Source organism: Patiria miniata, unplaced genomic scaffold (assembly GCF_015706575.1).
Source record: "Patiria miniata isolate m_02_andy unplaced genomic scaffold, ASM1570657v1 HiC_scaffold_20, whole genome shotgun sequence".
Taxonomy (NCBI): domain Eukaryota; kingdom Metazoa; phylum Echinodermata; class Asteroidea; order Valvatida; family Asterinidae; genus Patiria; species Patiria miniata.
Genome location: NW_024037059.1, coordinates 19058688 through 19116509, shown reverse-complemented (window position 1 = coordinate 19116509; position 57822 = coordinate 19058688). Strand labels below are relative to the sequence as shown.

At 39.1% G+C, this 57822-nt stretch overlaps 4 protein-coding genes across 7 annotated transcripts; 2 read left to right on the top strand and 2 right to left on the bottom strand.

The window, feature by feature from the left end:
* Positions 1 to 647: 647 nt before the first annotated feature.
* LOC119727748 (40S ribosomal protein S3a-like) lies at positions 648 to 7629 on the bottom strand. The gene is made up of 6 exons (XM_038199791.1): positions 7491 to 7629; positions 6104 to 6207; positions 4864 to 5051; positions 2765 to 2973; positions 1520 to 1629; positions 648 to 1092 (listed from the first exon to the last, which is right to left on the bottom strand). The coding sequence occupies exons 1-6, from the start codon at positions 7550 to 7552 to the stop codon at positions 962 to 964; spliced, it is 804 nt and encodes a 267-aa protein (XP_038055719.1). The 5' UTR covers positions 7553 to 7629; the 3' UTR covers positions 648 to 961.
* On the top strand, positions 7569 to 13979 carry LOC119727749 (PDZ domain-containing protein 11-like). 3 transcript variants are annotated; one of them, XM_038199793.1, is made up of 7 exons: positions 7569 to 7661; positions 8660 to 8758; positions 9705 to 9791; positions 11350 to 11406; positions 11791 to 11889; positions 13105 to 13165; positions 13667 to 13979. In XM_038199793.1, the coding sequence occupies exons 2-7, from the start codon at positions 8687 to 8689 to the stop codon at positions 13726 to 13728; spliced, it is 438 nt and encodes a 145-aa protein (XP_038055721.1). In that variant the 5' UTR covers positions 7569 to 7661; positions 8660 to 8686; the 3' UTR covers positions 13729 to 13979. The 3 variants fall into 3 exon arrangements, with proteins under 3 accessions (XP_038055721.1, XP_038055723.1, XP_038055722.1); XM_038199794.1 differs by having other exon boundaries at positions 7606 to 7687; XM_038199795.1 differs by lacking the exon at positions 11350 to 11406.
* A 6489-nt stretch (positions 13980 to 20468) lies between these two features.
* On the bottom strand, positions 20469 to 37294 carry LOC119727746 (START domain-containing protein 10-like). Its single transcript, XM_038199789.1, has 6 exons — positions 36855 to 37294; positions 32965 to 33112; positions 31061 to 31164; positions 27230 to 27347; positions 26421 to 26473; positions 20469 to 25934 (listed from the first exon to the last, which is right to left on the bottom strand). The coding sequence occupies exons 1-6, from the start codon at positions 37017 to 37019 to the stop codon at positions 25710 to 25712; spliced, it is 813 nt and encodes a 270-aa protein (XP_038055717.1). The 5' UTR covers positions 37020 to 37294; the 3' UTR covers positions 20469 to 25709.
* Positions 37295 to 39813: 2519 nt separating this feature from the next.
* Positions 39814 to 56845, top strand: LOC119727745 (protein clarinet-like). Of its 2 annotated transcripts, none has more exons than XM_038199787.1 (3): positions 39814 to 40365; positions 46776 to 49581; positions 49651 to 56845. In XM_038199787.1, the coding sequence occupies exons 1-3, from the start codon at positions 40280 to 40282 to the stop codon at positions 56572 to 56574; spliced, it is 9816 nt and encodes a 3271-aa protein (XP_038055715.1). In that variant the 5' UTR covers positions 39814 to 40279; the 3' UTR covers positions 56575 to 56845. The 2 variants fall into 2 exon arrangements, with proteins under 2 accessions (XP_038055715.1, XP_038055716.1); XM_038199788.1 differs by lacking the exon at positions 39814 to 40365 and adding an exon at positions 40462 to 41221.
* Positions 56846 to 57822: the final 977 nt, after the last annotated feature.

Here is a 57822-nt window from a genome sequence, read left to right as displayed (position 1 = left end):
TAAAACAGATGATTAGACTTTCAAAAACTCTACATATCTTTCACCCAACATTTTCACATTTTCCGTCCAAAAATAATTAAAAAAAATTGCGTATACATGTATTATAAAAATGCGATAACCAAAACAAATGCTCATTCACACATTCATTGCTGTAGAGTTTTCTGGATAGAGTGCGATGTCATTTTTGTTTTCAGGTATATATAGTTGAATCGTGTTACAATTAGCTGCCAACTTCAGTATTGTTTTTAAAATGTAGGTATTCTAGATGGTTTCACAACGGTTTTTGTGTAAAATATAATTGGTATTCATAGGTGCAATGATTTTTCACTGGATTTAAGGACCAATATTTGGCAGCTACGAGATACTCTCTATAAATCTCGGTTTTACATGCAGCTTGTTTGCACTAAAGAAAGATTTTTTGTCCAAAAGAACTCTTTACCCATGTGAAATAAATTAACAAGCTTAGTCTTAAAACCAGCCGTATACATTCTCAATGTGTGATCTACATTTTATTCAATTGGATCAAGATACAAGGGAAATTATTATGATGCGATGTAAGCTGGGTCTGTGCAAATTTGGGTTGTAAAGATGACAAGCTAGTGAGAGACACAAAGGACGCAAACAAAAACGACGACGAACACATTGGCTTAAAATCTTTCAATAGATTTTTGTTGGTTTATTTCATCCCAGTTCCACAATAATATATAAGCCAGATATCCTCGTCCAAAATATCCTTTCTTGGGGATTGTGACAGAACCTGAGATCTTGCTATCTGGCCAATATACCAAGGGGCTCAAACAGGAAAATAATATTTTGCACTTTTCCAGGTTTATAATCTATGTTGCGAATGGTTACGATTCATGGTTGTTATTCGAGTTCAAAAGGGCTCTCCGTATTATAACGACTTTAGCCAAGTTTTTGTTTTTGGCGCTGTTAAGTGATAGATGCAGCTGTTGATGTTTTAAACGCTTTCCACCACTGGTGGTTCGTAGCCGTCCGGTCTCTCTACTGTGGCACCGTCTGCTCCGGGTTTGGGTGCAGCAGGGGCAGCGGCATTCTTGCCCTCACCGTGGAGTTCCATCAGTCTGCTGACTATATTGAAGAGATCAAAAATGGACAAATCGTTAGAAAGTACCACCAAAAAAATAAATAAAACCGAGCTCCAGCATAAATGTTTCATCGTAACATCTTCAGCCAACTACACACCCCCACCACCCCTTTCCCCCCAAGAGCTAGAAACAGCTTGTTCTTTGACAAAACGTGTAACCGCGAAGTATAAAGAGACAATGAAAGCAAAGACTGCACAAAAGCATTCTGGATTTTCATGGCAAAAACATCACACAAATGTCAACATAACAATATGCAAAATCACAAAAAATGCTTTATGCTTCCATAAAAACATCCTTGTTATGATCACTGATTTTATGTAACATGGCAGTGATATTTTATTTTTATTATTTATCATTTAATTATCACTGTTCTTCGTAAAAACCCATACTAAAAGATCTTGAGGACTTACTGTCAAACTTGGGTTTCTTGAGCACCTTGACCTTACGGACGTGGACCTCATGCAGGGGGTAGATGCCCTGGCAGTACTTCTCAATCTCCTTGCTGATGCTGTCTGGGATCCTAAGCATTTAGCAAAACAAAACAATGCAAGTTTGAGTGGAAAAACCTCTCCATTATTTCTTCTGGTAAACTGAAAAAAAAACTTGGAGAATGCCCTTATCTAGACTGCAAATGAAATATTGCCTCAATTCTTTACTTATTTATACATGTAGTTATTTTCTAAATTCCACCAACAACAATAATAACAACAACATCCAAATGTCCAGAAGGCCATATGACCGCGGCGACTAAACGGCTGAAAGCTGTCCTTTCCTGCGCAAGTTCCAAGGCTTGTGTATACATTGTGGGGTTGAAGAGTTACAAAAGTTCACAGCATTGACTACAACAGACACCCAACACTGAGAAATTTACAATAACAATTGGACATTTGCTTCACAATTTCATTTTCTGTTGTCTCAAAATGTAAATGATTAAGCTCAGATTGGATCAGGACCAATCTTTTTATAACCTCAAATGCAATTTTTTTTACTTGTTCAAATTTTGCCTATTGGAAATGAATTTGTGCCACAATTTTTTATAAATTTCATCCCTTCCATAATTTTTGAATGACTCCGGCTGTCTTTGAAAGTGATATGCAATTCGGGCGATTCACAATGCAGTGCGCCACCAAGAGTTTGCCACGGAGAGTTAATTTTTCCCAGTGCATTGTGGGAGATGGTCGACAAATTTGCAGCACGGGACATTTAGAATTGTTAGTTTTTCCGGCCAGAAAGTTGGTAAAAGTATGATTCGAATATATGTTTGCCCTCTTATTTTATTTTTATCAATAGGAAGTTTTTTGTAAGGTGGCAGAACGCTATGCCCAAATCTATAACAAATTAGCTCAACTTTTCTACTGACACTCATTCAAATGGGCCATGTAATGTCGACCGTAAACTCGAAAATTAACTCTACATGGCAAACTTTTGGTGGCGTACTGCATTGTGAATCGCCTGATTGGGATTTGGGATGCCATTACACAAGGTCATTCGAACCCCGGAGCAAATTTCGAAAATTGCTCAAACTTTGCATGACATGTTACCAGTATGTTGTTTGTGACTATTTCCCAACTTATGTTTGCTGAGCACACATCTGATATATAGCATCTTCTAATAAGCGGCTCCGTAAAATTTTCTCAAGTCTTTGTGACACTTACAACTTGTTGACGACATCCTTGAGGTCACTGGTGCCGCATTCCCTCTGCATGATCTCCACCATCTTCCTGCGGATGGCTCGCACCTGGGTGGACTGGGCGTAGGCGGTCTTCTTGATCTGGTGCTGGCGACGCTTGGTGAAGCCCACGCAGAACAGGCGCAGGAGGTAGCCGTCCGTGGTACGCACGTCAATGTTGGCATTGATCATGGTCTGTAGCAGGGGTAAATGGACAACAGGTTTTAAGGCCAGTTCATACTTCAAGCGAAAGCGAATGCGAAACGATTCTGAGGTAATGAAACATTCCCTGTGAAATTTTACCGAATTAAAATGTGCTAAACTTGTATGAATTGCGAATAATTCTGGCATTTCCGGACCTAAAACTTGCATCGGCTTTCGCGCCGAGAAACTCGCCTTTATTGTGCACAAAATTATACTGTGATGTGGTACACTTTATATAATTAGGGTGTTCCAATAAAATATGAGGTTGTTGGCTGTTCCATGTATTTTGGATATATTTACTACATTGTCAAATTGTTTAACCCTAACTCCTGGGGCTCTTTTACTAGAAAGTATCCTGAATCCGCCAAAATCCACCAATTTTGTCATGCAAAAAATGCTGGTATCCTGAATCCATCAGAATCCCCCAGTGTAGATTCTGGAGGTATCCTGAATCCGCCAGAATCCACCAGCAAAAGTCTTGATGGGTTCTGGCGGATTCAGGATACCATGGTGGCATAAAAAAAAATACAGCATGTTTTTCCATAGACTCTTCAAAATCCATCACCTAACTTTCTGGTGGATTTTGACGGATTCAGGATACCATGCTCGCATGAAAATTGTGATGTGTGTTGTTGCATAGGATCCATCAAAATACACCAATGCATGGCGACCCCAGCATGGATAAGTACCGAAGTGAATACGTCTCGCGCACAAAATTTGTGTGAAAGACATTAGCGCATGTTTCAGCCCGTAAACCATAGATATAGAATGAAAAGACTAGATCGGCAGCGCGTCCACACGCGCCCAGTCACTGTGCGATAAATCTCCACCATTTTGGTTGTCTCTCATAGACGCGCAACAAATTAACGTAAAGTAATGGAGCTAAATGTATCTTTTCTCCAGCACGTGACCTAGCTCAACACGCGCGAAGCAAGAAATGCGCACCGAGTATTTACGCGATGCGCACACATAATTATTAGCGATGCACATGGTGTTCTTTGCGCGTAAACGGCGTTGCGTTCGTCACGTTTCGCGCATTATTTGTATCTTTCCTCCAGCACGAGACCCTCCATGCAAGTCCACCCAGTACATGTGTGTACATGTTTGTACAGTATGTGACAGACTTGTCAGGGCTAGTGCTGAGCAGTATTTACTTGACCACAAACATTGCAAAAGAGTTAAACTGTTGAGATCCTGAATCCATCAAAGTCCCCCAATAGCTCAAAATGGAGGCATCCTGAATCCATCAAAATCCGCCAGCTCCGCTAGGCTTGGAATCCTGAGTCCATCAAAATCCCCCAGTTTGTTCAATATGGAGGTATCCTGAATCCGCCGAAATCCCCCGAAACAGGGGGGTGGATTTTGATGGATTTAGGTACGTTAGGGTTAAAGGTCCATATACACTCACAGCAAAACAATTCATAACATAATACTGACACAAGACGGCAAAGTAATATTATTAGAGTAGTAATGTTAGCAGTCACATGCATTTTAAAATATTCACTACGGCTTCAAATTGTTTAAATGTGCATATACACATTCACAGCAAAATATTTGGCAAGCTGAGAAACAGCAAGTATTTTGAGCCTTCGTGTACCTGGGCACAATTATCAAATGCCAAAATAAAATAGCTTCCAGAAGGTGAAACTATAATATGGTTGGAAATCAGATAATGTCTGACCGTTTACTACATTTGCCTTGACAAATTTTTTTTATTCAAAGCTTATACTGTAAGTGCATTCTAAGTTAGTTCAGAAATTTGACACTCTACATGTGGCATATCAAAAGTGGTTTTGCTCATTCATTTTTCCAAGCAGTTTTCATGGCTAAACTTTTCCTTTGGGACTCTAGGGCAGAAACCATTTTGTGAGTGCTACCTACCTGCCACTTCTTGACCATGGAGCAGTACTTATCCCTGGTCAGGTTCATGCCGTGGAAGTTGGTCAGGCAGTTCTTGCCCTGCACCTCCTCCACCATCAGACGGAACTTGCGGAACGCAACCTCGTCGTTCTGGAGATCGGCCAGGGAGACCTCGAAGACACGCCCCTTCAGAGCATCAGAGGCGATCTCTGAAATAAGATTTATGAAGATGAGGTCATTATGAAGCAGTGGTTACAAATAGGGCTACAATGAATAGGGAACAGTTCTTTTTTTAACCATCAAGAAACGTATGTGAGTTATCACAAGTCCTTCATTATTCATCCAGTCTTAAGTCAAATGACAAGCTATTCAAATGAACTGTGTAAAAGAAGTTCCTTTGTAAATGGTCATCCCCTGATATTTGTGACCTGAAATATGATTTTAGTTACGACTGAATTGTGATTGACAGCTAGGAATGATTCTGTCTAAACTAACTGACGTCAGGCAATTACACAAACTATTTATGGCAGTTTGTGGCTTAACCCTAACCCTTTTGGCTAGGAATCATCCTCAATCCTGCAAAATCCTCCAATTGCCACCATGTAAACAAGGATTCAGCCTCAATCCTCGCAAATCATGTTATTTCTTAAATTTGGTCAGTGGAGGGGTGACCATTGTCCCAATCCGTCTAAATCCTCCAACAATCACTGTTAATAGGTTGAGGGAGTGCCAATGACATTCAGAATTACTGCGAATCATATCAAGCACAATGCAGAGCTCAATTATGCTTGGCTGAACATAAACAATGCACGGTACAGTCTACAAACTTGACACAATGCATCCTCCACAATAAATCAACACTCAAAAACCACCTGGATTATTTTGGAGGACTGAGGAGGGTTAGGGTTGAACACTTTTCCAAGCATCATTTTTGATGCAGCTGAATTAAGTACATATGGCTACTGGTAAAATGTCACTCATCAAATCGTATGGATCTCTTAGGAAACATGAGGTATTAACTGGTAACTGGTTGGAAAAAAATGTTGCAACCTGATGCCACTTTTTTCTTCACATATCATCTAAATGCTGGTCAGTCATTGCAAAAATGATAAGACATGAATCTGGGACTGAGAAACATTTCCAATTTTGTTAGGAAATACTTAGAAAATGTTCTTGACTCTCCATAGACTTTGTACCCAACCTCTGAAGTGGCGTCAGGTTGCAATATTTTTTCCAACTGGTTTTTCAATACATTACTCACTTGTTCCCTGTGTCCTGGTGCAGAGTGTCTTGCCGATGTTCCGGACGTTGAACATGGCAGGTGCCTTCACGTCGTACCATTCCTTCTTGGTGAAAGGGTCCACGCTACGGGGAAAACAAATTTGTACGACTGGTAACACTAACATTATTAACTTTGTAAAGCATAATACACTGATTGTGTGTACTAATATGCAATAAAACAAGAAAACAATTCTACAATGTTGGAAAATTTCATTTATGTTTGACAATTCTTTTAATTTTTGTAAGGAAGGTTATCCCCTGCCACATTCCATGCATTCTTTACCCTGGGATATTCGACAATGTTCACTTTCAATCGGAATCCAGATGGTAAGAAAACCTTGTCTGTGTGGCTGATTTTGATATATTTTAACCCTAGGCCTAAGTTAGTGCAGTAGGCCTAGGCCTAGTTAGACTCTGCAATCTTTAAGTTAAGATCATGTTCAACTGTTGAATGTTGAAAACAGTGATTCAACTTTCATTGACTCAGCCTTATGGATCTGTTGGGTGTGATCCGTTGATCTGCGCGATCGGTCATGTCGATCACCTTTTCTTTTTACGAAGTGGCTATCGTTACGGCAGCCGGTTTAGCGCCCTCTACGATAATTGTTTGATACGCACGCAAGTATATAATTATTTGTTTCCCCACGTTTTAGCGAGCAGTGCGACAACTCAGTCGATAGAGGGTAGGATTTTGCACCGCGAGGTTGCGGGTTCGCATCTCAGTTTTGCACTCAAATTTTTTTCCTTTTCTAACCTGAGGTTTTAGAGGATTTTTTTTTAAAGGGAAATAAAGTCCGAATTTCATAACGTTCAAATTCACTTTTTTCCTTCTAATTTTATATTTTCTTCTCATGTTTTTATAAAAGTTGCAGTCTACCGTAACGATAGAAAATGGGAAATGCGTTACGGCTGCCGTAACAATAGCCACTGCGTTCTTTTTAATTCAACGATTGAGATTTCCTACAAGATTGATCGATCGCGCAAGTGCATTTCATTTTCTCTCATGTCTCTGCGATTGCAGCCGCAGATCCACCGATCGCACCCAACTGTCAACAAAATAACATGATAAACCTAGTAAACTGGTTAAACTGAACATTATATTTTCTGAGTGACGAAAAGCGGTAAAACTTAAAAGGAGACCAGTATTATAAAAAGTGCACACTTTCATAAAAAAAAATCATTACAGCCGCTACTGGGTGAAACTGCCGTTCAAATACATGTTTTAACTAGTGCACGGAATAATGTATACGCACCACTGATCAAACCCAGGAATATCATATCAATCATTGCAATTCAATTATTGAAACCTCAAAAATATTAAAATATAATAACAAAAGGACTAAACTTTGTGAATATTTTTTACTTACACCTTCTTCTTGGTACCCTTTTTTCCTCCTTTAGTCAGTCGTTTATTCTTGCCGACTGCCATGTTTGGGCCGTGGGATGAAAGAGAACGATTTATGGGGCGCCCTCTGTTGTCGGGATGTAAACAACAAATTTACCGGCGTTTTTCACCACTCACTGAACATTGCGATCCGGTAAGGTGTTCAACATTCTTTTCGAGGTATTTTCCCCGTTATATCCGAAGTTTTATATATTTGAGTAATCGGTGTAGAAGTTGGGCATTGACAGAGCAATATGACGTGGCTGGATCTGTTCTGTAACGAGTATGCTAGCTGTAATTGCCAGTGATGTTTTGCAGCTGTACCCCAGCCACTTGATCATGGCAGAAAGGGGGCGGAGTTTGTTTGCAATCTCAACTTACCCATTTTTACCTAGCATTTTTGTCCTAGTTGATCATGTTGATGGTCTTACCATAGTCTTACCTACTTATTATATACTTTGTAGTGTGTAGCAGTTCATAATCATGATTAAGGCGTGATGATTCCAATCAACATTTTTTTGTTTGCTGTTGTACAATAACATGCATTTTATTTTGTTTGTTGTGATCATGGTGATAGGTGTTTAAATAGTTTGAGTTTTAGTGTGTAAGTTTGCCTCAAAAACCCGCAAGATTGTACGAGGACATAGCGCATCTGGGCACCATGTAAAGGGTCTGCAATGTGTGTATTAAACCAGCATCCTACTTTTTTTGCCTTTATTTTGTGTCCTGACCAGGCCCATCAAACATGTCCAATCAATAGCAATTAATATAAATGGGTTTTTCAAAAGAAAAGAAAGTATTAGGCTACAATTTACAACACATTGAAAAGATTGCAAATTGATGACTTCTTGTCAACTGCGGTTCATTGTTCCCATCGTTTTAGCAGGTTAAAGCCTTTGCGGACAGTTATAAAATACTTACTGCAAAACACTCAAGCAGCCCATAGTACCTAGTAGTGATCGCTGCACCGCACGCAAATTTCAACTGGCGCGCTTTGTGTGCAACATTTCATTGGCGTGGCACGCAGTAAACTTGATCGGCAAGTTTGGAATATTCAAATATTCGGTCAAACACAGTTTTGAGTAATCGAATACTTTCTTCGAAAATGCCCTAATAATTTGATTGCTTTGATCTGGTTGAATTTATTCGTAGTGACTTGCCGTAGGACGTGTTTTGACAATGAAGAGACATCAGATCCCCGTTGAGCTTCCAGAGTATGACTACCCACCACAGTGGATCCCGCCGGAAGAGGTAGGTGTCTTTGTTGTTCTTGGAAGGAGTCATAAATGCACCAATCTGGAGAAAATAGAGAAATGTCACCAGAGGAAGCATTGATGTTGATGCATGTATACAGTCGAACACCTTTACAACAAGGTCCTTAGGACTTGTTATATAACAGGTACCTTGTATTAACAGTACTGGAAAACAAAGGAAAACAAAGAAAAACACAGACTTGGGACCTAAAATGTTGCTTGTTTAATATAAGCAGGACCTTGTATTAACAGTGTTCTTCTTATATCAGGATTCGACTGTATGTGTAAAACTGAAGAGATCAAGTGTTAAAGTGTGCAAACTGCAATCCTTGTTCAATCACCCATCCTTTGCTTATTGGGGAGTCAGGTTCATTCATTCATTCATTTTTATTTTGCCAATTGATAAAAGCAACACAAAATATAACAACAACAGTAAAAAAAAACAATTAAAAAAAAGTACACTACAAAAATATTAAAAAACATCTTGGAAGGGACACGATGCAGTAGTAGAATACTGTCTGTGCCTTCCATGTCTTTGACCCCGGGTTTCAGTCCCAACCAAATAACAAGTGGATTCGGTCTTCAGCCCCTACTTTATTCAGTTGGTTTCCATGAAATAGTCCGGTGTTTTCCTCTAAACTCTAGGAATGTGAATTTCTTCTTCTTCTCGGATCCTCACTCAAACTTTGTGCAGTTTTGAGGAACTGTTGCTTTTGTTACCAAAAAAAAAAAAATAGAACAGTTAAGTGATGGTAACTTAATTTTAACTAAATTAGTTTGGCATAAAAAGTCCTTGTGAGAAGGCAGTGCTCTCAAAAAAATGGAAGACTAGGATCTCATGAATCTGGAAACTTGACTTTTCAGAGAAAACCAAACATTCCTGATGGGTATCATCAGGATGAAGTGACGAAGTGATCATTCACTTGTTTTATTTTTTTCAACAGAGGATTGGGCATGCTGATTATGATAACAACTTGACACAGTTTCTCCTACGATCGGTTCGCTTCACAAGGAGCAGACATTCAGGACAGGTATGACTTCTATTCAATCACTTACTGATTGTGTCAACAAGGGAAAGTTCAACAAGTGTACCTAAAGGCCCATTGTGGTATACTTTAATAGAAATTGGTATAAATAATAATAATAATAACCGTAATTTATATAGCGCCTTTTCCAAAAGATACAAATCGCGAGGGGAGAATGCAACAAAAGACAGGTAAATGAAGTATATGAACATATGAGACCCATTATGTAGCACCTTTTTGCTAGGTGCTGCATGGTGGCGCATGTTGCAGCCGCTGCCAGAAACACCGTGGCAAACCCCTTCTCTTAGCGACAATTGTTACTGGGTTCTTTGCTGAAGAGCACAAGCACCATGTTCCAAAGGTCAGGGTTCAAATGCATGTACCACGGCACACGAGTCGAACACCGTAACCATTGGACCATAGCGCCCCACGAAGTGCTATAGTTAAATCCGGGCACGTGACCACTGTACACTCAGGAGGCCCCCTTCAATGGAGAAACAATTGTGCATGCTATTGCACAAAGCAACTGCCCTGTGACGGATTAACACAACAATAGCTATCACAGTGCTTACTCCTTTGAAAGGGGCCTTTGTGATAAAATTGATAGTATGCCGAGATTGGGCTATTAAAGCCAACCATATATTTAATATTTTTCATTTCCAAATTTGAGAGTGAAGTGAAATTGTCAGGACAATAATGAACATCACAATGACACTACACTTATTGACGTCATAAAAGTAACTTCAGTTTTGCTTTCATATGAAAGTTTAAACCATCCTCAAGTTCAGATTACATGTGAGAACAACTGTTCAAATAAACCTGATTATAAATAGAATGAAATTTCAGACACTTTGACAAAATGAAACCAGCATAGACCAGCTGTGCATCGCAACAGCTGCAGGCTTCTTTCCAATGAAATTAAAGGGCATAGTTCATAAATTAGAAATGATTAAAAAGATGGTGACTAATTTACAAATAATATGCTAGCTGTTGCAAGCACTTGTAAATACATGTAATCTGTTAGTTTTGGAAAACAACATGTGGGTTTGAAATAAGTGCAGCAGTTAAAACTAGAAAGCACTCGGAGAGCGCGAACCTCCGCCAAGGCTAAACAATTCCCCGCCATATTGTCAGTACACCCAAAAGAAATACTCGCATAAATGGTGAAGAATCCTTAAACAAAAATCCTGGATCCAGACCCAGATCCGGATCACTTCCTAAATCTAATCGATTTGTACTTGCACCAAGGACTACCCCTAAAAATAATGTTCATGCAAATCTGTCCATAACTTTTTGAGTTATCTTCTTAGACAAACCAACCAACAAACTAACCAAATCCGATGAAAATATAACCTCCTTAGCGGAAGTAATAGGTTTCTTTCATGGGTAGCATGATCACTGACACTCACTATTCATTGTCAAAATTAAGGTAGGTATGGAAAACCAGAGGCTAATTTTTTCAGAAATGCAAAAGAAACTCATTTCATCCTGCAATAGTTTATCTTTTGGTATCTTCTTATGTTTTGTCTACTACTCTTATCTTCACTATGTTTGTGGCTTACAGCTTGGTTTCAACATTCGAGGGGGCAAGGAGCATCGGTGTGGTATCTATGTCTCCAGGGTAAGCGTTGTTATTCACTTCAAAGTTCCAACTAAACTAACATGGATCAAACTTTTTTTTTGTAAAGTTATAAATACGATGTTTGTGTATTGTAATCACACCTGCTACTCAACTCAGTAATGTGCAAGTAGCGCCAGAATTACAAGATCAGTGTCATTACAACAAAAATCATTGTAGTATATTTTTTCTTCAAAGGTTTCTCAACAACCTCGTTTCAGACGGAGCTTCATATTTCTAATCTCTCACAGTCAAACAGCTTGATTTTGTAAAACACATATTTCAGATGTTATGTTCTTAAAAGATCTATACAAGTTACAATGATTATTTCCTAGAACTGCAAGGAGCCCTGATTCATTTACTCTCATCTATTTGATTCTGTTCTAGGTCATTCCAGAGTCCAGTGCTTTCAGAGTAGGCATGAAGCGTGGGGATCTGGTCCTGAGTGTCAACAGCATGGACTTCACCAATATCACGCATGATGAGGTAATGACTTGATCTGTTTGGAAGACTAAGGCAGTGTCCGAAATGGGCTTCCAGAGCTACGGCTAGGTCTATTGTCAGTGCGTCTCCACGTATTTTCAATGGGCGCTGACCTAGACCTAGCTCTAGACAGCTGATTTCGGATGCAGCCTAAGATATAGATTTAGGGCTAGCCCCTATAGACCAATCAGGGCACGCTGTCACTTTTATCCTGAAGGCCCCCTTCAATGGCGAAAGCATTGTGCTAGCTATTGTTCAGATAATCTGTCATGGGGCAGTTGCTTCGTATAAGGGTGTGCCACGATGGTTTCTCCATTGCAGGGGCCTTGTGAGTGTACAGTGACCGTATGCCCAGATTTGTCTATATGATCAAGAGCAGTTCCAGTTCTTTACGGACCCCTTTGTGTTATGGCTTTCCATGCACAAACTGGGTGTTCTCCTCAGATTAACCTTGATATGCTTTAAGGCCCAGTTTCGTGGCTTGGCTAATTGTAACCAAATAGAGGCCCAAGGAGAACAAAGTGATAATTTAAAGGTCATTTGCAGCTATCCAAAAACAAACTGACAAAATTATTGTCGAAAAGCATACACAGTTTAAAGATGGTAATGGCAACTCCCTGTGAAATTGTTCTTTCTGGCATGCTGTCATTTTTAAGAAAACAATAAAAGAAAGTCATTTCCACAGATGCATCTAAAGATGCAGTTTTGGAAATTTCTGATAGTAAATCGTTTTTAATTCGGCAAAGCCGTAAATGGGGGTGCGCAAGCGTTGACACGACGCACACGCGCGCACGGTTGCTACATTGCGTTGGTTCAGTCGGTGACATCGCGTAGCTGTAATCGGCCAAATATGAACATGTCCTGGACGTTGATTTCGGGCGCAATTCAAAACATGACTCGGCAACTTATGAATTGAAATCAAGATCCTAGAATATTGTTTTTCGGAATATACAGCATTTACCGAGCTAAAAGTTCAACAGGTTAGTTTTTAAGCACCCGAAACGAAACAAAATACACAATGAAAAAATGATGTAATCTACCGTTAAACACAGTATAGAAAATTAGATTATTGATTTGCTTCCTTCCTCGTTAGTCCTTCAAGTTTTGAACATGAAAGCCACTAAGCTACTCAGTGTTACCTGACAGGTTTAAGTGGTTTCAAATGCTTACATTATGATGTGACAATCTTTTCTGTACATTTGGTTTTGTTTCTGGAAGGCTGTGAAAATACTCAAGTCTGTCAAGGAGATTGACATCAAGCTGAAATACAGTCCGTTTGGTGAGTTTTGACTATTACAACCTTTCCCTTAATTACCACCAATTTTCATCATCATTCCTGTCATTTTGTGACAAAATAGTGACTTTTTCACCTGGAGTCGCCATCTCATGTGACAGTTAGTCTGTAAGGTACAACTAATCTAAAAAAAAAAAAAAAATTTAACCAATATTAGCGCATTGGTCCGTCCTATCTTTTAATGTTCACGCATGTATGTTCATGTTGCCAAATGATTCTTTAAGGAGATTTGAAATTAAAGGCATTTTTTCTTGTGTGTATGTGGGTAGTTTTTGTTGTTTTTGAATATTTCAACCGGCAAAAAGCTATTTGAATATTGGGTTGATGGTCGAACATTCAAATATTCAGTATATTCAGTATATTGACCTGACTTGTGATTGACTTGATGGCATCTTTGTATTACTTAACTGTGTTTGTTTGTTTACTTGTTTGTTTGTTATTTGTTTGTTTGTCTTATACTGTGGTTTTCTTTTTCTACAATCCCAGGCTACAACAAAACCTATGAGAGAGTAGAAAGTCCCCAACATCATCCATACAACGAAAAGTGAATTCCCTCACTGTCCGATCTTGAAATATCCTTCAAAATTAGAAAATTTTAATGGATTTGCAAATCGTGAATATTTCTTTATTTTTTTTGCTAACAGCTGGTAAGTTGGTGAATTTAATTCCTCTTATTTAGCAGTTCCAGCGTTATGAAAGGAAGTGTAATGTCCGTGACAGAACCAATGAACTGTTTTGATATCTAGTTACTGATTCAGAGAAATGATCCCAAACTCCTAGTCTGTAATCTCCTTGACCATCACTAGGTGATGGATGTATAAGATTTGAAAAAAAAATATCAATTTTCAGGTTTATTCACTGAGCTCTTGAAAGCTCTGTCACGGACATTACGTAACACTGGAATTACCCATATGTTTTGATATTGTGTAAGGCCCCCCAAAAAAAGTCTCTGGTTTCTGGTATGGAGCTTGCCCAAAAAGTGGTGCGGCGACGCGGCTTTTTTTTTTTTTTTACCTGATTTTTTGCTTCAAATCATTGAAATGTCGGCTGATGACTGCAAATGGTGCCCGACTAAACTTAGTGCAAATATATGGGAGTCCAGAGAGGCCACATAAAGCTTATTCTCGACCATAACCCAATCTAAAAACATGTTAAAATTATGCAGCAGCAGGATTCCAGTCAAACCAGTGAGTTTGGCGGTTTTGAGACATCATCTTTCATTGAAAAAAAAACCTTTTCATTTTGCCGACGCGCATGGCTACGGCGACGCGCGCGCATACCAGAAACCGGAGACTTTTTTGGGGGGGCCTAATGTAGACAGGGGCATATTTGTCCATTGTCTCACAAAATAAATTGATAATATGTGTGTGCATTTATTGAGCTGTTGGTGACTAATGAGGTGTTTGGCAATGATTTATCACAGTGATATTGATTACTGGAATATGTAAGTATGTAGTGATATAGACTTTTAATAAGTGATGTATGACCGGAAAGGGGCAAGGCTATATAATTTTATATCTCGACTAAACCACGACTAGTTATAAAATAAAGGACACACAAACCATCTGCTCCTATTTATTGTACGTGTTTAGGGTTGAAAACTAAAAATGAAATAAATTAGAATGAAATAGAAATGAATTTCTGTAGGTTTTTTACATCTAGCCAAGCCAGCAGTGCATGTAGGAACTATGTGACGTAGCTTGGTTTGAGACATACTCAGTACTTAAGTTACTGCATGTAATATAAGGGCTTATATTTTGTGTTCTTAAAAAAATGTTTTTTACATAGCAATGTATTCTGTCTTTCACTATTTATAATGGTGCATTTTATATGTATATTGGTGGATTAGTAAATATGACCATTGCCAGAAATTAATCGTGAAATTCTTGCTTCAGTCACAAATTCCTGCCTGTGATTTTAACCCGAAGAAAGGTCTTTCTGCCATCTCTAGTTTTTGTATTCACTTGTTGTTTTTCATAAAAGCTGCCTGAAATTTAGAAACTTGAATTAGTTGTTTTGAACTGAAGAAAAAGATACAGTTCCTTTTAGTGGGGCGGATAGGGGAAATATTTGGGGGAATTGTGCCTTTGATGATACAAGCATGGTATTTGGCAAACAGTCAGAGTATGTCTTAAGAAAGATATTTGGCTATAGGGCCATCGCAGATTTGTCCTTTGAACAAATACAGTGTGTAGGTAGAATAACAAGCAATTTTTAAAAGTTTTTAAAATGGCTGCCATACTGCGACTGTGTGCCAAATGCCATGCTTGTATCATCAAAGGCACAGTCCCATCACTTATCTGCCGTACTGTTTAATTTCTACCTTAAACACTTTCTGGCGATGTAATGTTATAGTAATTGTTTGAATACTTTGCTGCTTGTTCTTTAAATAAGCTACAGGCCTATTCAAAAATTGCAGGTTATCTTTGATTTGAATTCCATCGTAATTCCAATTTTTGCAAAGATTCTTTGCTAAGATTGTCATGGATTATGTACTTACTAAATTTTATTTTCCAATTCTGAATTCCATCTTTTATACAAGTGTCATGGATTATGTACTTATTAACTTTATATACTTTCTATTAATGTTCAAGTTGTTGTTGTTTTTTTAAGTAAAAGTACATTGACTAGTACATTAGCAAAAGAACATCCACAAAGAAATGTAATCACTCAACTAGTCAAGAATCTTTCAAGAGAGTTTAGGAATGTCGAGGAGGAAAAAGAAAACTGAGAGAGGGATGTTTTTAGGAAAACCCACACAATCAAGTTGATACTGACAAATCTAATCTTACCAGAGACGGGAGGAAAAGCAAGGCCAGTAACGTCAACCTGACTGTCTTAAATTGAAACAAAAACAACCCTTTCTCAGTGGTTTTACAGCCTCCCACTCTCAAGGTATTTATGAAGTGGGCAGTTTAAACATCATATAAAGATAATGAAACTTGACTGTAAGGTTTAGGATTCGTATGCATTTGCCTCGGTTACTTGTAAGTATGAATACCAAGAAAGGAAGAAAGGTTTTGAAATAATATTTTTGCTTGCGAAGATCAGGAACATTTTAAACTGACAATTTTTAGGGGCTTTTATGGAATTTTTAACCTTATCAATTTTAGGTCGTGATTTTCAAATAAATACTTGTAGAAACATTTATTTATTTAATTTTTTGGGGAGGGGATGTTAGAGAAATTTCAGCGAAATCTCAGCATAGTTTTGAAAATTTTTGAATGCTTGCTTAATTATTTCAAAATATCTGAAACTCGCTTCACTAACAAAAAAATTAACCACAAGGCTTCTATTGGTAAGTAAAATGAGATTTGGCCACGGCAATAATTCAACCACTTCTGAATCTGACTGTAATGCAAACTGAATGCAGCAGTGAAGAATCCCCGTAATTTAATCATAGCAGTACGCAATTGTCTGGGGAAACCTTAATGGCGGAAACAGCCTCTGAATAATGAGTCAAGTTAGCACATTGGTGATGCTAAGTTGGCCACTTGTCTAAACGCCAGCTCAAGTGATTAATCTGCTTCAGACTGTACGAGCGTTTTTTTTCCCTCTATCTCCGGGGATGAAATTCAAATTAGGCCTAAAGCTTGTCTTGACGAATTGGTTTTTATCCATTTCTACCTGCGACATCGAATTGCAATTAACGTGTAGTTTTTGTGTAGATTCTAACTTAACTGTGTTAAAGCATGTGTGTGTTAATCTGAAATAAATATTTTTTTTACACATTTTGCTTGTTCAGTGTGGTAGTTGTTTTCCAGAATATTCACATTTCGGGCTGCAAAAGAGGAAACATTCATAACTTGTACTATCCTCAAGGTCTTGCAATTGAAATCTCTTATAAAAGCCTTTATTTCAAATTATTTTTAGAATCTTGATAGAAGAGATGTCAAACAAAGAAAGCGCATTTTCGCGTGCTCCCTCCCCATACACGACCCAAATTTACAAGAAACATCATTCTGCCTATTCATGTTCCTTTCAATAGAAAGCAAAATAAAGTGCTCTTCAGTGTACTTTAGTTATATTTAGTCAATCAATAACATGAAGTAGTGGGAGTCTAGACGATGCAAAGTCAACTTTCATCGTGAATAACATCCTCCTCTCCTCGGCATCACTCAAAAGACCAACTGAAGAGAATAGAGGTGTTATGACTAGAGGGGGTAGATCCTTGAGGGGGCGTTGCGGATCGTGATGCAATCAATGACAAGGGTTCTGTTAATATTACAGATCCTGTTTTTTCTTCGCTTGATGGGTACAATTTCTTAAAAGGTCAGCCAAAGTGGGTTTGTACTTCGGCCATCATATTTCATCAAGTTATTATGATACAAATCAAATAGGAATGGGTCGACCTGGAGAGAACCGGTTTTTGCTTTTGTATTTTAGTGATACTGGAAAATGGGTAAGATATACAATGTGATATAGTTGGTACGGTACATATTGAGGGAGATAGTACATGTATATAAAAAATTAAAACAAAAACAAATATAACAGACGAGCCCATTTTGCCATCAGTGATAAGTTGGTTTCTTTTTATTTTTGGTAGGGGGGGGGCCAACTTGGGTCCATTTTCTAGAGGAATTACTCAATAAATACATAGACGTGGTATGTCAAACCAGACTACTAATGTTTTTAAATGTTCTGTAAAAGTTTCAAACTCAAATTTCATCGACAAAGTACTTTTTTTCTCTAAACTCAAACTTTAAAAGCCTATTTCTCATATTTGACATATCGGACAGTCCAATTTCAAAATTTATTAACTTCACTTTGGAATATCCTATTTCAAAAACAAAGCGGATTTTGGAAGAGCAAGCTCTATATTTGACCATTGCAATAACTCAAAACGGATGTCTTGTCCAAATGTGCCTGACTTTGACATACCACGTCACAAATATACAAAGCACTTGTTTTCTTCTTCAAATTCTGAAGGGGTATGCCGTGGAAGCAACATGCCTCAAGTGTTGGGTCAGTGCATCCCTGATTTATGTTTCTGGTAGCCATGGTGATGATAAGAAGACAGTGGGCAAAAGCACAATGATTCGATCCACTTGGTGTGGAGTCAGTGATATTATGAGCAAGGCCACTAGGAAGATGAATCAAAGAACAGAGAAAATATGAACATCTATCACAACTCAAAAACAAGGATGACAACATGTTAAAAATGCCGAGGACATTTGGACAAGGCACTTGTGCCGATTGAAAGCCTGCTCACTCGCAGATTCTTAAGTGGCTGTCATTCTGAATAAATCACTTGTTTGTTGTCATTCACTCAACCTTCAAACTCAAGTTTGTGCAACAACGCATCCTCTCTATTATATGGTTTCAATTTCTGTTTTGCTCCCCAAATAATAAGAGCTTTGATTCTGTTTACTCTCTATCTTTGCTTTTAAGATTTCCTATTTTAAGTTGCATTCACTTTCACTTTCTTTATTTGGCAATTAATTTTGTCCACATTTTTTTCAGCGCCACTTGCGGGAAGTTGAATGATCATCAAGAAAATATTTATCTTGCTTCTCTTATTCACTGTGGATAAGTGACTTTTGTAATGCACATCAGAACACCCAATTAAATAACAACTAAGAGGCATAATTTTATGTGAGGAAATGCTAGTATGGTAGCCCTTATCATGAAGGAATATTACACACCTACAAATACAATACACATTTTCCGGTGAGAACTAGAACATTAATATCTGATTCACAGATGTTCAGAGTTTACTTGAGAGCACGGGAACAGCTGGGCCGGTGTATCAGGTTACGATTGGACAGCCTGGCTACAAATCAATTATGCAAATGAGGTATCTCATTTTATTACTCCAAACTGCGAACCTATTGATTCTGGCATGGGACTGAGTGTGTTCCCACGTGTGCGCGACACTGCCGTGTGTTTTGTGACAGTTGTTGAAAGGGTAACAGAGTAGAGGTGCCATTTCATTTGTGTCGGATGCCATGCCCTATGGCCGCCGCCCGATTTTTCAAGGACATTCAAAAGGGAGGGGCTTGCTAATGTTGCATCAAACAATACATGATTTTTATGTCATCTTTCATAGACACTGTCAGGACTATTTTGAAATGCACAATCGGATGCTCACTGATTAATAATTGGAAATAGCTTTCGTAAATTTGACTAAAATACAAGACAAACTTGAAACCCTGGTAAGGAACTGCTCATAAGACCTTGTTTAAAGGTACTGTAAATTGTCCTCAATGGCATTGGTCAAATGGTCAAATGAAAGTTTTTTTAATTAATTGCTATAAAAATAAAGACTTTACATGAATTCCTTTAGGTTTCACGACTTGTTTTTCGTGCCTCACTGCAGGCAGAATTTTAAACTGCATTGAGCTGTGCCAGGAGAATATGATATAAAATGTACTTGTCAGACTTATGCCTCATCTAAAGAAAAAAAAACAGTTCTGAGAACATTTAACCACATAGGAAAATTGTTGCACATAAATCATAATTATGATTTGCTAGAATTGGTAATGGAGCTTTCTTATCAATTTCTATGCATTTGAGAAAGACAAACGATATACCTTCAATTCACAGATATGGATAAACGGTTATCCTATAAGGCTATATAAAATGTCCATAAAGGATATTGGATGAAAGAGGTTTTTTGTATATAATTGTCCAAGAAAACAATTAATAGCCACTCCATGCTGCAAAGTGCATGGAGATATAATACAAGGATACTCAATTATCTCAAGGAGACAATAACCTCTGCAGCTAAAAATAACTCATCCGGAACATTGTGCTGATGTCCCACGGTGGCAACCCTGCCTCCCAAAATAGCAATCGCCCGCAAATTAAAAACAGGGGAAGGTGTTTTGAAAACAAGGTAAGCTGTCGAGGCAAGGTGCGAACGTGACGTCATTCTGCCGAGCGGATGACGTAGGTAGATGCTTGGAGCATTGGGACAACAGTCTGGCATTAGCCTTGCACTTGATTTCATTAATTGCACGGATACTGTTTAACGGTGGATATGAGGATTAACAAGGCTAGAGTAGAATGTTTCACAAAAGGTGGCCTTCGGGTCATAAACGTTGTTTTTCCTGGAGCATTCACACAACTCTGATGCTTTCTCCTGGAAACTCAAAAAAGAATTATCCCTGATTATATTTCATAAATTCTTTGTGACAAACACAGACAGAATCAATATCACAATCATACTTTTCATGTAACATGGAAATCAATGCTTTTCAAAACAAACAAATATGCTGTACCATGACCAATGTCTCAAACGCTTCATTCTGTAACACGCTCTTCACAAAAATAACATGACCATGGATTTGTTGCAAAACTTGATAAATTTTTTATTCTTTCATTCATCATTATATACAAAGTCTAACACTTTTGGAGAATAGATGACGGAAATTTGAATTTGCATAATAGAAAGTGGAGACCAAAATCAATACAGTGAACCATGATGTACTATTACTTCCCTTCTGTGAATTACAGTTATTGCTTGAATTTTGGTTGAGTTTACATTTCTGTTGATTTAATGAATACGTTGTGGCGATTTTGTGCTATACATAGATTACTATATTACTATATTGTCATGTTATTTACTCAACGCCTAACAAAATACTTTATTATTTTCATGAATAGATTTTGTCAGGCACTTCATAATTCATTTCTTCATTTTTTTCCCCAATGAAATTCATAAAATCTCAATCTTTTTGCGATCACGAAAATATTTCAACCACGTATTTGATAGCACAATGGCTTCACACAGTAAAACATCAAAACTAAATAAGGATAACCTTGTTATTAAAATTTAAAAAAAAACCAGTTGTTATGGTGATGTGTACGTGGAGTTTGCCATATGCACACACATAATTCCAAGTAATTTGAATGGATTAGCCTTGAATTAAGCCTACCACGTCACAGACTCACAGTCCATCATGGTTCACTTTATTTACAAGACCACATTGCTCATAAATATAGTAAATTATCTACACTTTTTTTCTTGATAACTACACGTAATTTACACCTATATGGAAATCAAGGCCTTGAGTTCAGAAGGCACAGAAACAATATTTTACTGCAACGTAAATCCAAGAGAATTGGTATGCTAATTATTACAGCAGCATATGGCACTATAAATGCAAAGTGTAATTGCAACAGAAAGAACAGTTAGTACGTGCAAATGAAGGATGGTTAAGTTGTACAGCATATAAAGTGAAAATTAGTCCAGTAATCATCTGCCGAATTAAGTTTACAATTTAACCCTGCTACATGTCTAAGATTAATTATCAAAAATTAAAGAGCACCTATCTCCCGAATAAAACAAGATTAGTTCAAAATCAGAACACCCTGGACAGTTAACCATTATTTTCAAGTTCACCGCACTGAAATATATATTGAAATACCAACAAAGAAAGTCAAATTTAGAGGCCCAGTAGAAACTATTAAATGGAAACGTTAATTCATGAAGAGTTAACACATTGACATTTGGTCAACACATTTCGTATTAGTCAAAGTCATTTGCAATATAAATTACTCAAACATGTTCATGCTGAGAGATTGAAGACCTGTTATTCAAGTGCTGAATTGCCTAAAATTGAAAAGCTATTGTGTATTACATGTACAAACACATCAGAAATAGGTATTTAAACATAATTTTCAAAACATTGTAAATCGCAAAGAGAAACTGATTAGGTGCTTCTGACTAGCGCCCCTTGAACAAAGACATTGACAAATTAGGGAACCACCAACATAGGGCTGGATAGCTCAGTTGGTAGAGCACCAGAACGGCAATCCGGAGGTCGTAGGTTCAAACCCCGCTCCAATAAAACATAATTTGTGTACCAAGCAACATGTGCATAATATATTCCTACATGCGTCTTTAATATCCACACATAAACATGATCTACAATGGATGATTGCTTATGACCGTGCATCGTAAGCTTCTTTGCCAAATTGATGATTGGATATGCGCTGCCAAGCGCTTAGGCTGACGTTTAAAATTACTGAATATTGCCCTGTATTGAGACAACTGGCTTTCTCATCAGTGACTATCATTTCATCTATTGTATATTGATGTCATTGATACGTAATTGCCTTGTATTACATGTCATAACATTGTGAGTTAGGTTGCATTTTTATAGGTGTTAACAAAATTGGCAATTTCCTAGTTGGGTCAAAATACCGCAAATTAGTTTTTTGTACAGCCAATCAGCCATCCTATGCACAACGGACTAATTAACTGAAACACCAAATATCAGAAAGCTATATGATCGAACAGCTGCTAGGGTCTAAAAAATATAGAGAGAAATTTACGATTTGGATTATACAATTGAAACATGTTTTTTTTTGTACAATTAGGACCCTGTTCGCTATTGCAAAAGCACATTTTACGGATGCAAATTAAGACATTTTATTGAAAATGAAAACGACTAAAGTTGCTTCAAAATGCTAATTGACTGTATTGACCTGAAATATACAAATCAACAAAATTAGAGGGCTTAACGTTTCGACCCTATGCGGGACCTTTTTCTTTTTTTTCTTTTTTTTTGGTTAGAAACAAATAGACATTTTCTGTTAAAAACAAATGAAGTAGTCAATCACAGCCCCACACAAAGTCAATTTTTTTGGCAGTGGTCTCTCCTCTTACCAACATAAAAGATCAATGTTTTTTGTAAGTACAACACACAGAATAAATCCAGATGTTTCCGATTGTCCATGCTATATTTCAACAATGCAGATGCTTTTTAAATAAGGAAGGATATAATATTTGATGGAATGAGATAATGTGTTGGTCCCTTGACTGCACTATAAATCACTACACAGATCTTGCCTGAATCCATTAATATTCAACAATATAATTATACGTGTACATATTGAGGTTGAAGTGGTGAATGAACAATCAGATTCAAAAGTAAAAAGCTTCTTGTACATTAATTTAAAAAACCTGAAAACAATTACGTTAGACTACAAATGAATGTCATTTGGTGTTGTCTTGAAATTATCTTTGTTGAAGTTTATTTTATCTTTGAAGTTTATTTTATTTAAAAAAATGAAACAGTACTGCAGGGAAATAAAAAAGAAAAAGGAATATACTTGTCAACTCTGCTACATAATATAATTGTCAATGTTCCACAATGCCTTGGAGCCTGCAAAGCTATACTTTTCAAATTTTGAAAGCAACTTTTTTTTATAGCATTGGTTTATTCTGCAAATGAAACATCAGCTAATTCAAGTAAATATAACAATTATAACTGAAACGCCTCCATCATAATCGAGATGGGATTCTTGACAGTATTTTTACAGCAATTTTCAAATTTTAGAGCATATTCAAATTCTGTAAGGGGTAAGATTGACATTGTGGGTGAATTGTGCACATTAAATTTAGAAATATGTAAATACATGTAATATACTTACAGGAAAAAAATGAAAAGTGAAAAAACAAATTGTTTGAGTATGTTCCAACTTCATTAGAAAGCAAACGCAGAGAAATCACATGATGTCATGTACTGCAGTTTCATTGTGATGTTTGTCATTGTCTACTGAATTCCCTTTGTTCTTATGGTGCAACTAAATACAATCTCTCTCGTAAACCTGTTTAAAAAAAATACTTTCTGCATTTAAATAAATAAGTCGTGTTATTGCTCAACTTGTTTATACTCCAATATTCAACATTGTTTGAAGGACACTTGAAATTAAGTTTGAATCAAATCGTCTCTATGCTTTTGCATTCTCTAAATTGATAATGTTATGCGAAAATTATCATTTAATCTGATCGATCATGGTTGATTCCCATAACAGTTTTGGGTATATTTACCTGAAAGCAAAAAAAAAAAAAAAAAAACACCAAAATTACCCTAATACTTGGTCAAGACTTTTTTTTTCTTCAATTTTTGTTTGTTTGTAATTAGTCAGTAAAAGTGAGCATGTGATATTTTATATTACGTATCATCTTGGACCTATTATAAAATAGATCTGTAAAATATTGGAATGAACGCCTTATTAAATCTCTGTTTCAAAGAGTTGGTGTATTTCCTTTTCAAATACTCTTCATGGTACACCGTCAAAAAAATACACTAAGTGACTTGTATTTATGAACAAAATCCTATTTTTAAAGGAATGATTCCATTTAAGGAATAATGTCTACATAAGTACTGTGCTCTTGCTATCAAAGTACACATAGCAGAACAAAGAATTGTTTCACTTAACACGAGGTATTGTCTCAAGTTCTTGGATTTTATGAACCTTTAATGTGGATTTACCACAGAAAGGTCGTTTATAAGCAGTGGAAAATTGACTTACTGAGCTCTACAACAGTAAACAATCTGTTTACTCCTCTGATTCTTTAAAACCTTATCTGGTTGAAAAAAAAAATCTTTTATTTGGAATTTCAATGTCGCCTTAATATGCGTTCAAGGAATGTACACGCAATCTGACTTAGAGGTTCTTTTTGGCAGCAAGTCGGTCAAAAATGGTTTCATGGTGCATATTATGCTTGTTGTATTCAGAGTAGCTATCTTGAGCTTTTACTGAAGAAGTACTTGTGTGTATGCAAATATATACATATAAACATTGACCTTCAAAAAAGCTGATTCTTTTCTTGCATCTTGAAATTTCATATTTCTAAAATATACAGAAAATTGTGAATCTTCTTTTCTTAAAAATGTCACATCTGCTTACACGTGAATGCCTTGTCCCACAGTCGTTTTATATTTGCAAAAATACCAGCGATAAAAAAAAATCTCCCTAACTTATTTTCCCTTGAAACATTCACAAGAATAAGAGGAAGCAACTAGTACTAGAAAAAATGAATTAAATTCAGGAGCACCAAGTAGCAATATTCAGATCCTCCCACTATACCTTATTATTGTACTGAATTCCTCCAACTCAATAGGTTCAACTCGTCAAACTACATGCGCATGCTGAACTTCTATGGAGTTCATCATTGAGTGAATATCTCCGATGAAATCTAAACTAGTCTGAAGACATACTTCTTGCATCATTTCTTAAGAACTTTTTCGAGTATCAGTTCACAGTTGCAAGATCAGTCACAATAAGTAAATTTGTAGTGAAAACAAAGTTAGGTGTGTCGACGTACATTGTAGAAAACACCACCGTTTTAAAGGCAATAAACGTAGGTGTTTATGTAGATGAATATAATATTGCATGTCCGTAAGCTATTGCGTGTTTTGTGAGGAGTAAATAAAAAAAAAAATTAACAAAAAAGGTGCTGATGAATGGGAGAAGACGTACATTTGTAGCCACCGAATCTGTGTATCAGATACATGTTTAACGCATGCTGCTAAAGATTACTTCACACCTACATGTAACCAAAAATGAGCATATTTTCATATCTTCAGATTGGAAGCCTTTTAAAATTGGCCAAAAAATAATTTAATCAACCCTCACCTTCAGCGCACTCGCAAAATTATCAAACACCTACAGGACAATCAGTTACTTTAAGTATAAAAATATCGAACTAAGTTGAAGACGCTCACTTTATCTCTCTTTTTGGTTCAATTTTGGACACCTGGATCAGATAAAAATTTTGCCTTGACTTGCATCAAAAGTCTTCATCTTGCAAGTCGCTGTCTTTAAAATCCTCCTCCTTGATGTCGCTCTCGTCCAGCGAATTGTCCGAAATGCACTCCTCTTTGCTCAACAGGTCACTAGGGTCCAGCGGGGGGAGGGACATCTGCTCCGGGTACAGCCAGGGCTTGTAGCGGGGGTCGTGCTTGCTCTTCCATTTGGGGTAGTCTCGACACGCCTGGTGTAGTCTGTCCACGACCTGTCATAATGCGAACAGACGATATAACTATTACATGTACATCATGATTAAAATTTGTAACCAACATTGGATGCAATTTTATCACACATGGAAAGTGAAACAGACTTTAAGAGAAGGTTTGTTCACCTGAATCAACTAACCAGTATTGATGAAAGGATCTGATCAAAACCTATCATAACATAATACTTATTTTTTTTATGATTTCAGAGAGTGAAATTGCTATCAGACACTGCACATTTCCCAACCATTTATCATATTTGTCTGAACAAATGTAGCCCTGGAAGAGCATCCTTAGTGCAGGCAACACCTCACAATCGATTGCAGTAGGTAGCTTTTGTCACAACGGTTTCTGTAAAATATCAAGTGGTTTTAATATATCCGATCTACAATTCTTTTGTCGAATCACTGTTATTGGTATTTTGGCCAATTTCCTTCTCAAATATGACGATGGAAGATCACTGCAATTTTACTTCAGACGGTACCTACCTTTGGAGCAAAAATGTGAGCTAATTTGTTGATCATCCATGATGGGATGGAACCTGCCCCAAAAAACAAAAACAATAATAATCAATATTCTAGAAACTCAAAGTGATAAACAGACGTTACATCTGTCATGTGAGGCCCTGTACATTCTGCATTGGCAATTGTGGACAAATATCACACAAAGTTACCTTGGGAATTATTCACATCATAACACGTGAGGAAATTTCATTTTGTAAAAGATGAAACAGAAACAATGACAGTTGAGGAATGAGAGCCGTTGTGGTCGACAAGACATTAAGACATGTTGTACACAGCCAAGGATAAGCAAATAATAATGTTAATAAATTAAACCATTCTTGTTTTTGTTGGCTTAGTGTGAAAGTTAATATCAGTCGGTGTACGTGTATTAGGAGACCTCCAGCACATGATTATTATTTTTGACAAATGTTCTTAGTGATACTTTTTTTTCACTGTTCAGCTAGATACCAGCATCAAGAGCTTTTTGATAAATAATGACACTGATACATTGTAACATATTTGGACCGAATTTTTAAAACTTGGATTTTGTGCTCATTGGAAAGGAAATGGAATAAGCTTTCCAACATTGTACAGGATATGGGAATCTGGCAAAATCTGATGCAGTTATAGGCATTTTCAGTTCTCGATTTTCAGCAATATTATAGGCTGCATCTGAAAAATTGGGTGTTTTGGTGTGCTGGAGAGTCACATTATTATTCAAAATAAACGTAACTGTCACTAAGTCAAACATTCATATAAAAATTAAGGATACAATAATTTCGGCCTGATCTTACCTTTGGGATCTGATTTTGTTACGTAAGTAATCTCACAGGCATTGGATCCTTTGGGTCTTACGAGGTATCCCGTCAGGTAGGAGTAACCCCTGATGACGCCTTTCTTGGGTGGAATTTTCTGAAAATAAACAAATATTAACTTCTGTGAACACAAGGTGATTTATTTTTGGTTGAGGGGCCTGTTTTGTAGTCGTGTCCACCACTAGTCTTTTCACAAGTCCAGTCACAAGTCCAGTCTCAAGTCCAGTCACAAGTCCAGTCACAAGTCCGGTCAAAAGTGAATAACTTTTATATTGCTAGGAAATAGCAATTGAACAAAACAAAACAAAATTCGAGGTGAAACTCTAAAATAAACACGGGGAACTCATCTTTAAGGAAATTCAACCGAAGATAAATTATGTATTTTAAAATGGGCTTTTCAATGTTATATTTGTTCCAATAAGGGCCACTCATAAACCAAGGGTCCAAAGTGTGACATTTTTTTCCCTGTCCCCGTTATCTCTGAACTTTGTAATTCTGCCAATCAAATGTCATTTAAAAATAGCTTCAAACTATTTCTTATATGTTGACTTGGTCATTTGTTTCACATAATCACTCTTGGAGGAAGAATATATATTAGACAAGAAACACAGTACAGGGGGCTACTTTGCTGCCATCGTGTTAGCAGTTTTTCCAATGGTTGTGATTTTTTTGTTAAATACCTGAAACCGCCAAAGAAGAATTTCAACACATGAATGGACATGCAGCCTTTCGCTAAAGATGATTTTAGTTGATTATTTATATTGCTTTTTGACATTTTCCTAAAATTTCCATCAAATAGTGGACGGAAAACTTAGGTAACCTTTTCCGTCCATTCTTGATGGCAATTTGAAGGTGTTTTAAAAATTAAAAAAGAAGGAAAGAAATGATTCAACACATATTACATGTATTATAAGCTTACATGTCCATTCACATTTCAAAACTTTTTAGGTGGTTTCAGGTACTGTAAAAAAAATCACAACCATTGGAAAAACTGCTAACGTGACGGATGCAAAGTGGTCCCCTTTATTGTGTTTCTTCTCATTAAAGAGTGCATCTAGAATGACAAAATCAGAGATATCTATGTCAGATGTAACAGAGACAGAAAAAAAATGGACCCCAAATTTACAGATTGACCCATATGGAAATTGTATAGAGTTCATCAGAATTGGAAAAAAGTGCTTCAATGGAACTTCGTAGGAAAGAAGAGAATACTTCAAGAAAATTAATAGTGACAGAAATGGAGCATTTAGTTATTGACCTCCTACGGCTCCTATCACTGGAAAAAAAAGTGGGCAGCATCAATCCCATAGGCTTTACCCATCCACCCACTTCAATTAATACCCAGTCCGCTTCCCAAAAGGTCACAAAAATCACTCAATTATATCAACCGTGTACAGGTGTATGCCTGCACTACACCACTGAATTGTTTGTAAGGTCGCTCATTTTCCCAGAATTGCATTGTTTGCAATATAAAAAGTTCCATGGATAAGCCTTTAACGTCCCACTCAGCATATGCAATTATGGGAAGGCAATTCTTCTCCCATGTCTAAATTGCGTTGGAAGGACTAACACACAAGGGCAGACAGTGGGACATTGTTGCCATTGTACATCCATATCTCACAATACTGTGTATTTGGCCGGAGGGGATGTCTGGGTATTTTTTTGGAAATCCTTTTTTCATTCTTGGTGCAAACATATGGAAGGATATAGTATAGAAAAAAATGATTTGTACTAACTTATAATTCGAATTCTTGTTAATTTGCAAACTTTTTTTTCCAAAACCTTGCAACACATGTACATGTGCAATTTAGGTCCACATGTACCGAGTTCACTTACATGTACATGCTGTACATACTGTACATGTACATTGTACAAGTATGCATGTTTTGTATTTTAAGGTACATTACAATACATACATTGTAATGTCTAAATGTTAAGCTTACTTTTTTTGAGCCACTTCAGTTTTGAAGCATCTACTCTTCTGTATATAAAATCATTTCCAAAAATAAACAAAAGGCCAAAAATAACAGATTTATTCATTTCTTATTTTTCTAAAGTCACTATGGTGCACATTCATTGACGCATGAGTATTGTGCTAATTTAGTGTGCATCAGAAAGGATTAGCTTTCAACAAGGCTACGTGGGTCTTAACAAGTCTATGTGTGTACAATGTATATTTTTCTACACACAGCCACACGCCTCCCAGGTTATGAAATACCGCGTAATATTTTCTCCATGATGATGGAGAATAAATAAAATTTATGAAAGAAAAAATAGCAGCCTGTTCTTAACTAACCAAGCATATATGCATAAGATGGAATTTTTTTGCATCGGGGTGATGTAAATCAAATTAGGTTTTGGCCTTCAGGCATATATGGCCAAAAAAAATTAAAAATAAAAAAAATCCCTGTAAAACCTTAGTCCGTAAAAACTGTGTTTGTTGTCAAGAAATTTCGGGAAAAGACACTCCCGCTGATAAAAATACCTCTGCACAATATTTATCTCGAAGGGATAGCTTTAAAAAAAAACTCAGTTGCTCCGTTTCACGACAAAAAGTGTTAGCGTAACCCCTAAATCAAATACTGGGACAGTGGAAGACAGATTGTACATGGAGCTAGTATTAGTATGGTCGATCACTTATCAGGATTGGTTCAATGGCCCTTCAATAAATTGCGGTGTATTCAATGCATAATGGACCACCATCATACGGACATTTATTTGCAATTCGGCATTGGACATATTGCTTATATATAGGATTATACATATGACGTAGGTGGTATTAATAATGCTGGGCCTGACTGCATATAATTTAATGATGAGGCCGATACACTGGTTTGATAATAACTTGGTGTTTGAATGATCTTTGGATGCACAAGTCCAAAGGTCAGTCTGGGCTTGCCCCGGACTTTATCGGATGAAGTGCATGTACGTGCCTGTCAACATGTATGTTTAAATCCTCGGTTTAATCATTCCCTACCAGTTTTGATGATTTTTAACAATCTGTTTCCGCCAGCAGGCAAACTGAATTACTGATGACCAAAATATAATCTGAAAAACCAACTAAGGTCGATTCAAAGAACTTCCAATGATCACGGTGTAAACTGTCTATCTTTTGAATATTTTGTTGCACAGTTATTTTGTTGGTTTGCCCAGATTGTATGACGACACAATTTCAACTCATCAACAGAAAAAGAAAGTCATTAAATAAGTTACCGGCACCCCACCAAATAAATGCTACTTTGACCTTTCAGTTACTCAACTGCCCACGATAGACCTTTATCATGCAGCCACCATTTCAGTCATGTTCCCTGTATCATCCAATAACAGTACTGCATGATGGTTTTTTGTGCAAAAATGAACCAGACTATTTTCCTTCCAGTCTCGCTTTGGTCACGTTGATTTGAATGGGAAAAAAATCAAGATGGCCACAACATGATAATTGTCTATATGTAGCATTCTGAACATTCATTCAATGTTGCCTAGTAGCGGGCATTTGCTCCATTTACCATCAATTCAGTATGAGGCTGCATGTCAGCACATATAATTGAAATGTATTGTAACTACATTAAAATAACAAAGAACGCCCTTTGAGGTACCTGCAAAGCTAAAAGGACTATCATCAACCACTGTGCAAGAACATAATGGCACATTCCTTGTCCGTACTTTTAAGGGGCCTCCAACCCAAGGTGTCATAATAAAGGACTGGGATCCTCCTAGCTGAATCCTTTATATTTGAAGGATCTTGCGGATTAAGGAAAGCAAGAAGCTTGTTCTCTCAGGGGGAAAAATAAAAGAGGAAACAAGTTGTACCTTGTGGTATACTGAATGATTGAAGATAATGTACTCGGTGCCCGTGTCCAACCACGTTCTCTGCATCACAAAGTCTCTGTTCCTCAAGGGTGGCGGACACTTCACTGAAAGAAGACGAGGAACATAAAAAGAAAAGTGAATCCTAATTTGAAACACTCGTACAATTTGAGGTGACTTTTGATCTAGATTTTGATTTTAGTCTTCAAGTCATGGTTAAAGGGCGATAATTTATAACAGGTTGGCATTATTTGCAGCGAATTAGTTTGACGCATGTTCTTTCCTTGCCTTCAAAATCTGCGACTCGCTTTCGAGGCCAAGCGGGATTCCATGTTGATAGGGTTTCAAAAACGTAACTAATTCAGCAAGTCTTCTCCCTTTTTTTTAGTTTCAGTTTTCTTCCCACCTCTCAAATTGAAAACAGCTTCATCATTTCTCTCCGTGGGTGTCTCGTGACCTACGTTGTCTGGCTGGGTTGGGCACTTTTCAGGGACGATTGGTTTCATTATTAACGAAACGATACAAAATATTCTGTGTAGAACTTCAAAGTTCCTTGACCTGATCAGTCCGGTCAATGGCCCAGGTTTCCTTTTACATTTGATGAAGGAAATAACGTACACGCATCTCAAGAAACAACAGACGTGTTTCATTTCCATGTTATCGAATCTTATAGTTGGAATCACTTATCAAGTAGTTGTATAATGAAATAAATATATTTTGTAGTAACCCTAACTTTCCTTAATTCCTCCAAAGTCCTCCGGGGCAGTTTGTGAGGATATTGGAGGATTGAGGCTGAATGCATTACTGAGTGAAAGGGCTGATTTTGAAGGAATTTAGGCAGTGGGTATCCTTCATCTGAACATGCATGTACGTGTAAGAGCAACATTTTTTTTTTTAGGATTTTGTAGGATTGAGGATGGTTCCTAGCAAAACTTTCCTCAATCCTCCAAAGTCCTCCGGGCAGTTTGTGAGGATTTTGGAGGATTGAGGCTGAATGCATTACTGAGTGAAAGGGCTGATTTTGAAGGAATTGAGGCAGTGGGTATCCTTCATCTGAACATGCATATGTATCTAAGTGCAACATTTTTTTTAGGATTTTGGAGGATTGAGGATGGTTCCTAGCAAAACTTTTCTCAATCCTCCAAAGTCCTCCCGGCAGTTTGTGAGGATTTTAGAGGATTGAGGCTGAATGCATTACTGAGTGAAAGGGCTGATTTTGAAGGAATTGAGGCAGTGGGTATCCTTCATCGTGCAACATTTTTTGGAGGATTGAGGATTGAAAAGGGCCAAGGGGGTCAGAGTTTATTGTCATCATACCAAAGAAAGAGGCAACTCTTCACTTTTGCTGGCACTCCGCATATCATTTGCCTGGCTTACTGGTTTGCACACACATTTGATGTAAGGTTACAATGACTCTGATAATAAAGTGCACAACCTGTTCATTTCTGAATTTCTGAATGACAAATGATCCCTGAAACATCTGCATTAATACATTTAGGATATGCGCATCGCTGGTCACTGTATCTGAAGGCCGGGTAAGGTGGTTTGAGCTGAAAGCGATTGTCAAATTTACTTTGTGCAAGTGACTCTGAAACAAATGACTAATATTTTATGGTATTAGGTGGAAATGGTTCAATTGTTTTTACTAATGGTGACTGAGCTTTGCAATATAACTGTTTTGGAGGTGAACATGCACACAATGAAGGGGAATTTTTTGTTACCGTTTGACTTTTTTTCTTAACTGTTTTCGAAAAGATCATTGGTGATGGCGGAAGGTATTCCAAAAGTACCAACTTTTGAACACACACGGATCAGTCCGTGAAAGAGCAACACAGCCAACATGGTAAACAGCAAAGACGAAATACAAAGGGCCCTTTATCAGCATGTGTGTAAAAATAGACACTCACTTTGATAATAGCTAATATCATTTGTCCAGTTGACTTTGCACAGCTCAAAACCTTCCACCATCGTGCGGTCCCATTTTTTCCTGTAAGCGGCGTCATGAAGCACATCGTATGTTGTTGCCGCACTAACGTCATGTAACATTTTGTGAACCTGCGGTCGAAAAACGGAACAACGTGAACAGAATGAACTGAAAAACCGTTTAATAACATATTTACAACACAGTTTTTGAGTACGTAATAAGGCCAAATAAATATGTACTTTAAACCATCCCTGAAACTAACAACGAATTATAATTTTAAACGTAATTGCTACATGTACATGTATGTAAGTCGAAGGAAAACAAAGGACATGTATTACATGTAAGTAATTTTAATCAAAAATTCATTACGTTACAAAATAATGTTGTAGTGTGCAGAAACAACATGTCTATAAACCAAATGTAATTACATACGCACATAAATAATGTTCGTGTAAATCTAGTCAATAGAATATACGTCACGTCGAGTGTAATTTCTGCATGTTGGCTGTTTAAAGAGGGATTGTATAGGCCACATGTTTAATATTTAATTTTTATGTACTCATCACCGCTCATAGAGTCTGTGTGTTATGTCAATAGAAACCTACAAAGATTCGCGCTAGGCCGACTTTTGTCACAGGAAAAAGCTGAGCGAAAAATCCATAATCTGATTGTGAAGGCTAAATGTTTGGTGCGAAGAATGCAGCACATTACAGTGTGCTGGTACCAGGCAGGAAGAAATATTGTACCAAGTACCAAAAATATCTACATGTATATTCATGTATTCTTGGGTTGTGCATTTGGTTAAACGGAGTGGTTGCACACAAAATATTGCAATTACATGTACTTGATAAATGAACTTTTTTTATTTAATTTAACTAACGGTATATATAGATATCGGTATTTTATATTTTGAAGCATTCAATGAACACATGAATACTTATACACTTATTTGCTTTATGTAAATGTATTGCTGGGCAACTTCAAGGTAATTCACATTTAACGTTTAAAGGGGTATTCTGTCTACTCTGTGCTATTATTCTATGAAGTTAAACAGGGTAAATTGGAGTGAATTTTGCTCGTGTGAAAATATGATGCCAAAATGACTACAAACAAAACAAAACTTTAAGCCCTAAAAAAAAACAGGTTCTTTTCACACCAAAAAAAAAAAAACCCAAAAAACATTTGACCATGTTTCATTGTACTGAAAGTTCTTGTCCCCTTTAATTTGATACCGCATTAGAGGTTGCAATACTTGTAGTTTTCATACATTTCATACATTCAAGAATTCATACATTTGCCACTTTTTATCAGTGTCAACTTTTGCATGGAATTGCCCCTCAAGTTATTGGCAGTCAAGAATTCCTTTCTTTTTTATTCTTTTTTGGGTGTTGGTATAAATTTAACAAAATATATCACTGCTTGTCAAAATTCTACAGGCAGAATAAATGACCCACGGCAAATGGGATAGAACTATGGAAACATCACTTGAAAGAATGTTTTTATAGAAAGTGTCTGAAAAGCCTGTTTTGAAATGTCAGACAATGGCATTCACACAATGGGGCAGATCTTTGTGATTACAATAAAGTTCATGAACTTGGCGTAGTTTAAGGATGAATGAACATGTATGCCTACACTGCTGTCCTTGAAATTGTAATTGAGGAGTATAATTATTGCAAATTTTAATAGCAGTGTACACATACATGCACGCAGATAAAATTACATACACTGTATGTTGCCACATGAATGAACATGCTTACACTACTGCCCTTGAAATTGTAATTTATGTGTAAATTATTGCACATTTTAATAGAAGTGTGCTCAAATTTGTATCCTTGTGGAGACACGCACACAATAGGGAACAAAACATTGTAAAGGTCTCCACAAGGCACTTTCTATAGATGAATACATGTAGGTCTCCACAAGGTTTCCACGAAATAGATACATATGGATTTTACTCAAAAACAAGGAATTTCCAAGGTGGGTTGAGTCGCAAATGGAAGAGTTTTAGAAAAGGAATATTAAGTCCGAATTTCAGCCAAGGAAATTAATTCTGGTTAAAATAAGAGCATTTTGAAACTTCACTTTCAAAATTGAAAACTTTAGGCTACTACACGAGAACAAAGAAATGTCTACACAAGGATACAAATTTGAGAGTGGGTGCACACATATGTGTTGCCACAGCTTACCGTACTTTGAGTTTTTTGTAAAATTAATCTTATTCTATGATTTTATGGAATCATAAAACTTAAAAGTGGAAACTTTCTGGGTTTTTAAAAGATTTTTTTGACAAGGATTTTCCATTGATGTCCATCTATATATTCCATGTAATAAACATTATCTTCTTCCATTTTCTTCCTTTTAAAATTAAATGCTTCAGAAAATTGCACTCTTTGCATCTGAATCTATATGAAGAAAACACATGACATCCAACATGATATTACAATTATTGCACAACATCTGAGTGACATTTTGCAAGTTTTGTGCGTCCAAGGATTGAGTTATATATTCGCTAAATGCCGGAAATGAGATTTGGGCATCCCATCCATGGGAGGATTATTTGGTCGTCCTTGATGATGAAATTGCTGGAGGCGTTTCTGGGGACTTGAACGTTTACAATTTCCATACCTCAAAATGCCTTACTTGCAGTAAGTTAAATTCAAAGTGATTAGAGAGGAAATGAGGATTACAGGCATGAACCGGCTGCACCTGCTGTCAAGTACATGTACACCTACATGTACATGTGCAGATGTTTTTTCCGTTATTGGAGTTTCTAGTGATGCTGTGAATGGACTATACCTTTGGACTATTAATTAAAGGCACATACGTGTAGGAACATTGGTAAAAACGCGGAATCGGACCTACTGATTTAATGCGAAAAATCTTGGATAGTACCAAATACCCTTTGAATTATTCCGCCTGAAATGGTTATCATTTGGTTGAAAACAATAATTGAGGTTGGTTTAAAAAAGTGTGCCCGCAGGCATACTTTTTTTTTACATGCTTTAGCATTAGAATCAAGTTACCAGATCCAAAAAGTGTACACATGTTTTTTTTGTTTTCTGAAAGTGTATAGTTGCCACTGAGCTAAATCTTTGGGGAGTTGTTGAGTGCAGCCTGCTTAAGAATTTGAGCCTCCTGGGTTGAGCACAATCTTGCCCAGAGATTTGTCAAAAAAATTATGCAATAATCGTGGGTTATAATTAAACCTCATCCAAAAAATTTCCTCATATTTGTTTTTTCATGTGATCACTTTGAATTTCATTCTTCTTGGGGCTGCAAGACAACTACCATTTACTGATGAAAAAAAATAGTTAACCTATTTATCACTAGTTTGGCCATTACACATAAATATTTACATGCAGATAAACCTGACACATGCACTTCGACGGGAAGTGGCGAACTGCTAATAATTTTATCCACTGACTGGGTAACAACCGGAAGAACTACTGTACAACACCACACACGCACATGTGAAGCCAAACGGCAGAGGGTTTTGATTTCACACACCGCTAGGTTATCGTTAAGGTCAGTGACAGGAAGTGGCATCACACAAGATCCTTGAACTTGAACTACATGTTTTACATACATGTATAAATTATAACTTAAAATAAGGCTACATGTTGTATCATAATAATAATGAAAACTTATAAAGCGCTGGTATCCGTCAACTTAGACGCTCATGGCGCATTCTAATAAGCAATAGGCCTATGCATAAATCAGTGGTACAAGTAAATTACACATTTTTTTTTAACAAATGATGAAGTTACCTTTTTTTTTAAGGAATAAACTTGATGGAAGCATAGAACTTGTCTAAGATGAAATTTCTTGAACAAATTAAAATAAATGAATAACTCCAAACAAAGATCTACAAACCTTTATCAGTCGTATTCTCGTCTCTGGATCGAACTTGCTTTGCAGCCATACTCTAATCCCGTTTTTATCGTATTTATTGGACCATCCTTCTACTCCATCAGCCAGCCGACGAAACGACTTGAAATCCTCGTCGTCTGCAACACGCACTACTCCATTCTCCTCCATAGAAACACGCGTGTGGTGAACAGGTTGAACAGGTGAAATTGTCAGACACAAAAACAATTCGTAGGCCTGTGTTTTCCGCAATGAACGATTTCAGTAAATTTAAGCAGTGGGCAGGTGAATTGTAAACGACTCCCCTTCGTGGAGGTTCAGGAATTCGGCATAATTTTCCCCTAATTTATCGTCAGAAACGCTAGAAAAGAAGAGTCCAGAAGGCAGAGAGACTCCCACGTACACACGTCATAACAGGTGTAGTATCTGTACGTATACGTTGCACGCATGCAATACACGGAAAGGATTATGATAAGTCGGGTGCCAGTCACGCAGACGAAGTTAGGGTGTTTTCTCATATGAAGTGAGGATACCAGACACAACAAAATGTTGTCTTGACTATTGTGGTATAGCGCCCCCACAAAACTAGTTTACCCAGAAAAAGAAAACAAGTGTCATGCTCGGCTTTCTCCGAGTTCAGAGAACAGGGATGTGTGTACTTCGGGTACAGTGCCTTTCTGAGTAAAAGGAGTAAACTTGTCTTACTTTTATGGATGGACTTATAAATGACACGACCTACATGTTCATGCAATTTTTTTCCCTCGTAGACTGAGTAAGTTCATTCTTCCAAAAGTGCAAACCCCTCAAGATAAATTGAGTCTTGATTTGTTTCTTACCACTTAAAAAGTTAATTGTACACATTTTCGACATAATTTTCTTAAGCTCAAACAAACTCGCCAATATCCAGCTGCTGCAAATAAATTATAAAAAAAATCTGTGGGTGACATGATGCACGCACTTTCCGGTCGCCTGAAAAACGGGAATTATTATTTTTTTTAAATCAAAGATAAGTCGCTCATCCATGAGAAATATTGCTCTTCCGATAAGTAATTTCGTCTCTCAGCATTTTGAGTGGAAAAAAAAATTGTTTGAACTTGTCATTATTGTCTCAAAAGTATCTTCATTTAGTCAATGAACTGTAAGTCTGACATCTACATTTTTGTTTTGCGGGTAAGCAGCATGAAACCACAACCGAATTATACTCCATACTATTTTTCTCATCGAAGCAATAAATATTTTGGGGAATCATTATTTGATTCTGTCAGATTTTAAAAAGGGAAGGAAGATGCGATGTACGTGTCGCGTAAGTGGCGCCCCCTGTGGCTGGCTAGCGAGTGTCATCGTTAGAGGTCGCCCTGCAGATGCACGAAATTAACGGGTCGCTGATGGAGGAGGTGGGAGGGGGTTTCGGGATGTCCTACTACCATGGAGCTTGAGCAATGGTCCTACCATTACCAATCAGTAATAGTGTCCATTGCATGCCTGGAAAGGGTATGGTGTTTGTAGCGCTAAATGGCAAATTTCGAAGACGATGATCTGCAGCCAGTAGCATAGGCGTAGCCGGGGGGGGGGGGGGGGGGGGTAAGGGGGTATTTACCCCCCTCCCTACCCTTTTTAAAAGTATGTGGTGGCCTTTTGGTGCCATCGGCCGTTGCGGGTGCCTTTTTTTAAATTTCGCGCATGTATCTCCTTTAGAAGCACATAGTGTGCATAATCGTCGGTTTTGCCCCCCTCCCCAACTATTTGATTTTATGGGGGGAAAACGTGTCTACATTTCAGCACGGATGTGCAAGTGCCCTTTAAAAAAAATACCCCCCAATAAAAATGACCGTGCTACGCCACTGAGTAGGGTGTTTGTATCGGGCACGATGACTTTTATAACAAAGAACATTAGGCATTGTGTACGTCAAGCAAGTTCAGTTCATTTAATGCCAACCTAATATCAAACTCAAAATTAAAATGAGGACCAGACTATTTAGAATCAAAATCACTCTAATTTAAGATCGAAATAGGCAGTACTCTGAAAAAGAGTCAATCTACTGAAAACTGTGGAATGAAACTCGATCTATTCGAGTGAATGAATTTGACTTTAAGACGTCTCATCAGGTCCCTTCCGGTGTGAGTGAAGCTTCACTCGTTTTACTCTTTGGACTGAAATACAATTGGCTTGATAACTTGAACTTATACTTTCTGCCACAACTGAATTCCCAATTTTTCGTTGATAATGTCCACAGTTTCCACCCGCAACAAGAATAAGTGCGCTTTACAAATCTCGTAAAGACACGCCAAACAACAAAGTATGTGGGGGAAATATCAACATCTCTGTCAAAATGATAAGAAATCCGCTGTGAAATTTAGAATTAACGAATGAATGAAGTAAGGTGTTTCTGCCGCCGACATAAATCCCTTGTTGATAATGGCATGACTGTTTTAATTTGAATACAATTACTTGAAGTCCTGGCCTTTACTGTATAAATGTGAATTTTACACCGGTCAGGCTTTTGAGAATGGGAAGGCTCACGATTATTATAGAGAACATTCAGCTTGCTCCATTGTGATGACTTTTACATTCGTCTCCAAACGTTAAACACGGACTGCAAAATGACCCCGCGCCCAAAAGTACAAGTCAGCGAGTGTCGCAAACACACACATGTCATTAGCTAATTATTAAAAGTGAAATAATTGATAACGTGGTTAAACGATAGCTTGACGCTTCCGGCCAGTATGGATTAATTTAGCAAATGATTTACAGAGGTCTCCCAATGGTTCTGCCTCTTTTCAACTCATGTCGTGAATGAAGAAAATAAAATATGTGCAGGGCCCACTACTATACTCAGCAACATGACACACGCGTTGTTGCCTACTGATGAAATTATTCACGGCAGCTAGGCTGTCAACTTTTATGACAGGGATATAAGCATGAGTGGACATGCTGGAAAGGAACCTTCGCCCAGTCATGTGACTCGTTCTATTATCACGCAAATTAAGGCGGGATGTGTACGGGTACAACGGCGGGGGTAAGGTACAGGTACTCGGTCACAATTCTATAATGCCCTCCATTTGGACAATACGCACCACCACCTCAGGGCCAACGACTAAAATGCAACCGAAATTGACGGTTACTGCACTGGGCCAACAATACACAACTATAGACACTAGTGCACTGCCGTAAACATGGCGCCTGTGTCTACTAGCTCGTGAATATAGATGCTCAGTCTGAAAATCGTTTCACTGGAAGGACTGAGAGAACATGTCTCTGAAATGAGGATAATTCGATTGTTCTTCAGTGTGGAAGGATGCTTCATTGATCACTCGTGGATGCCTTAGACTGCAGACTTCCTCCTTGTTTGAGTCAGTAAACACAACACACGTAATATGCGTGTACAATTCCTTGCGTGCTGAAGTATAGGAACTGATCTCAGTAAATCATCATGTTCTCTCCGATGACCGCCGCAAGGGCTTTATACAAGACGTTTGTTGGTCCTTCGGAGGAAGAAGATGAAGATGGTATCAAGAGGTGAGTATTTGTGTTCCCTCCTCCGTGGTATAACGAGAATATACATCAGTTATGGCCGGCCACACAATACCGAAATGTGTCAGTCACACATTCCAGTGTTCAAAATATGTAACCAATACCTGCTTGTTTGTCTAGTATGCTTGCACAACTGTGGCTTAAAACTGCGCCTATCTGTTTTACATGTCGTGCATATCAGGTATTTGATAGCCTGGAATCCAACTCATAACAACATAACGAAATGTCTGTGGGGGAGGGATTACCATGGCTTTGACGAAACCACCTGTGTGATGCCTAGGCTGATGACGGGGTCAGGCTATTTAGAGGCAACGATCCGCACCATATCATATGACCTCACAACAATATGGAAAATGCTACTGGGAATACCATCCGATGGCTGTAAAAAGTCTGGGAAATAATATTATGCCATGTAGACTAAATGCGAACTGTGTACGTGCGGACCGTGAAACTGCTCTTCACATGCAGTAAAACATCTCATCCACTCGCGGTGTTTTCAATGGTTGCCCGCATTGTTTTTGTTACGGGATGATGCACCGCACCAGCCAATCAATACGATAATCAGATTTTAACCTTGCACGGCTGCATGCGTGTGTGTATATTATATGCACATCGAAGTAAAAAGATGAGTTCTCTGAGACCCACGGTTCAAGATGAATCATGTGCTATGTGTGACTGATGCAGGGAGGAGTGCAGGCCGATGATGCATGTCGATGGCAGTATTCTAAAACGGATCCGTCTAAAACATAGTAAAGCACTCCCGCCACCGCACAATGTCTTCCAGGACACGCTTTTCGCCTTATGACGAATACGTTTTTCTCTATGGACTTCCACCAATCCTGTAAGTAGGCTCTTACATTTTAAGTACAAAATTGTGGCAGAAACCTAAGAACACTCTGCCAACACTCTAGTTAATTTTGACAAGGAAACAGTCAAACCTGCACCCAGGTATAACCTAGCTGTAGTCAGCTGGGTGCAAGATCTAGTCAAATCTAAATAAACCATAGGCTACAGTGTGGAATCCTGAAATGATTATTTATGGTTGGCGTGTGTAACTTTTTCCCAAAGATATTTTGAACAAACGATAAAACTGACATCCATCTATAGCAAGTCGTAGGGTATAATTTTGACAGGATTTATGAAATGTGTGGTATACCAAATTTAAGGCGATATCGTGTATGAAAAATTGCTTTTTAAATGACAGAAATACAATGAACACCAGTGTGCAGCGATGCTTTTTGTCTCCTTTATCATCATTGCAAAGTATTGAACATGACAGTGACTGATGAAATAGATGTATTTACCTCGGGCGGCGGCATACACACGCCTACATAAATACGCTATCGATACCGTGTCCCGACATGACGCCTATATGCCTCTGGTCAACCTGCCGCGCATGGGATGCAGGTGAAGATGTGATTCACAGCGTGGTACAAGGATAGAATAGGTGACCTTTGGATGGCACCTTTATAGAATGGGTCAAAGGTGCCGTGTTTGTTTTACGTATATAGACCTACACTGGTGGTCCTTGTAGAAATGTTTCTATATTTGACCGCGGGATACATCATGCTCAAAAGAAAGGCGCCATATTGTTCACACGGAAGTTCCATGTACAATGTACATGTATGTACATGAACATAGGGCCTATGCAAAAAAATTGCTGGTTCTTTGATTAATATTAAAAAAATAGTAATTACAAAATTGTAATTCCATGCGTTATTGTAAATCCCTATATATCCAACGCATTCATAGCATTTCGTTGACATGCTAAATACATCTATGCAGATCATGTTTCTTACATAAAATCACACATGGCATGAAAAAATAACGTTTTGAAATGTGATATGTGTGTATGAATGTGAAGTATATACAGCTGTTGTAACTTAGAGGATCCGAGTTCCGTGATAAATCTAATGTCGAAGCCAGCAAAATATCAAACAATCATTTTCGAAACAAACAAACAAACGAACACCAGAACGTAAAAATATACACACTAAAACAAGCAACGAAGAAAGAAATGTACCAAAATAAAAAAACAGTGAGATTTGTCATCATTCATTCACATTATGATCAACACAATGGTAGCAATATCGCAGGAATGTACGTCATTTAGAAATGAAAACGAAAAATAACTTACCTGTTTGCAGAACCTTGAAATCGAAACAATAACATATACCAAGTCTGTATAGATAGTACTGCAACAGGTCTTACGCTCGCTTGAGAATTCCTGGAATGTATAACAAATGTTATTTTAATATTAATAGGAATTGAGTCATATTTTTCTCCGGTAAAATTTTGTTTTCATGTTCTCGGATATCGATATATACAGACAGACTATACATGTATACAGACAGACATACTTGTACAAAATGGAATTTAACTGAGCTCAAATTTATACTGAAATGCACACATGCATGTGGCTATAAAAATCTTGTTTGTGATAAAAAATAAGCAACAAGTCTTAGAGTATAGGCCTATAAACCGTGAAAAGATTATTTTGGAGAAAATTTCGAGCCGTGGTCGAATATGTTGTGAAATGAAGTCAATGTAGTTGTTATATATTTTGAAAATATTCTTTTGAAATAAATGTCGCCTCAGCAAACATACACTAATGGTAAAAAAATTTAAGAAATCATATTATTTATGTAATTACTTTTCAATCCAATTTCTCTTTCGAAGAGCATTTTGAAAATATATCATGAACTGAAATTTTATGCAGTGCACCTGATATTAAGAATTTGCCCCATCAAAAGCAAACTTATGATTTTACCATGACTCGATCTATAATCTTAGATCATAATCTGCTTAAGTGGTGGCCATGCACGGAATTGCAAATATGTTAAGAGCATTAACAGCTAATGCAGAGTCATAATGGACTTTACCTTTATTACCCACGATCAATGGTCATCCTACCACCTTCAGAGATTTTTGGTTTAATTTGAAGTTTTCCATATTAAATGCATTCAAACCTTGTCAATTACAGGGCGAGTAAAAAAAAAACGGAACCCAAAACCCCAAAATTATATTTCATATTTAAAAAAATATGTAGCACCAAAAATAATTAGGACTATAGAAAGCCAATTTCATAAGCTACTTTTAGATGAAACAAATACTGAAATTACTCAATCCGTTCAAAAAATATCACCATTTAAACGCAATGACCCTAAAACCTGTTTCGTCAGAATTATTTTGGCGTGTATTCTGACTGTCTGGAGCAACAATAAAATGACTTGTTTCAACAACTGTCAACAACTGTAGTGCACAATATTTATATTAACAACCCTGGTTAGGCAAGCAATATGATTTATAAAATCCATTTTTTTTTTAAAGACGGGCCTTCAAAAGGACTTTATTGAGTATTTTTAACTTTTAAACTACAGTTTATCGCTGGTGATGTTTGAAGACAATAATTGTGACGACGATTCTTGAAGTCGCATTTTTGGACGAAAGAGGTTTTAGGGTCATTGTGTTTAAATTGTATAATATTCTTTGAACGGATTGAGCAATTTCAGTAGTTTGTTTTCATCTAAAAGTAGCTTATGAAATTGGCTTTCGAGTTATTATTTTTGGTGCTACATCATTTTTTAATTATGAAATATAGTTTGTTAGGTTTGGTTCCGCTTTTGACTCGCCCTGCATCAGTCGAAAGAAGGTCAAGAGACGGGTCGTTATCTGTTTTCATAAGGAATGCAAGGTCAGCTGATTGTTTACACAGAAGGTTAAAATGCCGCATCTCAAAACAACATCATGATCTCCAAGAGGGAATGATTAAATTAGATCTAAGTAATTTTTCGTTGATTGAATCTGCCTGAGAACTAAGACCGAATATCAAAAATAAGGACATAACAAAAAAGTGACCCGGGACTATCCCCCCCCCCCCAAAAAAGTGTACAAGACAAAGTCGCAAATAAAAGCTTTCGTGTAAAATGAGAAAAAAAAAATTAAACAGAGCACAGACTGGTACCGTACGTTATTCAAAACTTAAATTGGTGTGTCCAAACGTATGAATAAAACCACAGCTGAAATGCATACATTGGTGCTATTTTTTACTCAACCCTTTTTCTTTATCAGCGTCGTTATATTTTGCCGCCATTTTTTATTCTTTACTGCAGTAACTCCAATGAGTGATTCATATTTATGGCATTTAATACGGCATGCCATTTTGGTTAATCATTAAACAGCCAGTTATCTTTGTTCGACTTTGAACTGCTCTAAAATCAGTTTAAAATCAAGCTTGTGTTGAAGAATTTTACGCCAACGAGGACTTAAACTTAGGTAAATATTAACGAAACTAGTTTATTTCACTACTAATAATAATTGTTGCGTATTCTTATGGGCATGTTTACATTATGAATGATACAAAGCTATATTATTATGTTAATGACTAGGTCATTGTGAATGTGCTGCGCTGTGCGTCGTGCCGAGTTTCAAAATGGAGGATGAAGTTAGCTTTGTGTGGTTACCACGTACATGTACATGTACATGTACACGTTGAGAAGTATATCGTCGCTGAAAATATGCTGGTGGAGGATTTTGTCCTTACATTGCTTCGCAAATACTGGTAGTTATTGAGTTGTTAAAAATGGAATCTACTTGACATTATTGGCATAAATATTTAAACGAAGGATTTTTAATTCATATATGCTATCAAGGACACCAATTGATGAATACAGAACTAGTATTCACTGTTATACATTCAGCTTCAGAGTCTGATAGAGGAATATGGAGACATTTTGAACTCAGGTTGCAGATGGTTCTTTTATTGGGAACCAATTCCATTGTACTGTGTCAATGCCCAACATGAATGGATTTTAATAAGCTGTTGGAGACACATGAAAAGGTGTATCGTTTGTGCTTGGTTTAGACGATTAAAACCGTACATGTTTACCGAGTGTCGGAAAATATTTGTTCGTAAGTTTCTTTGAGGGAAACTGATTGAATATCGATTGAATATGGGCTAAAAATAGATTTTGAATGACATTTTTGGTGTCACATTTATTTCGTCTTTGTATCTACAATATTTGGACCGGAGTTTTAATTCCGTAATTGTTCTCAACTTTCTTTGGTGGAAACTGATTGGAAATTAGTCGAACATTGGTTGAACATTTTGAATGAAATGTATGGTCTCAAATTATTTTTTCTTTGTATCTACAATATTTAGACCGGACTTTCAATTCCATAAAAGAACAACACTGTGATAGACTACACGGTGAAAATATTCAATGTTTGACCTTAAACTGATTTATCCTTTACTTGTATAACCTCACAAAATGTGTGTTGATGTTGTATGACGAAGTAGGCTCATGCATGCACATGCTTATTCCGAGAGTCTTGTCATTCCCTCCTTCCAACGAAGTTATTCAGGAGATGCATCAACTTGAGTATTCGCATTCACTGGACTGCATCTGCATCCGCGAATTAGTGGCACCTGCCCGGCATGATCAATAAAAATAACTTCACGACGGAAACTACCACGGAATACACCGGAATCCCCTGGGTTGAAATCGCTTTCCGCGTGAAGAAGCCGGGGTCTCGACCCTTAAAGACAGGATCGTTTGATTTCCTTGTATTTTTTTTTCGTTTCCAATAATAACACCACTCAAAATCAAAAGAAGAATGTTCAAAACCTAACAAGTTGACGTTTCAGCTCAATCGGATACTACACTTTTCGAGGAAACAATGAAAAACCGTGCACAACCTTTTGATTATACGAAACATGATTTCGCCAATAGCACTGTATTTCTATGTAGCACTTTATTTCTATGACTTTTACATGTAGTAATGCGGTAGGCTACTTTTGCGATAAATGCAAATGATCCTATTATGCCTCAAAATGTAGTTGGTATGAATGTAGGCAGAAATTGCGATCTAAGTTGTCCGGTTTAGATTTGAAGGATTTATCCCGCCGATGTAAACCTGCGTCTTCAAACGATTCTTCTCGAAAGCACGAGAAACAATCATGGCTTATAACTTTCTACCGAAAAGAAAATCAACCAGTTTAAAAATCAAACTTAGAATGAGTATCGGGTGACGCACTCAAAAACCTAAAACATCGTTTTCCCGGCGCTATAGACCCATCCGGGCACTCCATTCTGTCACGAAGCATTGTGTTAGCTATTGTTCAGATAATCCGTCATGGGGCAGTTGTTTATCATGCGCAATGGTTTCTCCATTGAAGGGGGGCTGGTGAGTGTACAGTGATCACGCGCCCGGATTCGTGTAATGTACAGTTCCCACCCATATTTTTATATCTTGCAGAACAACCTCACACCAGGGCTGCAGAGGGTTTTTTTGCGTGTGTGTGATTTTCCGTTTTTAATATTTAATTTTCAAATCAAATCAAATTTTTGAAACAATTTGTTTGAAAATGTCTTTCTTCTTGTTTTGCTTTACAGAGAGGACGCGGGCGAGAAGGAGGACAGCGGAAGCGATTCTGACGGGGGAACTTCAGCCGATCCTCCCGGTCTGCAGGATTTTCTCAAACACACACCCGCAGGAGATGACACGGAGGTTCGGCTCCAGGAGTCCGAGATAATTGCATCCGATACAGCGGCCGAGGTGTACACTGTGAGAACGGAGGAATTTTCTGCCAGGTTATCTGCCCTGCCACTTGGAGAGATTGTAGACGATGATGATGAGGAGGTGACAACTGGAGATATTATCCCGGGTGATGGGAGCGGCGCTTCAAAAGACTCGGATGGCAGAGTGATTACTTTACCTGAGGATATACGCACTGTTATTAACCCTGCCGTCAAATCAGCACACGACACCGTGGATGGAAAGGACAGGACTGCTGATTATGAATTACCCGAGCTTGATTCAGAACAGGATAAAAATGCTCAGTTGAACAATGACTTCGGTGATCGCATGTTGCAACAAGACAACGACAGCGATGGAGATATTGAACAAGATCAGCGTAAGAGAAATGAGCTAGAATTGGACTCGGACTCCAATTCAGACACTGATTCATCATCCAATACCAGTGATGAAACAATGTCAACTGTTCGAGAAAACACTGAAAGCTGCCAACTTGAGTCTGAAGACCGAAATGAATTTGGTGAGGGGGATGACAGTTGCGAAGAAAACAGTGAATCATGGCCGAGCGAGGACGAAGAACATATTTATATCGCACCCGACCTGGAATTTCCTTTTTATCAAACAAATGTAGAACTCGAACAAACTATCAACGTTGAAGAACTTTTGGAAAATTTGGACAAGAAAATCGTTCTCGAGCCTCCAAAACCTGACAAGGAAAGATACAGCCCCAGGCCCATCTCTAACGAAGAACTTGACAACGCATTGAAGATTCTCCGGAGTGGAAAACCCCAACAGAAGAGGTCGTGGTTCAGTTTGGACAACGTCTCAAGTTCGAAACCGAATCGATCTTTTGCTCTTTGTTACGGAGAAAGGAGAAATTCAGCCGGGGATGATAATGAGCCTAGTAGCCCCGAAGGAAATGGAATCGTCTTCAGTTTGACTGGCATATCAAAGGACAAGCACCGTTCACATTCTGCAGATGAACATCTCGGAGAAATGGAGAATTACATTCCAAGTGAACTATCTGTTGACGACCTTGTGTTTCCCCGCCCAGCATCCGCTCCAAAGGAGTTCTCTTTAGATCCTGAGGAGGTGACATGGCGAGATGACAACCCGTATACACCTTCAGATGAACATTTCATAATGGCGACCCCGCAATCACCCCCTGAGACTATTGCTGACGATGGTCCTACCAAACTAAGGCCAGTCTCGCCTTTGGACTCAAATCAGTTCCCGACGACGAATGAAGATCCGGCAATGCCAGTTGCAGAAAGCGCTCCATATGATCATTACAATCCTTTTGATAAGCATCGTGAAGGTGAAAAATCTTACATACCAAACACACCGCCACATGAAGATGCTGCATATCCAGGCCAAGAATCTAATCCAGAGGAGACGCCATATCAACCTGAAGTTTCAAACCCGCCGTATGACGGTACTTACTCTCCACGTGCACAAGCTGATGCTATTCCAGAGACATTTGCATCTGATGACCCTCCACTTCCAAGTCCAATTTCTCCCTCTAGTTTAAACGATGACGCCGCCTTACCTGACCCACAGTTTGCACCAGAACCAATTACATTTGCTACCCCTTCGGAACCGAGATCAGAACCACACCCAGAGCTGGTTTGCCAGCCTCCCACTGAGTTGCATTCTAGTTCACCGTCACCGACAGAACTCCCTCAAGAGCCAACCTCTGAATGGGCGCTGCCATCGGCTCTCAAAACAACTCCAAATTTGCATTCAAACGTCCACGTTAAATTTGCTTCTGAATTTGATGAAAATCCTAAAGAATCTAATCCAGTGGAGACGCCATATCAAACTGACGTTAAATACCCACCTCATGACGGTACTTACTCTCCACGTGCACAAGCTGATGCTATTCCAGAAACGTTTGCATCTGATGACCCTCCACTTCCAAGTCCAATTTCTCCCTCTAGTTTAAACAATGATGCCGCCTTACCTGACCCACAGTTTGCACCAGAACCAATTACATTTGCTACCCCTTCGGAGCCGAGATCAGAACCACACCCAGAGCTGGTTCGCCAGCCTCCCACTGAGTTGCATTCCAGTTCACCGTCACCGACAGAACTCCCTCAAGAGCCAACCTCTGATTGGGCGCTGCCATCGGCTCTCAAAACAACTCCAAATTTGCGCTCAGATGTCCACGTTAAATTTGCTTCTGAATTTGATGAAAATCCTAAAGAATCTAATCCAGTGGAGACGCCATATCAACCTGACGTTAAATACCCACCTTATGACGGTACTTACTCCCCACGTGCACAACCACCCAGAGCAGATGCATTTCCAGGCCCGGAATCTATTCCAGAAACATTTGCATCGGATGACCCTCCACTTCCAAGTCCAATTTCTCCCTCTAGTTTAAACAATGATGCCGCCTTACCTGACCCACAGTTTGCACCAGAACCAATTACATTTGCTACCCCTTCGGAACCGAGATCAGAACCACACCCAGAGCTGGTTCCCCAGCCTCCCACTGAGTTGCATTCCAGTTCACCGTCACCGACAGAACTCCCTCAAGAGCCAACCTCTGATTGGGCGCTGCCATCGGCTCTCAAAACAACTCCAAATTTGCATTCAGATGTCCACGTTAAATTTGCTTCTGAAATCGATGAAAATCCTGAAGAATCCAATCCAGTGGAAACGCCAGATGTCCACGTTAAATTTGCTTCTGAATTTGATGAAAATCCTAAAGAATCTAATCCAGTGGAGACGCCATATCAACCTGACGTTAAATACCCACCTTATGACGGTACTTACTCCCCACGTGCACAACCTCCCAGAGCAGATGCATTTCCAGGCCCGGAATCTATTCCAGAAACATTTGCATCTGTTGACCCTCCACTTCCAAGTCAAATTTCTCCCCCTGGTTTAACCAATGATGTCCCGTTACGTGACTCAGAGCTTGCACCAGAATCCACATTTGCTACCCCTTCGGAACCGAGATCGAAACCACACTCTGAGCTGGTTGACCAGCCTCCCACTGAGTGGCAGTCTAGTTCTCCTCCACCAAGGACACCGTCTCCAGCGCCAACATCTGAGTGGTCACAACCGTCTGCTGCCGAAGCAACACCACTTTTGGTACCAAATGTGGATGATGGATTTCCTTCTAAAGTTGATGAAAATCCTGACGAGTTTCCCCCACCACCTCCAGTTGATAATGACGCTTACATCCCAAATGACAAATTTGATGACCTCCCTCCACCCCCTGATGACATCAGTGTCCCATATGATGATGACGTGAATGATGAAATCTTAGAGCCAGAGGATTCACCGATGTCTCCGGAGCCGTATATTTCTGCATCAATTAAACACCCCAAAGTGTTTTATCCTCCATCATTGCAGACACATCCACAAGACGTAGAACACGAACAGTTCCCAAGGCAAATTAAACACGAGCAACGTCCAGTTTTCTCACTGAAGAAAAAAGAGTCAGCACAGAGTGAAATTGAGAATATTTTACCTGTAAAGAAAACCTACCCGACACTGCCACCCAAACCCAATCTCCAAAAGCAAAAGGCAGTTACGGAAACTCCTATCAGATCATCATCGGTAACTGAAGAGAAGACACCAGTTGACCTTTCATCTCTAGACTCGAACCAACCCGATGAGGTAGCCCCAGATGAGTCTCCAATGTCTCCCGAACCTTACATTTCAGCATCAGTCAAGCTTCCTACAGTCTTTTCAATGCCACAGTTTGAATCTCCAGTTTCATCCAAAGCTGAGCCATCATACAGAGGAAATATAATAGAACATGAGCAGTTTCCTGTGTTTTCAAACGTCAATAGAGAACTGGCCTTTGCTGAACTGGAAAACATTGTACCAAAGCGCAAGGTGCCACCACAGGTGCCTCCAAAGCCAAGGTTTAGAAGACAAAAAATTGTGGAACCAGACTTGGTTTCGACTGGAGTTGCTGAAGTTGAATGCCCCATTGATTTCTCCAGACTGGACCAAAAAGATCAAACCAATGTTATTACCCCAGATCCAGAATTTGTTTCAGAAAAGCCTCTTCCTGGAACAGTAGAGGAAAGTTATGGGACAGGTGAAACAACCACCCAGGATGATGTAATAATAGAAGCTGGAATTTCTGTGTATCGAGAAGAATCACAAGAAATCTACCATGTCCCTGGAAGACAACAACCGGTGACACGGGCCGAGTCTTTACAAATGCCGGACGCTGGAGATTTGTCATATATCCCAAGAGATGAAACAACACCTCCTGAAGACGAGTTACCAATACAATCTCAAGATGGTGTAGAAAATAGGTCACTTGATGAGTCAACGAGAGAGACAGTGCGAATAAATGCGAGGCTTTCCTTGCACCGGATGGAATCAGGAGAACAGTTCACAGAAACTGTCATCTCGATCCAAGAACAAGAAATCAAGGGCGAGGATCAACAAAGCTCTTCATCAGACAGTGAGGAAGATGTTTCTGTCTTTGCAAGTACAACTGGATGCAATAAAGACGAGGATGAGCTGTTTGGTAGTGAGAGATACAATGATGATGGCACATTTAGCACAGAAGACAATTACCATCCGTCCGCTGCGCTCCCTGAAGCTTTCGAATCCTTTCCTGGTGCGAGTGCTCCCGCTGTGGACTCTAACAGCGATCATTTCGAGTCTCCTGAATTTTCATCAGCGGATGAGTTTGTAGCAGAAGCTGATATTGCCATACGTAAGATGTCGGCAGCAATGAATGCGCATCATCTTAAGGAGATTACCTCATCCTCGTCTTCGAGCTCGGATGATTCGTCTGCATCATCAGACTCGGATGACAGTAGTTACGAGTCTGCTGAGGAGCACACATACATCGTGACAGAATCAGGAGAGGGTTTTGAGGAGGAGGATGACAATCAGGGGTATGGAGTAGTCTCGAGGCCGCTTCCACAGGTCATTGAAGAGGGAGAAGAAGAAGAAGAAGAAGAAGAAGAAGAAGAAGAAGAAGAAGAAGAGGAAGAAGAGGAAGAGGAGGAAGAAGAGGAGAAATATAGCCATGATGCGTATGTCGACGATAACCAGAAGAATGAAGAGGAAATAAAAGAAGATGAACCTATTGAGGACCAGGAAGGAGAGGAACAAATTGAACACGAAGATGAAAGGGTTGAGCATATGAATACCAAAAACAGCGATGATGAAGCCCCTCATGAACAACATGTCACCATATCTTTGGAAGCAACTCGTGACCAACCTGAGGAATTGCCCGACTCTGAAATACCGAATGTTACACCAACTGAAAAACCTAGGTATCCTAAATATATCAACTACGACAGACCAATGTACGAAAACAAGCCAGGTGTGGGAGCAGAATATGATGGATCTGTGGAACAAATCTTTGATCTGCCCCACAAAACCGCAGAAGATTCACCACCGCTTCGTAAATCACCTGAGATGTTGGAGACGACAATCCCCGGTGATGAACATGAAGGTTCTGAATCATCGAACGAATCAGACACTACCGAGGAGTCATCTGATCATTCTGAAGATAATGAGGAGGAGGAGCAGGAAGAGGAAGATGAAGAAGGAAGTGATGAGAGGGAATATCGTGAGCAGACAATGGATTTCTCAAGTGAATATTCCGACGAGCCTGAATGGCTGCCTCCACCACCTTCTACTGGGGCACGGGTATTTGTACTGACGTCAAACATGCCATATCCAGTTAAGGTGGAGCCACGTCCTGCTCCAGTCGTCCTCCGTCAGCATCATCGTGAAGATGATCCACAATTTTATGAACCACGGTATACAGATACATCTAGCATTCATTCTGAACAGAACGCAGATGAAACAAAAGGAGGTACAGTCGGTGACGTTATGAGGAAAGGAGACGACGAGGACTACAATAAATCTGAGGAAGTATTTGAATCAGACCAATATTTCAGGCCAATCACTGAGGTTGCTCCCTCTGCGTCAAAATCGAATCTCGAAGAGACTGCAAGACCAATTCCTCAATACACAACTGAGGAAACTCACGACTCACCCCAGTCAGTGACTTCAGCACCCGAAAATGCTCCAGAAGTTTCAAGAGATTCCATCGCACCAGGAGAACAGAAAAGCAATGCTCAAGACGTGAAATCTGTGACAATTACTTACACCGTGATTCATACCAAACCTCTTCAGGATGGAACTCGAGATGTAGACGGTAACACCTCTTCCGATTCCCTCCCACAAGATGCACCAACATCAGATGATCGGCAGCATCCCAAAGACGAAGAAATGGAAGACCGGGGGGTTACTGATAAATCAATCCCTCAATCCAACTCATATCAACGCGTTTTGAAAGATGAAGACTTTCCCGAGTATGCCTCCGACCCACCCTACCGAGGCGGTCCCCCTTCAAATGGCTTCACAGAATCTCCGACAGAATACAGCGAAACAATACAACCAGTAAATGCCGCAGTTGTGGAATCAAGTCCCCCGTCTGGACCAAGAGAGCCCTCTATCAAACAACGGGTTGGTGACAGTCTTCCGCCATATGAGACTGATCTAGACAAATACGAGTTTGCATATAGAAGTTCTGCTGCGACTGAGCCAGAAGTTGAAAGAGAACCTGAAGCATCCTCTGAATACAGGCCAGACGTTGCCCCTGATGAGTCTTGGAAACACTCGTCGAAATCCATTCCAGTTAATGAAGTTGGACCTTACAATTATACTTCACATCCAGACCAACCGAGAGAAAACCGACACGATAGCCGAGAAACAACCGTCAAGAAAATCGAGCTTAGACCCGAGGTGTCCTTGTTTACGATCTCGCCAAGAGAGCAGAGCATCCCACACAAGAAACCAACAAGTCCGGATGCTGCAGCTTCCTCCCTTGCAGGTGACACCGGGGATACTGGTCCTTATAGATACAGCTCTTGGTACGAGGAGCCAAAAGATGACACCCCTGCGATGGCAATTGCTTTGGTGAAGAGTGACATAAGACTTCCGCCTGAGTACATTTCGGAAAGGAAAACTGCTGAGAAGCCTAAGCCTAAACCTAAGCCCGAAGGACGTCCCAGGGGTCCGGGAGAAAGGCTAGAGGACGGCGAGTATAGTGGTATCAGAGTCATGTGGTATGATGAACCAAGTGAGGAGAAACCCAATGAATCAGATGACGTCATTATCATCTCTTCAGTCGAACCTCAAGAGGAAAGCCAACCTAAAGAAGAAACACCCCTTTCACCTGAGGTTGAGCCAGGAACCTACAAATACAGTGCGTGGTATGAGGAACCTTCTGAAGAACCAACAGGTGATAATTATTTTGCTGTTTCACGTCCGGCTGCTGAAGAAGACAAATCAAAATCGGACTCTGCTAGAGCTCCCGTGTCGCCTGAAAAAGGGCCAGGGCGATATAAATTTAGTGCATGGTATGATGAACCACCCGAAGAGCCATCAAAAGAGGATTACTTTGTGCTCTCTTCTCCTAGCGCAAATGAAGACACGTCAAAGCCTGCCTCATCAAGCACAAGAAACAGGGAGGAAATATTTAAGGAAGGACTATCACGCAGTGCTTTGTATGAACACTACCAATCTCAGAAGCCGGCCACTGAGGATCCTTCAGCAACATTTGTCATCTCTCGCCCTTACGAGGAAGTGTTACGACCCCAAGATGAAGGAATTCGATCAACGAAGTCTACTGCAGATGATTTGTATTATCCCCAAGAAGCAGGTATAGATAGGAATGTGAAAGAGCCAAGTGGGAACAGTTTGTCTGTAGAGGGCAATGTGTCCGGCACATCATCCCGTAACAATAGCTACGGCAGTAGTAGAACCTCGGGTTCTCTTGCAGATGTCAGTGCGACATCGGGTGAAGCCATGAGACGAACGTGGAGTGACGATTCGGACGAGTTTCGTAACGGCAAGGACTCGACAGTATTCGAGCCGCCTGCTGTTCAGCGAGTCACAAAACTTCCACCGCAGCCAAAGCCTCGTAAGGGGAAACCTAGTGCACCGTCAAGCAGCGATGACGAACAACAAACTCAACAGCCGAGGAGGCCAGGAAGAAGTGATAGACGAGTACCGGAGGCGAAACCAGATTTAGGACAAAATCTCAGTCCTAGAGATGAGTACGCTCTTGCTTCATCTTCGTGGAGGCAGATCCCGGTAGAGGAGCCTCGTCCACCTCAGGAGAGTGCTATTTGGGACTCTGGAGATGACAGGCTTGGAAGAATGAGACCTGGAAATCGCGGTGTGCATGACAACAGGTACTCAGTGCCGGAAAAACCTCGCAAGGAGATTGAACAGATGCTAGACTCACTCGTTGATGACGAGGATGCCTTTGATAGGCCTCAAACTCACGGGAGAGTACCACAGCTACCCCCACAGCGTTTGGATGATGCACCGGCTATGGGTAGATGGAGAAATGATGGTACAAGAAGCATGAACCTTTTGCCTCAGACTCAGAGTAAGAGCTATGAGTTTGTTGAAACATCTTTCCAGGAAAGTCGATTTCAGTCCACTTCTGAATCTCATATCCCTAGAGGGTTTGACGAGAAGGAAGCAAGGGGACGGCACCCAGATTTTGCTCAGCCAATTACGGTCTTGCGTCCGCGAGGCAATGAGCCATCAAGAATGCCAGAAACCAGACCTGACAACAAGCGGCTACCAGAAGGCCGTGGGAGACAACCAGTTCCTCGAGATGACGGAAATGATGGCCCACCAAGCTCCAGGGATGAATACAGACTTGCTGCTGCATCGTGGGAAAATATGTCTTCAGCCAGTGATGAAGGTCCCTTCAAACGAACCAAGATGGAAACATGGGACAATGACCCTGACGCTGGTCCAACACAAACAGCGTATCCGGCAGCTTTGATTTCGAAGCAGAGTCATCAACCAGAGCGGGCTCCAGGTTTTTCTGAAGAAGCATACGCTCCTCCTCGTGGCCCAAGAGGAAAAGGTAATGGAATGGTAGTCACTGCAGACGTTCATGTACCTTATGTCCCACCACCTGTCCCTGGCGACCCTCAATTGGCAGTGCAGATGTTGAGTGTCAGTTCATCCACAGCCGAGTTGGCACCACCACCTCCTACCGATTGGGGTACACCACGCAAGGCTTACAGCACCCTTGCAATCAGTCAGCTAGTACCCCGTCAACCCAACATGGAGGTTATCATACCTGACGCAGAAGCTAGTGTGCCCAGACGTCATCATCGGTCCAAGGGTAGAGGTCTCCATCCTCCCCCATCAGGACCCAGATCTGGTCGGCCTCACTCCCCGGTGTCCATCGCATCTTATTCCAGCACCCAGTCGCTCCCAGCTCGGATTCTTCCACGGCTACCCCGCGACAACGAGCTTGAGAAACTGAAACAGCACATCGCTGAAATCGGCAAACTGACTGAAATAAAAAGTGCCGAGCTGAGGAAACTCTACAGGAGAAATCCTTCCGTGAGGCATCACATTCCAATGAGGGGACCGCGCGGGGAGCTCATTAGTCCAGATGGGCGGGTACTATCAACGCCAGAAAAGCCAAACAGGGCCGAGCTGGAGAAGTACAAGCGGTTCTTTGACAAGCTCCCAGAGCCACACTTCCGGAGGTTGATGCATGAGATGTTGGAGTACAAGCACATGGTGAAACAGAAGGAGGAGGAGATAAGAAGATTAAATACTCAGTGCGTTGGGTTGAGGAAGAGGCTCGCTCAGCTCGCTCAACAGGGCAAATAAGACTTGGTTTATAGACCCGTAAGCAACTTAATAGATATTGACTTACAGGAGTGTTGCAGTCGAGTCCAACACAAGTCCTCAAAAGTCATTCACAAGTGCTAAGCTTGAGACTCGGTCAAGTCTTAAGCTATTCAAATGAACTTTGACATACGTATTCATTTGATATTGTCCAACCACTGTATAGTGAAGCACCCAGGATTTGGCTTCGGTGGGGGGCTCACAAATTTGTTTTCCAATTTTTTTTAGAAGTTTGATTTTTTTCAAAAAAATGTTGCCCCAGATTTTTGGCCGTAGAATTTTTTTGGGGGGTGGGGGATGGACTATTTACACCCCTATTATACTACTCGAAAATGGGCAACATACATATCACCACGGTCAAATCGTGGGACTAAAAACAAATTGACCCCCCCCCCAAAAAAAAAAAACCACAACAAAAAACCCAGGATAACCTCTTGGGGGGGGGGGGCTCAAGGCCCCCGAGGCCCCCCCCCCCCTTTGGGTGCGCCACTGCTGTTACATGTACTCATGACTGGACTTCTGAAAGAACTTGATGTATTCGACTACAGTACTGAACAACAGTGGCTTCTTTTCTTGGATTCCAAGACTGGAAACGTAACCATTTTTATTTGTTGACTTTCAGTAGTTCTGTGAAGACACAATTTCTGATTGTTTACATAGCTTGTCGTCTTTCCTGCATCGGATATTGATAGCGGGCATGTTCAAGAAACTGAAAAGCAATTAATTTACACACATTTCTAATTGAAGTGAAAGTCAATGATTTATCGAAGAATGGATTTGCAAATGCACTTAACAAGTAATCTATGTTTCTGAAGATAAGTGCTATATCAAGCATGTTGACAAAAACAACACTCACAATAAACCACGTACCATTTCATTTGTTTACTTTTTTTTAAATTATAGAGCTAAATCAAAGCACCAGTTTGGTTTTAAAATGCATTTTGAGCCAAAAATTAAAACGAAATCTTTAGGCCTACTTTGTGTTAGTTGTTATCAACATTTCTGCTATTTTTATATTTATTAACGTTGCCGATATCTATGTCTCAGTACAAATCAATGGATATCATTTTAATTATATCGTTTAGTACATCTGTAAAGTGTAGCCATAGACTTGTATATTTGGCATGTTTATCGCTGCAAGCAATATAGTTAAGTTGTTGACTTTAGTTCCAAGTCATATATCACAAATATTGTCAGTTGGATGATTTAACAAGAGAAACTGTATCTACT

Coding starts and splice junctions, on each gene's coding strand:
- LOC119727748 (XM_038199791.1), bottom strand. CDS start 7,552: ATGGCAGTCGGCAAGAATAAACGACTGACTAAAGGAGGAAAAAAGGGT. Junction 1,630..2,764: donor AAGGATGTCGTCAACAAGTT/GTAAGTGTCACA, acceptor CTAAATGCTTAG/GATCCCAGACAGCATCAGCA. Junction 1,093..1,519: donor CAAGAAACCCAAGTTTGACA/GTAAGTCCTCAA, acceptor TCTTCAATATAG/TCAGCAGACTGATGGAACTC.
- LOC119727746 (XM_038199789.1), bottom strand. CDS start 37,019: ATGGAGGAGAATGGAGTAGTGCGTGTTGCAGACGACGAGGATTTCAAG. Junction 31,165..32,964: donor TGATATTAGCTATTATCAAA/GTGAGTGTCTAT, acceptor GTCTTCTTTCAG/TGAAGTGTCCGCCACCCTTG. Junction 25,935..26,420: donor CTCACATTTTTGCTCCAAAG/GTAGGTACCGTC, acceptor GCATTATGACAG/GTCGTGGACAGACTACACCA.
- LOC119727749 (XM_038199793.1), top strand. CDS start 8,687: ATGAAGAGACATCAGATCCCCGTTGAGCTTCCAGAGTATGACTACCCA. Junction 8,759..9,704: donor AGTGGATCCCGCCGGAAGAG/GTAGGTGTCTTT, acceptor TTTTTTCAACAG/AGGATTGGGCATGCTGATTA. Junction 11,407..11,790: donor GTGGTATCTATGTCTCCAGG/GTAAGCGTTGTT, acceptor ATTCTGTTCTAG/GTCATTCCAGAGTCCAGTGC.
- LOC119727745 (XM_038199787.1), top strand. CDS start 40,280: ATGTTCTCTCCGATGACCGCCGCAAGGGCTTTATACAAGACGTTTGTT. Junction 40,366..46,775: donor GATGAAGATGGTATCAAGAG/GTGAGTATTTGT, acceptor TTTGCTTTACAG/AGAGGACGCGGGCGAGAAGG. Junction 49,582..49,650: donor AAGAATCCAATCCAGTGGAA/ACGCCAGATGTC, acceptor AATCCAGTGGAG/ACGCCATATCAACCTGACGT.